Source organism: Quercus suber, unplaced genomic scaffold, assembly GCF_002906115.3.
Source record: "Quercus suber isolate HL8 unplaced genomic scaffold, Cork oak 2.0 scaffold_431, whole genome shotgun sequence".
NCBI classification, from domain to species: Eukaryota; Viridiplantae; Streptophyta; class Magnoliopsida; order Fagales; family Fagaceae; genus Quercus; species Quercus suber.
This window is the reverse complement of record NW_027069882.1, coordinates 34670-106758: the sequence shown is the minus strand read 5'-3', so window position 1 is coordinate 106758 and position 72089 is coordinate 34670. Positions and strand designations below refer to the sequence as shown.

Here is a 72089-nt window from a genome sequence, read left to right as displayed (position 1 = left end):
AGAATCCTTAGGTTTAGACTCTCCTAGATCAACCCTAATTTTCCTAGGAGGTGAAACTTCTACAGGTTTGACAACCTCACTCACAGGGGGTTTGACAGTTTCACTCATAACCTCACTCACAGAAGGTTCAAAAGAAGATGAAGGAAAAAAGTTCGTGGAATGTGGTGTAGACACAGAGATGCTTTCAACATAACCTAAACCAGATTTGTTAGAAGGATACTTTTGAACATTCAACATTTGATCAAGTTTAGAACTAGTAGATCTAGCAACAGATAAATCATGTTCCAAAGTTTTAACTTTATCAAGCAAGAGCATGTTCTCAAATTTCACATGGTTCAAAAGATCATTAGCATTAAATAATTTAACAAGCAAATTTTTCTTTTCAAGCTCAAGAGAATCAATTTTCTTCAGGCCAAGTTCAACATTCATAGCATCCTTTGCAGCAACTTTACAAAGTTTATTATAGGCCTCTTGAAGATCTGCATCCTCAGAGAGTTCCCTATCAGAAGGGTTCTCTTCAATACATATGCTTTCATTGACTACAACAGTAGCAGTGAAAGCAATGAAGTTTCCATCCTCGTCACATCCAGACACATCATCAGAAACCTCATTATCACTGAGGGTTACAGCCATAGCTTTACCCTTAGACCTCAAGAATGTAGGACATTCAAATTTAACATGACCATACCCTTGACAACCAAAACACTGAGCACCCAAAGAATTGTTTGAAGATTAACCAACTTTTTCTCTAGGTTTTTTAAAGTTATTAACCTTAGTGGGATCATTCTTCCTAAAGTTTCTAAGTTCAGCAGTGTTTGTACCTCTTGCCTTTCTGTTGTTATTCCTAAGAAAGTTTTTAAAGTTCTTGGCAAGGTATGCAATCTCTGTAGCAGAGAGCTCATCATCAAATCCACCAACATCAACAGATTTAAGAGCCATTGATTTGGATTTGTTTGCTTTGGGTAGGTCTGACTCATAGGATTGAAGAGATCCAACAAGCTCATCAACAGGGATGGAGTCCACATCCTTGCTCTCAGTAATGGCAGTCACTTTTGGTCTAAAGTCTTCAGTTAAAGATCTAAGAATCTTCCTAACAATTTTAGGTTGATCATAGATTTCACCCAAATTAAATGCAGAATTAACAATATCATTCAATTTAGCATAGAATTCATCAAAAGATTCATCATCAGACATTCTAATGCTTTCAAATCTAGAAGTTAATTGTTGCAATTTATTGATCTTAACTGCCTTTGTGCCTTCATGCACAGTCTGGAGGATTTTCCAAGCAGTATGAGCAACCTCAACATTTGAGATTCTCTTAAATTCCTCCATAGAAACAGCATTAAAGATGACATTTATAGTTTTGCTATTGAACCCAACTACTTCTTTTTGAGAAGTTTGCCACTCACTCACAGGAGTAGTGGGCTTCTCCCATCCGTACTCAACGGAATTCCAAACCCTCTCATCAATAGATTTCAGGAATGCTTTCATCCTTACTTTCCAATAAGCATAGTTATTCCCATCAAAGTGAGGAGGAACAACAAGAGAGTGTCCATGTTCTATGACAACCGGGGTCAAGGATCAGCTCATAGATCAAAAAATCTCAAACAAGAGAGCTACCTGCTCTGATACCACTTGAACAGTTTTAGACCCCCTTAAAACAACAATTGGATTAACCTAGTTTATTAGCCAAGTGATTAACTTAGTAAAATTATGCAATTCTAGGTTAAAACAATCAAACAACCATATCAATTATATAAAGCAGCGGAAAAATAAATAACACAATGATATGATCACCCAGGAAACCACACGGTAAAAACCTGGGGAGGATTTGACCTAGCTATCCTCAAGGTAAACCTAAATCCACTATGAAAGAATCGAAGTTCATACAAAAGGACTTACAAGCTCCCCACTTGACTTCCTAATGCTACCCACCAGTAGAACTTACTGACACGACCACGTGCAAGCTCTGAATCCATGGACTCCTTCTTTCTTGGATTCTCCAATCAGCTACAAGCACCCACGCTTGTTATTCTTTAAGCTCCAATGGCAGCAACCGAGTTGATCATCAAGATGTTGATATTATCTCTACCTTGAAAACCCTAAGTTTATGTGAAGGAAAGCTCCTCAATGATCTCACAAGAGATTCACACAAACCGCAATGTATGAGCAATAATACAACAAAGACAACTCTCAAAAAACGTGGTTAGGGTTTTGCCTTTTGATAGGCCACAATCTGAATGACCCCTAGTGATTAACCCTAATTAATTAATTTAGCCAAGTTATTAATTAATTAATTAATCATGCAATTGCGTGGAAGCACAAACAAATCACCAAAAACTAAATATGCAGCGAAAATTAAATAACACGGTGATTTGTTTACGAATGGGGAAAACCCTAACGGCAAAAACCCCACCGGGTGATTTTCAGGTCACCACTCCCGAAACTCCACTATTATCAAATCAAGCAGTTACAATTAAAGGAATCCCAAGTACCTTACCAACCTACAGTTGAACCCTTACCCCAATACCCAATTGGACTTGATCTGTAGTGACAGTTCTCACCTTTGATGCACGGCTCCCAAGTACGTGACTAACCAATGCGCGGATCCCAGTACGCGACTTCAGAACACCAACTAAGGAAGAAAGGTTGGCTGCAAAGTTCTTCAGTTCATCCTTTATGATGAATAGCAGGAAGATGCTCGGTTACAAAACTCTACGGTGCAAATACACAGCAACTTCTTGAAGGAAGATTAACTAGGTCAAGAACTTCGTCTTTTGATCACAATTTGCTTGAACAGATATTGCTCAATGATATTGCAACTTGTGTCACACTTGACGGCTCTTAAAACAATCCTTTTATATGTTTAGGGTTAGAAGAAAAGAAGGCCCAAAATCATATTCACGGATCCCAAGAAAATCAGATTGGAAATCTGAAATTTTAAATCTCGACAGATAACAGGTGTCAAGCTAGCTATCGAGAAGGTGTCGAGCTTTAAAAACTTTGCACTTCATCTTGCGTTTTCTTGGACAGACTTGATGACTTCAACACTTAACCTTGAAACATTGTTTCTTGAAGTATTAAAAACACCTAGAACTACCCAATTACAAGTAGAGTGCGTTTTGTCAAAGGATTGGTCAATTTACATAAATAAGTGACATATGTTCTTAACAAGTGAAAACATATATGTCCTAACAATCTCCCCCTTTGGCAATCCGTGACAAAACCACAACAAACAAATGAGCATATAAGAGAAGTCATAAATCACTCAACTCATATTCACTTATTGAATACAATAAAATCTATCCTAACACAAACTCTTGAAAAACTTTGCAAGAAGAGAGTTTATGGCAAGTAGACTTTGACAACCTGTATTTCTGAAACACTTTTAAACAAAACTCATCAAGGCATCTTGTGTGAAACAGAAATAATAGATTGCATACAAGTATAAAGAACATGTGTATAAAGATAGAAAAGAAACAACACATGAAGAGAGAGGTGAAAGAAACATACATCAGCGTATATGGAATATAAGTACAATGTATGTAAAATGGTCAAAGGACCTCATATACATGATCAATGTATCTAAAAGGTAAGAAAAGAAAAGATACATATAAAGCCTCACTACATCCCTCAGAAAAAAAATCAACACTCCCCCTATCAAAAATGTCCTATACTAACTCTCCCCCTAAGATGACTACTCTCATAACCCAAAACTACTCCCCCTTTTTGTCACGAGTGACAAAGGGTAGAGTGTCATGTAGACATCTCATCGGCAGAGCTAGCATCCCCATCATCATCATCATCATCATCCTCATCATCCTCAGAATCTGAAGCTGCTGGAGTAGGTGGTGAAGGAGTAGCCTCTGGAGCAAATCCACCCATGGTCGCCTGCCGTCGTGCAATACGACCAACACGAACATTCACCTAATACAACTCAGCAGAGAGTGTATCAAGGCGACTGTCCATGCGCTGCAGCTGCGCCATAATATCTCCTAGAGATACATCGCTCGAAGAGGAATAAGGAGCAGATGTAGATGGAGCTGATCTGGATGGAGCCGAACGGGAGGGAGGAGTGGCATCCAGCTGTCTCGACCTGAACTGCACCTCACTACGTTTTACGGTAGCGGCATCTATGGCAGATATGTGTGTGAAGTGGTCGGACACAAGAAAGGGAATGGAAAAATGGCGTAAGATCCTCGCAATAGCAGAAGGAAAGATAAGCTTATCACGGGACGCCGAATCAAGATAAACATCTATGATAGACAAGATGAAGTGAGAAGGAAAGTCTATGGTAAGATGCTCTAGAAGTGATAGCAAAAATCGAGCACGAGGCTCTGTGATAGAGTTATAGTGAGAAAGAGGATGGAGAACAAAAGTCATCACCATGTTGATAAATCTAGGACCTTTAGCAAAAGGCCTACATGATGTGAACTGATGCTCACCCCAATTAGCAGGGCGCTCACAAAAAGCGAAAATGAGCTCATCTTTGGACATAGTCCTCAGACGCTCACAAGAAGGGTAATCGGGAAACTCTATCCTAGGTACCCTAAGCACATCCGCGACTAACTGCGGAGTGACAGGAATGCGCGTACCTCGAACGCGAGTGAAGAAGAGAGGTACTAAACGATCAATCCCGTGCATGTTGGAGTAGAACTCCTGTATCAGCACGAGAGGGCAAGTGACCGGGATGTCACACAGTGACCCCCATCCCCTACTGTGAATGACAAAGGGAAGGTCAGTATCGGCGAAGTCCGCCAGAATGACTTGGCGTTCCGAATGAACACCTCGTCTAGAAAAGTTCTCCGAAAATGCCTTATGGGCATCTCCATCACGGAACCGAAGGTTAAGTGGAGCAAAATTAGAAGAAGTAGAAGCTCCAGAACGCAGAGGGTTCCGAGCAGGAGTGGATTTACGTTTGGGTGTCATAGACACTACTAACGTAAAAGAATGAGAAAGAGAGAAAGGAAAACACTCAGAAAAGTTCCAAAAATAGTTCAAATATGATAAATATATTGAACAACACGTACGTATGCATGGGAATGCATGATCATGTGACATGCAAAACAAAAATTGCATCATGGGCTTAGCCCAATCCAATCCTATCAGCACACAGCCTATAGCACACATCTAAATGCATGTAAATATCATTATAATGCACATGAAATGCAATGTAAGACATTTTAAAAAAATTTAAGTGAAAACCCAACCCAAAATTTCAAGAAAAACTCAACAATTTTGAAAAACCCCAAACTTTTTCAAAAATCCCAAAAACTAGGTTTTAAAACATGCAATGCATGAAAAAAGGAAGAGAAAAGTGATCTTACCAAGTGATAGAAGCAAGGAATGGTCAAGATCCAAGTGGGTTGGAAGATTTGAGTGAGAGGAGTGTGAAAAGGAGATGAAAAGCCACGGAACGATCGAGAGAGATTCAGTGAGAAATGACAGAAATCGGATCAGTCCAATATATAGGCACCTCAATAATTCTCGACAGCTAAGGTGTCGAGAGGTATCGAGGAAGCTGTCGAGAAAGGTATCGAGAAATATGCGTTCGACAGCTGAAGGTATCGAGAGGTATCGAGATGCAAGATGAATTTCAGATACGAGATGCTCGATCGATCGCAAAGGTGTCAAGGAGGTATCGAGGAGACAGAAGATTTCTCGATCGATCCACATGGTGTCGAGACAGGTGTCGAGAAAGAAGACATCAAACACAACAAGTGAATCTCGATCGATCCATCAGGTGTCGAGAATCTATCGAGGAGACAGAAGATTTCTCGATCGATCTATCAGGTGTCGAGATAGGTGTCGAGATTGCGATAAGAAAAGGCTTGAGAAGCTCGACAGATGATCAGGTATCGAGAAGGTGTCGAGGAGGTGTCGAGCCAGCAGTAAAAAGCAATTTTTCGAGAAGGGAAAAACACAGACATGAATGCAATCCAACACACATCTCAACCAAAGATCCACTCAACATATAAAGCTCTCAAAAACATCTCTCAAAAAAAATTTAAGCACATGGATCCTCCAAAACACACAAACACACTAAACAAGTCTAACCAATTTTATTTTTCAAAAACAAGTTATGACAGTTTAGTGAGCATACATTAGCACATGTAAAACCTTTGTGATGGCCAAATCACATTGTACCTGCACAAGTATCAAAAGTAGCAAAGAATATTGCGTGTTGTGTGTGAAAAACATCGCAAGATTGCATATGTGTATACATGTTATGACGATCTGAGATATGAGAAAATAACTTTTAACTCACACACAATCATAACTGTTTAATGGGGACTATCACCTTAGAGGTACATCCTATAACTCCCACATCTCCTAGAATACACGCTTGCAACCATATTTAAAGCATTTTTAATCTTTTTGCTTTTAATTTTCTTTGCATGTTTTCTTTTTATTTTTAGCATATCATACATGGGCATAAAAAGGAGAAAAGAAATACCCAAGATGTTAAGCATTTGACATCGCACTTTTGCTATGCCGAAGCATACGAATGTCTTTGACACTGCACTTTTGCTATGCCGAAATATACAGGTGCCTTTGACACTGCACTTTTGCTATGCCGAAGCATACAGGTGTCATATTATGATTGGTGGGCAACAGTGGTGAGATGGTTATTTATGCCTTTCTCTTAGGATTTCTAGTCCTATCCGTCAAAAAGAGTGATATGAGTGTTAAGTTTTAAGAGATAACCTAATCTTACTCATCACAAACAAGAGCCACAAAACTCACTTGCTTAGTTGTGCATAGAGATGCTCATCTAAGCTACAAAAGATACAAAGTTTAGAAACTTTGTTTCAATGGCCATCCAAGGTACACAAATACCAAAGTACACAAAACACACACTGTTTTTGTATTTTTCTGATTTTTCAATTTTTTTTATTTTTTTTTTATCAAAAACAAAATAAACAAAACTGAAAGTAAACACACAAAACATGTTAACAAAGCAAAGCAAAAACTAGACTGACTTAGCAGAAAAACAAAACACACAAGCAATGCAATAAACAGAAAAATAAGAAGGGAAAAGAAAGTGATGAAATCACTTAAAGTCCTTTTTCTTCCACACCTTGGAAGAGCATTTCCTTTGATTGAATCCTTGAACCGGCGGTGAGGGGGAAGAATTTAAACCGTTCAAGTTCGAAAGGAGCATGAGGGCTTTCAGAAGATCTCCAAGAGGAGCAAGAGAGGATTGAAGCTGATTTTGGCTTCCAGATGCTATCATGCCATTGCTCTGTTGAGTGGCTAACCACTTATAGCAATTTGGTCTAGTATGACCGGCAGCTCCACAATGATGACAGAGATGCTACTTCTTTTGTTTAGGCTTTTGAGAGTTAGCCTTCTTAGCCCTAGGGTTTTTAGCATCTTTCTTATCTTGCTTAGGGGGTGCTCCTAAGATAGATTTACCCTTGTCTAAGTTCTCACTAACTAATTCAGTTTTAACATCAATATTCTCAATTTCAGTATTATTAGCAGGAGGAACAAAAACAGTATTGCTAGTAGAAGCAGTATTAGAGAAAGAAATACCATACCCCAAACCAGTTCGATCCGAAGTAGATTTCTGATTGCTAAGTATCTCATCAAGCTTTGCACTTGAAGTCCTCTCCAGTTAAGCTCTGACTTGAAATAGCTCTGCTTCAAGCTTCTTGGTCTTCTTAGCCAAAAAGTTGTTTTTAAATCTCAGTGCTCCAATAGTTTGATTCGCCTCATCAAACTTTGTGGACAACTCTTCACGATCAAGTTCCACATCACTGAGTTTCTTGGTGTCCAGCCTGTATAATTTCTCATGCTTTTCAGAGAGCTTGTAAAGCTTCTCATAGGCTGAATGGATATCATCTTAATCATCCATCTTCTTAGATTTTGACTCCACCAGTTCTTCTTCTTCATCCACTTCTTCAACAATCCCTTCAGTAGGATTGACTGTGGCAGTAAAGGCATTTAAGATTCCGTCATCCTCATTGTCGGAATCATCTTCAGGCTCAGTGTCACTTAGAGTTGCAGCAAGTGCCTTGCTTTTCCCAATGCTCTTGAGATATGTAGGACACTCATGTTTCATGTGTCCAAACCCATGACATCCAAAGCACTTTGGTCCTGCAGGAACAGTGTACTGACCGCCATCCTTAGCATCCTTCTTCCCTTTGTCTTGGCTTTTAAATTGAGAAGAACTGAACTGCCTACAGTCCTTGTTGAAGCTCCTTCCATTGGCATTCTTCATAAACTTCTTGAACTGCCGGGTGATGTAGGACTTTATCTTGGAATCTTCATCATCGGAAGACTCATCTGTATCACTGCCCTTTGCCTTCAAGGCCATGCTTTTGCCTTTACTTGACTTGCCAATCCTAGATAATCCTATCTCATAGGTTTGCAAGTTTCCAACCAGCTCAGTTAAAGGAATCTTGTCAATGTCCTTTGATTCCTCTATCACCGTAATCTTGGCATGGAATCTCTCAGGTAGAGATCTGAGCACTTTCCTTACAATCTTGGGTTCAAGGATGGATTCCCCAAGATTGAAGGCTGAGTTCACTATGTCCTTGAGCTTGGCATAGAACTCATCAAACGACTCATCCTCCTCCATCTTAATTTCTTCAAAGCTTGTAGTGAGCCTCTGAAACTTTGAATCTTTGACAGCCTTTGTTCCTTCATAGGTTGTCTGGAGGATGGTCCAGGCCTCCTTAGCAGTTTCAGTTGAGGATATCTTTTTGAACTCCTCATTGGTGACTGCGCTAAATAGGGCATTTAACGCTCTGCTGTTGAAGTTAGCCGCCTTGATCTTAGCATCATCTCAATCGGCCGGTTCTTCTTTTGGTTTAGTCCAGCCAATCTCTACAGCTTGCCACACCTTTTCATCTAAAGACTGCAAGAAAGCTCTCATGCGTACTTTCCAGTATGCATAGTTAGTGCCATCAAATAAATGAGGTATAATTAAAGATTGTCCTTTATCCATGACAAGCAGGGGTCAATGGATCAACACAGCAAAGATTAAAACCTAATCAGAGTGTGCCTGCTCTGATACCACTTGATAGGCCATAATCTGAATGACCCCTAGTGATTAACCCTAATTAATTAATTTAGCCAAGTTATTAATTAATCAATTAATCATGCAATTGCATGGAAGCACAAACAAATCACCAAAAACTAAATATGCAACGGAAATTAAATAACACGGTGATTTGTTTACAAATGGGGAAAACCCTAACGACAAAAAGCCCACCGGGTGATTTTCAGGTCACCACTCCCGAAACTCCACTATTATCAAATCAAGCGGTTACAAGTAAAGGAATCTCAAGTACCTTTCCAACCTACAGTTGAACCCTTACCCCAATACCCAATTGGACTTGATCTGTAGTGACAGTTCCCACCTTTAATGCACGGCTCCCAAGTACGTGACTAACCAATGCGCGAATCCCAGTACGCGACTTCAGAACACCAACTAAGGAAGAAAGGTTGGCTGCAAAGTTCTTCAGTTCATCCTTTATGATGAATAGTAGAAAGATGCTCGGTTACAAAACTCTACGGTGCAAATACACAGCAACTTCTTGAAGGAAGATGAACTAGGTCAAGAACTTCGTCTTTTGATCACAATTTGCTTGAACAGATATTGCTCAATGATATTGCAACTTGTGTCACACTTGACGGCTCTTAAAACAATCCTTTTATATGTTTAGGGTTAGAAGAAAAGAAGGCCCAAAATCATATTCACGGATACCAAGAAAATCAAATTGGAAATCTGAAATTTTAAATCTCGACAGATAGCAGGTGTCGAGGTAGCTATCGAGAAGGTGTCGAGCTTTAAAAACTTTGCACTTCATCTTGCGTTTTCTTGGATAGACTTGATGACTTCAACACTTAACCTTGAAACATTGTTTCTTGAAGTATTAAAAACACCTAGAACTACCCAATTACAAGTAGAGTGCGTTTTGTCAAAGGATTAGCCAATTTACATAAATAAGTGACATATGTTCTTAACAAGTAAAAACATATATGTCCTAACACCTTTTATATCTAGGGTAAAAACAGAAAACCCAAAACGTTTAATGAGTTAGGGCTGAGTTGGAAAATTCTGCAGAAAAGCATTCTAGCCGACTTTCGATCGATTGAGTCTAACTTTCGATCGATCGAGCTAGGCCGAAATGCACCAATGCATCTGCAGCCTCTCGATTCCAACTTTACATAAAATATATAACTTTGAGCAAGCCTAAACAAGACTAAACATATTGTTTTAATCATGGTTTGCCAATATTACACATTAGAGTTCTAAATACACAAATTCCTAAATCTTTAGAACCTAACACATAATTTTGAAGCTTTTCATTTGGCTCCACACACATCAAAATATTTGATTATTTTGAATCAATACATCTCATTTTGAGATCAATGCGTAAAATTTTTGATATTTCAATTTGATGAACAAGCCTTTGGCTTTTTGGACATCATACATTTTCATATAAGTCGCTTTCCCTTTTTCCTAGTCGAATACTACTATGTGCGATGGCTTTTGCAGCTTATTATCTCTTTTCATTTTGAGATTTACATTGGCTGAGCTCTTTAAGCAAAAAATAAAAAATAAAAGAGTGGGAAGATATATAGGCACAAGCCTATGCAAGTCTCAAGATCAAAAAAACCATTGACTAATCATTCATGATGTAAGGTTGAATTTATTCAATCATGTGTTGGCTTTATTCCGTGCCATATTTGCTTGTAATTTAGCAATTAGATACCCTGTATTTAGGTGGAAATTATGTAAGGGTAGTGTGTGAGAGAGTGTGAAGAAAACAAAAGAAGTGTGCAATTCAAGGGAGTCTCGCGACTGAATCTCGTGACTGGCTCACGACTGGCAAGTCGCCAGAATGGCACATGTGAGAAGCATGCATGGGAGCTAAAGGATCACGCCAGTTGTAGCACTTCAGGACTAATCTTCATGTTTGGCCAGGCAGTTAGCTAGTGACTCAAACTCACGAATCATTCCAGTCGCGAGGTCGAGTCGCCAAAATGCCCTGTTAGGGTGAAACATGACTTTTTACATTCCTCATACACCCTACTATAAATACCCTTATACCCACAAAATGTTGAGAGCTTCCAGAGAAAATTTTGAGAGAGAAACCCTAGAGAAAAACAAGATTGACTCATCCACAATCTTCATCCTTTGATTCTCAAAATTCCTCTACTCTCACCCTCTCCATTGACATATCCTTGAGAGGTACATTTAGCCAAATCCTTATCTCACCATACCCATATCAGTGAGGAGGTATTTTGGTGCTTGGGAAGCAGTTCAGAAGGGACCAATTCATTTTGGTTGATGCAATGGGCTATTGCGGGATCCGATAAGCTAGAGAAAACAAGGTTTGGCGTAACCCTGTTGGAGCAAGAAGCTTGGAGGGCTTAGGTGCACTGGGTAGATTAGGCTTGGAGTGCCTTCTGCTATTCATGTATCCTAACTATATTCTCTAGTGGATTATTGACCGCTTAGAGAGCGGCGGAGAGGTTTTTCGTTGAGTACTTCGGTTTTCTCTTCAATAACACATCGCCGTGTTATCTTTGTATTTGCATCTTTCTTCCCTTTCTCTTTACCTGTTAATTACTGCTGTGTTGGTTATTAATTATGGTTTAGAGTGTGTTACCAATTTGGTTATAGCTTATATTTCATTTTCTGCACATATATTGTTTGATTATAAGCTTGTGTTGTTTTTTTTAATTGGGGTGTCTAAGTGTTCATAAGTGTTTTACACTCTATTTACACTTTCATTTGGTATTAGAGTGGGTGCACTTGCTGTGGTTTAATTACCTAAGTGCGATCCTTGACCCCTTAGCTATGGATGAAGTTATGGAAAAGGCTATGTTGAATTGGCATTTAAATGTTTGTGATAATGACTCTATGAGTATGTTTAAAGGTTGTCCTAATAATGAACTCCTAGAGTTATTAAAAAAAGAAAAGAAACATGCTAGAATGTTTGTTCACATGCTGAAATATTTTGAAAATGAGAATCACATCCTACACAATAGTCTATGTAAGTCTAATTGTTTGATTGAGAAGTATAAAAGAAAAAATAGAATATTGTGTGATAAGGTTGATAATCTGAAAAAGAAAATTCAATCTAACAAGAGCATGGAAAATGAAGATAAGTTTCTGTTTGAAGGTCAAGAGTGCTTGTCCCATGCTTGCTTATTTGTGCACACTTCTTTGAAGGTATTTAATTCATGTTTATGGTATCTTGATAGCGGTTTTTCTTGTCATATGACAGGAGATAAATCATTGTTTAAGTCACTCAAAGAGAAGGTCGGTGACTATGTGACATTTGGCGATGGAAGTCATGCTCAAGTTCTTGGCAAAGGGACTGTTGAGATACTGGGATTACCTCTATTGAAGGATGTCTTATACATCAAAGGGCTTAAGGTGAATCTTTTAAGCATCACTCAAATATGTGAAGATGACTTCCTTGTTCAATTCTCAAAGAATGGGTGTATAATCATTGATGAAGAAGGGATTCAAGTCTTGGAGGGAAATAGGACTACTGACAATTGCTATGGAGTAATTCCTACAAAAAGAATTTCCTGCAGAGGTGCTCGTGTTGACATGTTGGAACTTTGGCATCACAGGTTTGGGTATGCAAATTTCAAACAAGTGGATAAAGTATCTAAACTTGAAGTTGTTGAGGGACTTCCAAAATTTGGAAAGGTGGAGAAGACTTTTTGTGGTGCATGTCAAATGGGGAAGCAAACAAAGGCAAGTCATCACAAGGTGAATGTGATTGCTACTTCACGTTGTTTAGAGCTGCTTCATGTTAATCTTATGGGGCCCACAAGAACTGAAAGTCTAGGAGGAAAAAGGTACATTATGGTCATAGTTGATGATTTCTCAAGATACACTTGGATGGAATTTCTTAGAGAAAAATTAGAAGCATGTGAGAAAATGGAAATTCTATGCAAGATACTTCAAAACGAAAAGGGGGTTCCTATTGTCAAGATAAGGAGTGATCATGGCAAGGAGTTTGAGAATGCAAGATTCGAGTTTTTTGTGAGAAGAATGGGATCAAAAAGGAATTTTTAGCCCCCAAAACTCCTCAACAAAATGGGGTGGTTGAGAGGAAAATCGGGTGATTCAAGAAATGGCAAGAGTTATGCTACTCAATAAGCAAATTCTTCAAAAGTTTTGGGGAGAAGTCGTGAACACCTCATGTCACATTGGTAATAGAATATTCTTCTGAGCGAGAACAAAGAAGATCGCTTATGAAATTTGGAATGGAAAGAAGCCAAAAGTGAAATACTTACGAGTATTTGGAAGCAAGTTTTACATTCTAAATGATCGGGAGAACCTTGGAAAATTTGATGCAAAAAGTGATGAAGGCATCTTCCTTGGATATTCTACTACTAGTTGAGCATATAGAGTCTTCAACAAGAGAACAAAAACTATAATGGAGTCCATCAATGTGGAAATTGATGATGCTATAACAAAGGTAGAGATGGTTGATGATGGAGAAGGGCCAAGCTCCAAAGAACTCATAGTAGAGGTCGAAGCCCAAGATATTGATGTTGAAGGACCTACACTGGAAAAGGAATCAACTCTCGTGAACTCAAGAATGGAAACAAGATCAATGTCTAGAACATCATGTCCTCTCACTCCTCTGGAAGTTCATCCTCCTATCTCCCGGAATGATGAAGTGTCCACCTCAAAGAAGCTATCATCAAGAGTGATCAAAAACCATCCAGACAGTAACATCATTGGATCTTTAGATGAAGGCCTTTGCCATAGAAAAGGAAACATACTTTTGGCCAATCATGTAACATACCATTGCTACCTTGCCCAATTTGAGCCAAAAAAGGTAGAAGAAGCTCTTCAAGATGAAAATTGGGTTGAGTCAATGCATGAAGAGCTGAATCAATTTGTGAGAAATGATGTATGGGAACTTGTTCCTAGGCCTGTAAATGTTCATGTCATCGGCACAAAATGGATCTTCAAAAACAAGACCGACGAAGATGGAGAGATTATCCAAAACAAGTCTCAGCTGGTGGCTCAAGGATACACTCAAATGGAAGGAGTAGATTTTGATGAATCATTTGCTCCCGTAGCAAGACTTGAGTCTATCCACATTCTTATGTCAATTGCATGCACTATAAACTTCAAACTCTACCAAATGGATGTGAAATATGCATTTCTCAATGGTTACCTGAATGAAGAAGTGTTTGTTGAACAACCCAAAGGCTTCAAAGATCCTCACTTCCCGAATCATGTGCTGAGATTGAAGATAGCTCTTTATGGCTTGTAACAAGCTCCTAGAGCTTGGTATGATCGACTTACCCATTACCTCTTGGATAAAGGATTCAAAAAAGGATATGCCGACCGGACTTTATTTGTCAAGAATGATGAGGATTACCTTATCGTGGTTCGAGTATATGTGGATGACATAGTATTTGGAGTTACCATTGATGCTCGAGCTATAGAGTTCTCTGAGGAGATGAAGAAAGAATTTGAGATGAGTATGGTGGGGGAGCATACGTTTTTCTTGGGTCTTCAAGTCAAACAAAAGAAGGAAGGCATATTCATTTCACAAGAAAAATATGCTAGAAATATTGTCAAGAAGTTTGGATTAGATTCCAAAAAGCATGCCTTCACTCCCATGAGTTCATCTACAAAGCTTAATGTTGATTCTTCTCGGATAGAAGTCAATCCAACTTTGTATAGGAGCATCATTTGGAGTTTACTCTATCTTACAACTAGTAGACTGAATATTACTTTTAGCGTGGTGGTTTGTGCTTGATATCAAGCTGCTCCAAAGGAATCCCACCTGGCTACGGTGAAGCAAATCATAAGATATGTCAATGGCACTCCGGATTATGGCTTGTGGTACTCAAAGGACTCTAATGCTTGCCTTGCAGGTTATTCAGATGCAGATTGCGCTGGAAGTGTAAATGATTGAAAGAGTACTTCAGGTGGCTGTTTCTACCTTGGGAACAATCTTGTCTCTTGGATAAGCAAGAAACAAAACTCCGTGTCCCTCTCTACGATGGAAGTAGAGTACATAGCTACTGGAAGTTGCTGCACACAACTTCTTTTGATGAAGAAGCTACTTCATGACTACAGAATTTCTCAAGATACAATGTGTGTTTTCTCTGACAACACCAGTGCTATAAATCTCTCTAAGAATCCGGTTCAGCATTCAAAGTCAAATCACATAGAGATACGTTACCACTTTATCCGAGATTTGGCGGAAGATAAAGTTGTATGTCTTGAATTCATACATACGGACAAACAAAAGGTGGACATCTTCACCAAACCTCTCGATGGTCCATGGTTTGAATCACTCCGTAAAACCATCAGCGTTGGTACAATTCCTTGAATCTCATGTGTGATGTGTGCTTTACTTCTTTATCTTGATTTGATCTCACTAGTGTAGAGCACACACTACTCTATTGGCTACATGTATAGCATGTGTTGAAAACTTTTGTTTGTTTGCTGTTTTCTTTGAATGTTTTTACATTTTTTTTTTATCAATATTCACTTGCTTTTGTGTCAAAAATCCAAAAATACATAAAAAGTATAAAATCCAAAAAGTTTGATCAGCATTATTGTGTATTGTCACAAGCATGTTTGCCTTATACCTTTGTACTAATGGCTTTGTGCATTTATGAGCGTAGCTTGTTCTTTATGCACTCATATCATTGTGGGAAAAATCTTGACATCTATGTGACTGTTGTAAATAGATCTTCAAATTTGTCATGAATGATTAGTCAATGGTTTTGTTGATCTTGAGACTTGCGTAGACTTGTGCCTATATATCTTCCCACTCTTTTATTTATTTGTAAATAGATCTTCAAACTTGTCATGAATGATTAGTCAATGGTTTTGTTGATCTTGAGACTTGCGTAGACTTGTGCCTATATATCTTCCCACTCTTTTATTTATTTATTTTTTTGCTTAAAGAGCTCAACAAATGTAAATCTCAAAATGAAAAGAGATAATAAGCTGCAAAAGCCGTCGCACATACTAGTATTTGACTAGGAAAAAGGGAAAGCGACTTTTATGAAAATGTATGATGCCCCCAAAAGCCAAAGGCTTGTTCATCAAATTGAAATATAAAAAATTTTGGGCATAAATCTCAAAAATGAGATGTATTGATTCAAAAAGATCAAATGATACGATGTGTATGAAGCCAAATGAAAAGCTTCAAAATTATGTAATCAAGTTTTGTGGGAGGTCATATATGCATAATTCTATAATTGAGATAGGTCACTTTTCCTAGTGCTAATTGTGTATGTCTTGGTTGAATTGATCATTGAAGCTTCACATTAGACTAAGGACTATCTCATCTTTAGTACCTACACACATCACACATGTCTATGTTCAATGAATGCCTTATTCATTTGTGTGATTGTACTTGATTGAATATGTTGCACATGCTCAATTATATGTTGATCAAACACAAAAAGATTTTTGAGTGTTTTAATTGTTTTTGGAAAGTATTTTTGCTTTGAATAATTTCAAAATTTTCAAAAATTGTGTAACCCTATTTTGGCGACTCTGTCTCACGAGTCAAATAATTCGCGAGCCCCCATTTGCGAGCTTACTCAGAAGCTCCTGGTGACTCTCTGGCGGGTCAAGACCCCAGTCGCGAAAAAGACTTAGAAAAATTTCAAAAATTTGAGTTTTTGGGATTTTTGCGACTCATGTTGGCGACTAGTTCGCGAGTGGAAGCTTCATTCGCGAGGTTTACTCAGAATGTTTGGCGACTCCCATCGCGACTTACTCGCGAGTGGACCTTCCGTTGTGAAAAACACTTAAACAAATTTTTCAAATTTTGTCACACGGGTTTTTTGGCGACTTGTTCGCGACTCATTCAAGTCGTGAAAATCGCATGTTTTGCACAATGAGGGTTATTTTCAAGTCAGTTATAAAAACTTTTCATTTCTCCCTCACATCTCGTGACTATTCATCGTCTTGTTTGTCCCTCCCTCTTCCCAACTCACCATTTTCACACACAAAACCTTTAGTTTCATCATCATTTCTTAACCAATCTTCAAGAAAAGGTATGGGTTCTGCTTCTTTCTCAATGTATTTCATATTTCTTGCCTTAGATTTCTTTGATTGTGTATCTTTGTTGAGATTTGAAAAATATGATGTTTGAACCTGGTTTACTGATGAATTTGTTGAACTTATTGTATGGGTTTTGTTGATTATGTGGTGTTATACTGGGCCCTAGGTTGTACTTGGTGTCATTTGTTGCACACACACATTCTTCAACATGATTGAGATCTTAATGTCATGATTTTAGGGTTTCATTCAAAAATTCTTTTTGGGACTAACTAAGTGCTAATAAATTTGTTGCCCTGTGTGTTCTCCCTTGCTCTTTGATATTACATGATACAAATTGATATGTCTCTATTCAACAAATCAGCTGTGAAAGGAGGTAGTAGCAAAGGAAAAGAACCAGTGATTGATCTTGACAACTTCACATGTCGCTCATCGACAAGATTCTATGATGCTAGCAAGTTCAGATCCTATTCAGCATCACAAGCTTATGAAAACTACTTCATGGATGCTCCCATGTTAGTGGAAAGGGTGCTTGATCAAGGTTCTCTCCTGGATACGAAAATCCTGAAATGGTTTGCCACCAAGGATTGGAACTTCCTCCTCTCCCACTTAGAAGAACCATATGAAAATATGGTAAAGGAATTCTATGCAAACGCCATTTCAGAAGGGGATGAGCTGAAATGTTGGGTTAGAGGACAGCACTTCATAGTAACACCCTACTATCTTGCTAACATTCTACACATCAACCGGCCAATGTTTCCAAAGCCACTGGTGTATGATGACTTAAATCCAAATGAGGAATTACTTCAGGATACTCTAGGAGAAAACTTGGAATTCTCTCCCAATGGGAAATCAATTAGTGTTTCCTCACTTTCTCCGAAATTGAGGGTGCTTACAGCAATCATGTTTCACAATCTCTATCCTCTATCAAGCATCGGGTACATGAATCTCAGAAGAGATTTTTTCCTTCATGATCTGATTACTAATGAAGAGATTGATATTTGTGTTTATATCTTTCATCTCTTGCACAAAACTGCTGCGAGAACTATCTTAAGGAACTGTATTCCTTTTGGTTGTCTCATATCAAGGATATTGAAACTTAAAGGCATTCATCCATCGGAAGATGAGTCTCCCTACTTGAAGCCAAGTCCAATTAACATGTGTACGCTCAACGCTAGCATTGGTCATAGTCGGAAGGGAATCAAGACAGAGAGTCCAACTTCTCATGGTGGATCATGCTCTAGATCATACTCCTATGAAGAGAAGTTAGACAACATTATGGCATCCGTCCATGACTTAAGCACTAAGATGTTCGGACTTGCCTCTTTCCCGCACCATCACAACATCCGTTGTGATACGAAGTTCACTTCCCTCCAAACTCAATTGGACCAAATTCAAAGAAAGTTAGAAGAAAATGAGGACTAGCTATTCCATGACAAAAATGGGGAGATGATGATGATAGGGGGAGTATAATTATAGGGGGAGAAAGAGCTTGATCAAAGGGGGAGTATTGAAGTTGAAGAGCAATAGAAAGAAAAGGGCCTACGCTTAATATTTTGCTTCATATTATCTTATATCAGGATCTATGTTGTGTACTTAAACTATGCTTTATGTTTTGTACCTTTGCTTTGTAGCTCAGTACTTTTAGTTAATGTTATGTATTTTGTTTAGTACTTCACTCTTGTGCCCTTGTTGGATTTTATATCCTTGATGCAATTACCTTTTGTTTTTGTATAGGTTGAGTGTTGGACATGCAAATGATACTTTGCATTGAGTTTTTTAGCTTGCATGTCCGGATGTTCATTCCTTGTGTGAATGATCATTGTGATCACTATTTATAATGATTGTTCCTGTTTGGTCAAGTCATGCTTTAATGCTTTAATCTTAACTACTTGATCGCATTGTGCTTACTCCATATGCATTTCAAGATTTCTGCTTACAATGATCATCTTGTGTTGTTGTTTTTAGGAATACTTGTTCGTATGGTTCAAGAGCTTCACAGTTTCTAGAATTAGGATGTGAGTGAGTTTTGTCAACTGTTCCTAACTCACATGTTAAGTCTAGAGTCTGTTTTAGGGTTTTGTCATGGAATAACCAAAGGGGGAGATTGTAAGGTTGAATTTATTCAATCATGTGTTGGCTTTATTTCGTGCCAAATTTGCTTGTAATTTAGCAATTAGATACCCTATATTTAGGTGGGAATTATGTAAAGGTAGTGTGTGAGAGAGTGTGAAGAAAACTCAAGAAGTGTGCAATTCAAGGGAGTCTAGCGACTGGATCTCGCGACTGGCAAGTCGCTAGAATGGCACACGTGAGAAGCATGCAGGGGAGCTGAAAGGTCACGCCAGCTGTAGCACTACAGGACAAATCTTCCAGTCTGGCCAGGCAGTTAGCTCTCGACTCAAACTCGCTATTCGTTCCAGTCGCGAGGTCGAGTCACCAGAATGCCCTGTTTGGTTGAAATATGACTTTTCGAATTCCTCATACACCCTACTATAAATACCCTTATATCCACGAAATGTTGAGAGCTTCCATAGAGAATTTTAAGAGAGATACCCAAGAGAAAAACAAGATTGACTCATCCATAATCTTCATCCGTTGATTCTCCAAATTCCTCTACTCTTACCCTCTCCATTGACATATCCTTGAGAGGTACATTTAGCCAAATCCTTATCTCACCATACCCATATCAGTGAGGAGGTATTTTGGTGCTTGGGAAGCAGTTCAGAAGGGACTAATTCATTTTGGTTGATGCAATGGGCTATTGCGGGATCCGGTAAGCTAGAGAAGACAGGGTTCGGCGTAAGCCTATTGGAGCAAGAAACTTGGAGGGCTTAGGTGCACTGGGTAGATTAGGCTTGGAGGGTCTTCTGCTATTCATGTATCCCAACTATGTTTTCTAGTGGTTTATTGACCACTTGGAGGGCGGCGGAGAGGTTTTTCCCCGAGTAGTTCGGTTTCCTCTTTGATAACACATTGCCATGTAATCTTTGTATTTGCATCTTTCTTCCCTTTCTCTTTACTTGTTAATTACTGCTGTGTTGGTTATTAATTATGGTTTAGAGTGTGTTACCAATTTGGTTATAGCTTGTGTTTCATTTTTTGCACATATATTGTTTGATTATAAGCTTGTGTTGGTTTTTTTAATTTGGGGGTCTAAACGTTCATAAGTGTTTTACACACTATTTGAACTTTCACATGACAAGTTTGAAGATCTATTTAAGAGGTCAAGATTTTTCCGACAATGATATGAGTGCATAAAGAACAAGCTACGCTCGTAAATGCACAAAGCCATTTGTTCAAAGGTACAGGGCAAAACATGCGTGTGACAAAACACAATAATGCCGATCAAACTTTTTGGATTTTCTACTTTTTATGTGTTTTTGGATTTTTGACACAAAAGCAAGTACAGATTGATAAAAAAAAAATGTAAAAACATTTACAGCAAATAGCAAGCAAACAAAAGTTCTCAAAACATGCTTAAGTGATACCAATGCACACACAACCAAACAATGTCACAAAACATAGGAAGTATTTATGTATAGACATGTTGTAATGCTTATGCATGTGTACCCTTCTTCACCCACACGACACGTGCGTTTGGGGTGATATCCCTAGAGGATTGGGTACTATTGTTGTGACTTTCAAACCTTTTGGTGAAGCTTTTCAAACCTTTTAGTGAAGCTTGTCAAGCAGGTGGTGAATGCTTCAATCATTTTCATCACATCCCTCACTTCGGGATCACCTTCTTAACTTTTTGATTTCTCAGCAGTCCAATTCCCTTTGCCATGTCTTGGTCCTCTTGACCTTTGAGCACTTGCATTCTTTAATGCTTGAATCTTAAGGCAATTAGGTCTGGTGTGTCCTTGAATTCCACAATGATGGCAGAAATGTTGAGTTCTCGGATCTCTTTGTGATTTTGGAAGTGATTTCCCTTTAGTCTTAGGTTTGACCATTGATTGATTAGGAGGCTTTGTCAAAATCCTTTAGTCTGTCACATTCCTCTTCTTCTCTACCTTCACTTTCTTAACAATAGTAATTTCTAACATTAGTTCCTTAGCTTTCACAAACTTCATATCCTTGGACATATTGGCACTCGAACTGCTTTCTCCGATGTATCCCAATCCACTTTTATCGGAGAAAGGTTTTTTATGAGCAAGCACATCATCAAGCTTCTTGGAGGAAACCCGCTCTACTTTAGCATTAGCTTGAATCACCTCAAGCTCAAGGAATTTGATCTTCGAATAGGCTTCGGTTATCTCTCTATTCAACGTCTCAATTTCACACTTAGTCTCCTTGTACCGCACTAGAAGACTTCTATAATCTTGCTCTGCTCTCTTCATTTTCTTAATGGCTACTTTAGCCACTTTTGCATATTCACCGATCTTCTCAAGGAGGGAATTGTAGGTTTCTTGCAGTCCCACTGTTCTTTCATCTTCCTCATCATTGGATTCCTCTACTATCCCTATTGACTCCAATTCATTGTGCTCACCAATCTCCTCCACTAACACACTTAAATCATCCCAAGATTCCACGAAAGTAATGGTCATGAATGCTGAGTAGTTTCCCTCTCCATCACAGCTTTCTTTTGAGTCTGAATTAGAGGAGTCAGTGTCACTAAGAGTAGTGGCATACACTTTACCCTTCCCTCTCAAATAGTTGGGACACTTCTTCTTAAGATGTCCATGATCGTTGCATTCATAGCATGTGATTCCTTGAGAGGATTAAGAATCCTTCCCATCTTTCTTTTTAAATTCCTTTTTCTCCTTCCAAGAATTTGGGAATTTTCCCTTCTCAGCAAACTTTCCATTCTTTTTGAACTTCAAGAACTTTCGAAAGTTCTTCACAAGATACCCCACATCCTTTTTGACTTCATCCTCATCCGATGAGTCTTGAGCATCCACCCTCTCATTGATTGTCTTTAGAGAAAGAGATTTGCTCTTCCTTTGTGATGGTAGAGATAGCTCATAGGTTTGAAGTGAGCCAATAAATTCTTGAACATTGATCTCATCAAGGTCCTTGCTTTCTTCGATGGTAGTAACCTTTGCACGGACGCTCTCCAGCAATGATCGTAGGATCCTCCTCACAATCTTGGAGTCCTCCATCTTTTCACACAAGTTGAATTTCCCAATAACCACTTCATTTGGCTTCCCATAAAATGAGTCAAATGACTCGTCTTCACTCATCTTCAACTCCTCGAAGCGTGTGGTTAGCATTTGCAACTTGGTGTCCTTCACCTTTTTGGTGCCTTCATAGGTCGTTTCCAATATTTGCCATGCCTCCTTGGCAATTGTAACGTGAGAAATCCTGTGAAATTCATCTAGGGAAACACCACAGAAAATAGCATTTAGAGCTTTGCTATTAGCATTAGCTGCTGCAAGAGCTACCTTATCCCATGTGGATTTGGCAGCCTCCGGCCTAGTCCATCCAATATCTACAACATCCCAAAAACTCTCATCAATAGAACATAGGAATGCCCTCATACAGACTTTCCAAAATGTGTAGTTGCTTCCATCAAAATATGGGGGAGCATTGAGCGATTGAGATTAATCCATCTCAAAAGGGGTCTAGGATCGCACTTAGGTAATTAAACCACAGCAAGTGCACCTGCTCTGATACCAATTGAAAGTTTAAATAGTGTGTAAAACACCAATAAACGTTTAGAACCCCAAATTTAAAATTAGCAACACAAGCTTATAATCAAATAATATATGTGCGGAAAATGAAATATAAGCTTTAACCAAATTGGTAACAAACTCTAAACCATATTTAATCACAAACACAGCAATAATTAAAAGGTAAAGAGAAAGGGAAGAAAGATGCAAACACAAAGATAACACGGCGATGTGTTATTGAAGAGGAAACCGAAGTACTCAGTGTAAAACCTCTCTGCCACCGTCCAAGTGGTCAATAATCCACTAGAGAATGAAGTTGAGATAAATGAATAGCAGAAGACCCTCCAAGCCTAATCTACCCAGTGCACCTAAGCCCTCCAAGCTTCTTGCTCCAACAGGGTTACACCAAACCTTGTCTTCTCTAGCTTACCGGATCCCGCAATAAGCCCATTGCATCAACCAAAATGAATTGGTCCCTTCTGAACTACTTCTTAAGTACCAGAATACCTCCTCACTGATATGGGTATGGTGAGATAAGGATTTGGCTAAATGTACGTTTCAAGGATATGTCAATGGATAGGGTGCGAGTAGAGGAATTTAGAGAATCAAAGGATGAAGATTGTGGATGAGTTAATCTTGTTTTTCTTTAGGGTTTCTCTCTCAAAATTCTCTCTAGAAGCTCTCTACGTTTTGTGGGTATAAGGGTATTTATAGTAGGGTGTATGAGGAATGCGAAAAGTCAGTTTCAACCAAACAGGACATTCTGGCGACTCGACCTTGCGACTGGAACGAGTTGCGAGTTTGAGTCAGGAGCTAACTGTCTGGCTAGACTGGAAGTTTTGTCCTGTAGTGCTCCAGCTAGTGTGACCCTTTAGCTCCCCCTGCATGCTTCACACGTGTGCCATTCTGGCGACTTGCCAATTGTGAGATCTAGTCGCGAGACTCCCTTGAATTGCACACTTCTTGAGATTTCTTCACACTCTCTCACACACTACCCTTAAATAGTTCCCACCTAAATACAGGGTATCTAATTGCTAAATTACAAGCAAACTTGGTACGAAATAAAGTCAACACATGATTGAATAAATTCAACCTTACAAAGGGGGAGTTGTTTTGGGATAAGAGTAGTCATGTATTTAAGGGGAGAGTTAGCATAGGACATTTTTGAAAGCTCGGATTTGTGTGAAAACACAATAGCTTGTTTAGACCCCCAACTAAAAATTACGGCTAGGTTGCTTTTACTCTTAATTAAAGTGCGGAACAAGAGTAAATGTGCACAATGAACCAATACTACTCTAGTGCATAAACATGAACAACAAAAAATAAAAGTAGAGCACAAGAGTAAGGGAAGAGAGATGCAAATACAAGATAACACCAAGATGTGTTATTGAAGAGGAAACCGAAGAACTTGGCAAAAAACCTCTCCACGACCCTCCAAGTCGAAATCGATCCACTAGTGAACAAGTTGGAGTACACGAATAACAAAAGACCTTTCAAGCCTAGTCTACCCAATGTACTTGAGCCCTCCAAGCTCCTGCTACCAACGGAATTTTTTGGATTCTTGTCTTTACTAGCTTTCTGAATCCCACAATATGCCCAATTGCATCCACCAAGCCTCACCGGCTTCTTTTGGAAAATCCCCAAAACTTCCCAAGCTCCAAAACACTCTCTACACTCTGAAAAGGTGTGGATTGTGTTTGGGTACAAATATCCTCTTAAGGTATGACAATGGGAGAGGGAAAGAGAAGAGGTAACAATGATTTCTCACTAAGGATGAGTAGCTCTCTCTCTAAAAGATGGGTGTGTGTGTTGTAGAAAACCTATCTAGGGTTTTTCTCTCTGAATAGCCTCTTGAATAGCCTCCTATACTTTTGTGAGAAATGAGGGTATATAGAGTATGGGTGAAGGGTAAGAAAGTCACTCTTAAAATCCTCCAGGCAAAACATTTCGTGAGTACTTCGCAGGAAAGCCTTACCTTTGAGACATTTGTGAAATTGACAGCCTGGCATGACTCTTCAGCTTCTAGCATGTGCTTTTCACTTGCCCTTTTTGCGGGATTCCTTCTTGCGAGCTACTCGCGAGCCAATTACGAAACTGCACTGATTCTTCATTTCATGCTTGATTCTTCACTAACTTGATACTAAAACCAATACAATAAAGTCTCACAAAATACAAGGAACAAAATTAAAGCAAATACAACACATTTTGTCATAGAATAAAGCCAACATAAAACATAGTTGTAAATCACAACTTTATAATTTTTGATAGGGGGAGTGTCTTCTATTTTTGAGGGATGTAGTGAGGATTTATGTACTTTTCTTTTCTTTCCTTGTAGTTACATTATCCTTTTGTACACCGGTCTTGTGACCATTTATTGATAACATACATTGTACTTATATTTCTCATTTATATATATGATGATGTATGTTGTTATTCACCTATCTCTCCATGTGTTGTTTCTTTTCTCTATTTATACACATGTTTCTTTATTGTATGCAATCCTTTATTTCTATTTCACACTAAGATGCCTTGATGAGTTTTGTTTAAAGTGTTTTAGAAAGACAGGATGTCAAAATCTATCATGCCATGAACTCTCTTCTTGCAAAGTTTTTCAAAAGTTTGTGTTAGGATTAGATTTTATTGTATTCAACAAGTGATTATGAGTTTAGTGATTTATGGCTTCTCTCATATTTCATTTGTTTTTTATGGTTTTCTCACGGTTTGCCAAAGGAGGAGATTGTTAGGACATATGTGAAACTTATTAGAATATATGTTATGTAAAATTGGCTAATCCTTTGACAAAATGCACTTTACTTGTAATTGGGTAGATCAAGGATGGGTTTAGTACTTTAAGGAACAAGAGTTCAAGTCTAGTATTGAAGCCATACAAATCTGTCCAAGAAACAAGTGAAGAAGTGTTGTTCATTAAAGCTCGACAGATAATATCTATCGAGGTTTAATGCTTGTGTTCGACAGCTTCTCGACAGAAATAGTATCTATCGAGAATTACGAAATTCAGATTTCCAAATTTGTTTTCACGCATATCCAAGTGTATTTGTATAGGGTTTCTTTTCTCACAACCCTAGACATATATAAGAATTATTTTAAGGGTTGTCAAAGGTGATGCAACTTGATGCAAAGTCATTGTTCATGCATATTGTGACCAGAGACAATTTGCCCTAGTTCATCATATTCCTTGTAGAAGCTGCTGCGTCTTTGCGCCAAGGGTTTTGTAACCAAGGAGCTTCTTGATTTTCATCGTTTGGATGAACTGAAGAACTTTGCAGCCAACATCTTCCTCAAGTTGGTGTGTTAGTCGCATACTTGGATCCGTGCTTTGATTGGTTAGTCACATACTAGGAGCCGTGCATTGAAATGAGAGATTGTCACTACATTACAAGTCCAATTAGGTATTGGGGTAAGGGTTCAACTGTAGGTTGGTATTAGATACTGGGATTCTTTTACTTGTAACCACTTGCTTTGATAATAGTGGATTCTCAGGAGTGGTGACCTTAAATTCACCCGGTAGGGTTTTGCCTCGGTGGTTTTCCCCATTCATAAACAAATTACCCATGTCAAATTTATTTTCCGCTGCATTTAGTTTAATTGGTGATTTGTTTGTGTTACCACGCTTATTGCATGTAATTGATTCTGATTAATTTCACTTGGCTAAATTAATTGATTAAGTTACCAAAGGGGTTAATACATTCTTGGCCTATCAAGAAAATATTTTGAAATAATTTGCAAGATTTAAGATTTTCTTTCCGTTACATGGCACTTCATGGCTAGACTCCTAGCCCCTTGGGGGTAGCTGTATTTCTCTATCTTTGAATAACTCTCATATTCAATTAAAGCAACAATGCAAAAATACAATCTTAGTCTTTTTAAAATTACATAGCAAACACAAATTTTGCACAACATAGTATTAAAATTCAATCTTTAGATTCAAAATCCAACAGAAGAGACACATACATGTAATCATTAAAATGCAAGGCTATGCTAGTCTGAAATTAAACAACTTACAGTAATAAACCACAACAAAATAGTAGCAATACAAGGCTATGCAAGGCTAAAATTGAACAACTTATGGTAATGAACCACAAAAAAGCAGTAGCAAGTGTCAATGCACACTTCAATTAGGTTAAACCACACCCTACGCCAGTATGGATTTATGTAGAGAACTACAAGAATTCCCAACAGGATAGTTATGTAAGCCACCACAAAGCTTATGTAGAAGACACTCATGTCCATGAAACTACCACCTTCCCCCTCAATGTCCACTAATATTGTAGATGGTGGTCTTATTTTGGTGCAACTATTATGTAATGGAGGTCCACATAGGAGAGGGTTCCCCTCATAACTGCTTTCATCAAAAGTAATGAATTGATTTTTTCTGTCAGGTGTTGTTCCTGATAAGTTGTTGTGTGCCACAATGAAGACCGCTAGAGAGGTCATTTCGGTCAACTGAGGTGGAATTTCACCATTCAAATTATTGTAGGAAAGATCTAGACTTTCTATTTGATTTAGATTTGAGAATGTTACTGGGATTGGTCCAGATAGATTGTTGTGTGACAAGTTCAATGCACGAATGTTGCTGCTCGTCCTACCAAGTTCCAGTGGGATTTTACCTGCTAGGTTGTTGCACGAGAGGTCAATTCCAAACATGTATTCGAGGATGTCACCCTTGTAGGAGTAAGTTCTAGATTTTGTTGTGAACTCTACTTCTTCTTCAACATCCCCAAATATATCAAACGAAGATATATCATCAGGGAGATATTTGATAATATTTGACTTTGTGTTCAAATTTAATGACAAACTCCTTAATTGACCTTCCACCGATTGTACACCACTTAAAGAAGGATAATGGGCGGATGCATTAAAAGTAATGTTACTCAAGCAATGAGGAATTAGACCTGAAAATTTATTGTAGGAAAGATCCAAAATGTTTAAATTCTGCAAAAGGCATACTTGAATTGGAATTTGACCTCCTAAATGATTCGCTTTCAAGAGCAAAATTCTCAATGATGAGAGGCTACCAATCCAATTGGGAATGTTTCCAATTAGATGGTTATCTCGAAGATTCAGTGTAAGTAGATTGGAGTTGTTTTGGAAAGAACTTGGAATTGGACCGCTCAAGCAATTTTTATTTAATTGAAAAAATATGATACTTGAGGAATTGAAGCAAGATGGAACAGAGCCAAAAAGATTGTTGTCAGAAAGGTCAAGAAATCTAAGATCAATGAGTTTGCATAACTCAATTGGAATAGGACCTTCAAAATGATTTTTGGCCATAACAATATCATCTAAAGATGTCATGTTCCCTATCCATGTTGGAAGTGTGCCTGAAAAGTGATTGTTTTCCAACTGTAAATATCTCAGATTAGTCCAATTAGAATTGGTAGGAAATATTTGGCCACTAAAGCTATTGTTTGATAATTTGAGTAATATTAAATTGTAGCAACCCATTATGAAATGCATTGGTATGGTTCCTGAGAAATGATTCTCAGACAAGTCTAGACTCTGTAAGAAAACCAAATTCCCAAAAGAAGAAGGAATATTGCCTTCAAATTCATTTCTTGACATTTTTAAAGATTCTAAATTTGGAAAAATTAAACCGAGGTTTGTGGGAATTGGACCGTGTAAGTAATTATCTGAAATATCTATGCTCAACATGTTGGGATGAATATCATATGGCACCATAAAAGGCCCCATGAAAGAGTTATTATTTATGATAAAAATCTCCAATCTTGTATTGTTCTCTAACAACCAGTTAGGGAACTGCCCAACCAACTTGTTGTGAGAGAGAACAATATCTCGCAAATCATATTGGTAATGAAGAATTCTGGGAAGTGTCCTATTGTGAATGTTAGATGAACAATTTGACAAACTGAAAACCTTTAATTGGAAGGTTGGAATCCAAGTAAGGCAGTCAGGTTCCAAAGCTAATATAATGTTATCACTTAATAGGATCTTAAGATTTGAGAGGTTGAAAAGGAAGGAAAATGTGGATGGGATCGAGAAGTTGTTATCAGAGAAAGAAAGGTACTCAAGTGATGTCAAACTTGATAGTGGAGTCTGGGCAATGTTCCCATTGAAGTGATTGTTCGAGAGATCCAACACCCGGAGTGATGTCAAGTTTGCCATACATGAAGGTAGTCTCCCTTCAAAATTATTGCTGCTGAGGTATATCTCTTGGAGCTTTTTAAGTTCACACCAGCCTGTATAATGTGATAAATATTTATTAGGTTCTACTATTGTAATTATTTGAAGCAATATCATTGTGATAAATATTTATTAGGTGCCATTCAGTCCACAATTTCCCACTGTCAATACGTTAAGAGAAGTCATGACTCCAATTTTATGAAGAAGACTTTTATCAATCGATGAACAATCCAACTTCAACTGCTCAAGATTGTTTAGTTTGCTCAACTCTAAAACAAAAGTAGAAAGCTTAAATTAGTACTAATTAATATGGTAGAGCATAAATTAGTACTAATTGCTCAAAATTATTAAGATACCACACAGAAGTGTTAAAGTTGCCAAGACCACTTCCATAACTAAGATTCTTTGAAAGAAAGTAATTTTATTTTATCTAATAATAGTGTATAGACTATCATGTAATGTAATGTGGCAGTCCATATACTTTCATACTTTAGAATTTAATTCAAATTATGAAATTAATTTATTTCAACTAGAGATGATGCTTTGCCTTGAAGATCTCAGTCTTATTTTAAGAGTGTGTTGTTAAACCTTTTTTTTCCCCGTTTTTCTACGACATCTAAATCGTTTTTTTTTTTTTTTTTCCTACAGTTACTTCCAATTTAGGTAAATTCCTGTTTACACAAATCATATCAAAACCATTTTTTTATTTATTTGAACTCTTCAATTTGTAAAATCTAGCTGGTGTCCCATTTGATGTGCTTGTATGCTATAAGTTTATTTTGAAATATTTGATAAGAAATTATTTATTTGATCAATTTATAATACTAAATAAGTATTATAATATTTGACAAATGAACTTCAATTATTTACAAGTCATTAGAAAAATAGATAATGTATTTTTTTTTAGATTAATATAATTTAGAATATGAATCTATTGTAATATTGTTGTGAGGCTCTTAGGGCGTGGATTTTGTTTGAATTATTCTAGTCGTGTGCAACACTATTGGAGAAACATTTTATTTGTGGGTTACTAAAGTAGGAATATGGTACGAGTTTGAATTGCTCGCTCTAGGCAATGTAGAACGACATTGAAACTCCTGTGTGATTGTTGATTTAGGCCAAGAAAGGTATGCTAAAAAAAAACCGATATTAAAATCTCCGTTGTGTAGTCTGTGTTTTTACCATTTTGAATACAAAATTTTAACAAGACGAAAATAGATTATGATTCTTATGAAAGACAATAAGTTTTGTCTCATTGAATTTCAAGAAATTTGGTTATCGATATTTAGAATAGGGTTTTTATAGAGATTTTCTACTATTATGCCAGTGATTAAAAGTAAAATGCAAAATAACGCCACCTTGATGTCAATGGTATAACTTACCTTTAGTAGTAAACGATCCCTCCAAATTGTTATTTGAGAGATCTAATGTCTTCAACGATGGGAAGGCAGTTAATGACTCAAGAACTTGTGCATTGAAATCATTCCCACTCAAGTCTAGGAATTGCAGCTTAGTTAAGATGTTTGAATCTATAGGGCAAAATGAAATATCTCAAAAACATCGACATGATAATTTCATTTGGCATACCATACAAAAGAAGTATTTGATTTGAATCAATGAACATATATTTTTACAGCCTATATACCTTTTGTTGTCACGAAGTCATGGATATTATTCTGACTTAGGTAAAGCTCCTCCAAGTTGCTAAATGCTTTAAATTCTACAATAAAAAATTACATAAAAAAATCAGGAGAAAAAAAGGAACTTCAGTTGCATAAATACTTTTCATTTAAAATAGCTAAGGAAAAAAAGGGTGAAATTTAGGTGCATAAATATCATTGATTGATAGTAGGGAAATAAGAAATGTTACATGCTCAATAAGCGTGCATGAAACACTCTTCCAATAATATTCATTTGCAAATTAATGAGAGTTTTACCTTTGATATGGATTGATCCATTCAAATTGTTATTACTCAAATCTAGTTCCTTGAGTGATGCAATACCACTTAAGGATTGCAAAATGCTGTGATTGAAATTATTATAATCCAAGTGAAGCACCTCCAGCTTGCTCAACAAAGAGAATCTTTCAAAACCTGCAATTTAGATTATTCAATTTGCATATCTGTGACTTTATATTCCCATAAAACAGTACAAAATGAATCTTAACATGCAACTAATATGTGGTCTACATTTATTTTTAAAGAAAAGGTAAAAAAGAAAAAAATAATTTCAAACAATTTACTTTGATCAAACAAATTAGTTGGAGGATTTTACCTGAAAGACTTACCTTGGATGCGGATTGATCCATTCAAATTGTTGAACCCCAAATATAGTTCCTTGAGGGAAGCAATTCCACTCAAGGATGAAAGAATGCTGTCATTGAAACCAATATACTCCAAGTGAAGTACCTCGAACTTGCTCAACGCAGAGAATCTTTCAAAACCTGTTATTTAGATGCTTCAATTTTCACATCTGCAACTATATATTTCCAGAAAACAGTATAAAATGATTCCTAATATACAACTATTTTTTTCTCGACTATTTAAAAAAAAAAAGGATGCAAAGGTAAAATTAGAATATCAACAAATTAAATACTTCCTACTTTTCTTAGGATATAAACTAGGTACCTTCATTTGGGACCCATCCAGGAATAATATTATCACTCAAATCGAGGTACTGGAGCTCTTCAAAGGGAAGAAATAGAGAGGCATTAAAGTACCAACCCCCCCCACTTTCTTCACTCCAATGGGACATTGTAGACATTGTACCATTAAGAGCAAGTTGGATTACATGGCCAGTAGTGATGTTGCACTTGACACTTTCCCACTCACAGCAATCACTCTCTTTGTCAATTGAGTCCCAATGTGTAAAATAATATTCATCAGTGTAGTTGACAGTGGAAGCTTTGTATTGCAAGAGAGCAATTCTCTCTTGCTCCCAGCAACCAAAGCATTCATTCATACCTAATTGAACCAAAACTAAGACCACCGGCCACCACCAATAATGTCCCAACTTCATCATTTTTTTTTTTCCTTCTCTGAATTATGATTCCAATTGATCTTGAGTTGAAATAGGTCACCAGCATCCTAATTATATACTAATATTAAACAATTCACATCAGCATCAAAAAGGGACCCGGCCCCACCTAACCTTATTGAAAAAAAAAAAAGTAGTTAGTATATTTTCAGTCCAAAAAAATATATTTATATTAGGTTCCTCTTCCAAGTAGCTTGGCCTCCTCCCATTCAAAATTATCAATCCAAACACATGTAAGTCATTAGCTCAGAATATAACAAGTCTATATATATTTAAACGCTGAAGCATAGCATTTACTGTTGCTACGCTCTTGTTGAGCCACATGTCAGCATCCAATTCATTATTATTTGTTCGTTAATAAATTAAATTATTTTATGTCTGTTATTTTTCTATTAGTCTTTTAATGATTCCACAATTTTCACTTCAGCGTCCATAACATCCCTGACTTTTTCCCTCTCCGTTGTTTTCAACTTCCATAATTTTGAGTGGGGAGATCAATCGCTATGTTCCTTAAAACCATATGGTATATTAAGCGTGTTTTATATATTAAAGTATTATGTGTTTTTATTTTTTATTTTTATGTCTCTTTTACGATGAATTGTTGCCAAGAAAAATGGTTTCCTTTCTGTTTCTATGCTAAATGTAATCTTTTTTTGAGAGAGTTTCAAATTATGGTGTCCGCTTCTGATGATAACTCTTTATCATCAGACCAAGACACCAATCAGTTTTTGGTGTAGGCGGGGATTGAACCCCAGATCTCTTATACAACCATCAGAGACTTTACCAGTTGAGCTAACTGGAACCCACTATACTAAATGTAATCTTAATATTTGCAATTCTATGCTAAATAGACCACCACCATCCTACTAATTATATACTGTTATAAAGAGGTCCACATTTGATCTAATAATGCAAAGCGCGTTCCTTAATGCAACGCCTTTTCATTTCAAATTATTTTTTCCGATCTAATTTATTCACGTTTTCCTCTTCACCTTCCACTTTTTTAACAAGCAAAAAAGTTACATTACATCGATCCACTAGTATCTACTGTTTTTTTTTTTTCACCCCAAAGTTTGCATTATTTGAGGAGACCTGGACTAGGACTTCGCATCAATGGTGTCTTTCCACCCACTATCATGGTATCTTCTTTTTATTTTGCTAATATAAAATAAAAAAGTGGAAGAAGTTGATCCATTTTCTCTTGGTCAATAAATAGTTTAATTGACTTAACCCTATTATATGTATTCTTTCGCCTTTAGCATCAATGGTGTTTTCCCAATTTTGTATCTAGTACTTTCTTGGAAAATATTTAGTGATGACTAACCCATACCACTGGTTTATGAGCTTTGCATTGTTTAAGAAAAACCTGAACCGAAGAAGGGCCCAAAGACTTTGGAGTCAATGTTTTTTGTTCTTTTGATAGTTAAGGGTATGAGAGATTTTAATCTTGGATGTCTATATTGAAAATACTAAAAAGGTAGCAACTAGTTGAATTACAAGGCTCTTAGCATGTCAATTGTGCTCTCTTATTTCATATCTAAGACGCTATTTGAAAACGTTTTATATAGGTACTAAAAACACCACTATAGGCCCATTTTGGCTATAGTGGCGTTTTACAAAAATGCCACTATAGAGACCAATTTTTTTTTTTTTTTTTTTTTGAAGGCAATAGCGCGTTTGTCAAAACACCACTATAGGTCTATAGTGACGGTACAATAGTGGCGTTTGGAAAACACCACTATAGCCAAAAAAACCACCCAAAAAAATTTGATTACCAAAAATTAATTTTTGGTAATCAAAAGAATTTTTTTTTTGACGTGAAAAAGTTTTTTTTTTAATTGAATTAAGATTGTAATTAAATTAATATTACAATTTTAATTAAATTAAAAGATACAAAACAAAACAAAATACATAAATAAAACAAAATACAAACACTATAGCTATCCCAGTAAATTCAAAATGAAACACAAACCCACCTAAAAAAATTCAAAATCAAACACAACATGCTCACATCCAAAAATTTTAAATATATATATATATATCAACTCCAAATACAAACACTATATCTATCCCAGCAAATTCAGCTTTGCATTGTTTAAGAAAAACCTGAACCGAAGAAGGGCCCAAAGACTTTGGAGTCAATGTTTTTTGTTCTTTTGATAGTTAAGGGTATGAGAGATTTTAATCTTGGATGTCTATATTGAAAATACTAAAAAGGTAGCAACTAGTTGAATTACAAGGCTCTTAGCATGTCAATTGTGCTCTCTTATTTCATATCTAAGACGCTATTTGAAAACGTTTTATATAGGTACTAAAAACACCACTATAGGCCCATTTTGGCTATAGTGGCGTTTTACAAAAATGCCACTATAGAGACCAATTTTTTTTTTTTTTTTTTTTTGAAGGCAATAGCGCGTTTGTCAAAACACCACTATAGGTCTATAGTGACGGTACAATAGTGGCGTTTGGAAAACACCACTATAGCCAAAAAAACCACCCAAAAAAATTTGATTACCAAAAATTAATTTTTGGTAATCAAAAGAATTTTTTTTTTGACGTGAAAAAGTTTTTTTTTTAATTGAATTAAGATTGTAATTAAATTAATATTACAATTTTAATTAAATTAAAAGATACAAAACAAAACAAAATACATAAATAAAACAAAATACAAACACTATAGCTATCCCAGTAAATTCAAAATGAAACACAAACCCACCTAAAAAAATTCAAAATCAAACACAACATGCTCACATCCAAAAATTTTAAATATATATATATATATCAACTCCAAATACAAACACTATATCTATCCCAGCAAATTCAAAATGAAAACACAAACCCACCTAAAAAATTTCAAAATCAAACACAAAATGCTCACATCCAAAAATTAAAAAAATTAAAAATTAAAAATAACAACTCCACCCCAACACATTCAACCGCCACAAACCAACCTGCAAAAAGAAATCATCAAGTTGATAAGAAATCATCAAATTGATAGAAAACAAGGAATAGACCAAAACTATTATCAAAAAATAAATAGACCAAAACAATCATAAATTTTTTTTTAAAAAAAAATGCTTACCTACAACCATACAACCAATGGCTTCAAACACCATCTACAAATTTGAACAAAATCAATAAGCTGCAACACCATCTGCAAATCCAAAACCCACAAACATTAACACCACCACAAATAAAACAAAAGAAATAAAATCAAAATGGAGAAGAAGAGAAAAGTATCAATTCAGGGGTGAAGTGAAAGAATAGTGAAAGAAAAAGAAAAGAAGAAAGATGGAGGAGTGGAGACAAGGGAGAAAAAGAAGGGAAAAAAAGAAAAAGAAAGAAAGAAAGGAAGTCTAAAACTTGGCGTGGAGAGATAAGGGAGAAAAAGAAAGAAAGGAAAAAACAAAACAAAAAAACAAAAAAGAAATTAAGGAAGTTTGAGGCTTGGCGTGGAGATAAGGGAGATATGGGAGAGTGGGGGTAGGTGGGGGTTTTAATGTTTTTTTAAATTTTATATATATATATATATATAAAGAGAAATGATAAGTATGTATGTGTGTATATATATATATATATATAATGATATATCCACAATATTTTTACAACATTTTTACAACAAATTTTTAGTGACAAGTTGTTATTGATTGTTATTGTTAGGACAAAATAGTAATCTTAGCGTTAAGTTCAAATTTGAACCAATAACAACTAACCACCTATGATTTGTTATGAAAATATTATGGACGTGGCATCTCTTATACATATATATATATATATATATATATATATAAAGAGAAATGATATGTCAACAATATTTTTACAACAAATTTTAAGTGGCAAGTTACTACTGGTTGTTATTGTTAAGGGAAAAAAGTAATCTTAGTGTTAGGTTCAAATTTGAACCAATAACAACTAACCACCTATGATTTGTTGTAAAAATATTATGAAAATATTGTGGATATAACATCTCTCATTTAAATATAAATATATAATAATATATACGTTTAAGTAAATAAATAAATTTATTTATATCATATTCAAATATTTTGGAATATGCCATAGAATATTCTAGGCATATTCCATAATTTTCTTTGAAACTTATTCAAAAAAATTTTTTTTTTGGGCTGTGGTGGCGTTTTGCAAACACCACCATAGGTCATGCTCTTACAAATGCCTATAGTGGCGTTTGGCAAACGCCACTATAGGCCCTACCCAACCGGGAAAAAATAAAATAAAAATAAATGCCTATAGTTGCGTTTGTCAAACACCACTATAGGGCCTTGTAAGACTAGCCACTATAGGCCGTTGGAAACGTTGCTATAGACCCATTTTTTAAAACGCCACTATAGGATACTCCAAACGCAACTATAAATATGCCTATAGCAGCGTTTATAGAAAACGCCACTATAGGTCCAGTTTTTTTTGTAGTGATAGTTATGATTAGCCTATACCATTGATTCTACAAGCTTTACATTATTTGATGGGTAAAAGTCATTAGATGGGTATATTTTGAAGTTGCAAAGAGATCAAGAAAAAGCCAATGAGCTCAAGCTCAAATGGCACCTATACATGATGATATTAAAGAACCATTAGAATAGAAAAAATCAAATAATGTAAGGTTGAATTTATTCCATGCCAATTTGCTTGTAATTCAGCATTTAGAAACCCTGTATTTAGGTGGGAATCATGTAAGGGTAGTGTGTGAGAATGTGTGAAGAAAAACTCAAAAGTGTGCACTCAAGCAGGGCCTTGCAACTGGATCTCGTGACTGGTTCGCGGCTTGCAAGTCGCCAAAGAAGGCACACGTGTAAAGCATGCAGAGGAGCTGAAGAGTCATGCCAGCTGGAGCACTACATGACAAAACTTCCAGTCTGGCCAGGCAGTTAGCTCGTGACTCAGACTTGCAACTCAGTCAAGTTGCAAGGCCAAGTAGCCAAACAGCTTTGTTTGTAACAAACCTGTCCTTTCGTATTCTAAACACACACCAGTATAAATACCCCTTACCATGTATTGTAGAAAGCTTCAAGAGAGAAGTTTGAGAGAAAAACCCTAGAGAAAAACAAGATTGACTCATCCACAATCTTCATCCTTGATTCTCCAAATTCATCTACTCTCACCCTCTCTATTGTTACATCCTTGAGAGGTACATTAGCCAAATTCTTATCTCACCATACCCATATCTGTGAGAAGGTTATTTGGTGCTTGGGAAGCAGTTAGGAAGGGACCAATTAATATTGGTTGATGCTATGGGCTATAGTAGAATTCGGTAAGCTAGAAAAGAAAAATGTTCGGCGTAACCTCGTTGGAGTAAGAAACTTGAAGGGCTTAGGTACACTAGGTAGATTAGGCTTGGAGGGTCTTCTGCTGTTCATGTATCCCAACTTCATTCCCTAGTGGATTATTGACCATTTGGAGGGTGGCGGAGAGGTTTTACGCTGAGGACTTTGGTTTCCTCTTCGATAACACATCACTGTGTTGCCTTTGTGTTTGCATCTCTCTTCCCTTAATCTTTGCCATTTAATTTCTGCTGTTATTGTGGTTTTATTTGGTTTAGATTGTTTTATCAATTCTGTTTTAGCTTACTTTCATATTCTGCACATACATTGTTTGATAATAAGCTTGAATTGGTAATTTGTAATTTGGGGGTCTAAACGTTCAAGGTGTTTTACACACTAAATTGAACATTCAATTGGTATCAGAGCGGGAACACTTGTTTTGGTTTAAATACCTATGTGTGATCCTTGACCCCTTGTGTTATTTGTCATGGATAGTGCTTTGTATGCTTCTATGCATGTTTTGGATGTTGAAGAATGTAACATGACACGTGTTTGTGAAAATGCCTCTATGAGTGATAATCCTCATGATTGTGATACTATGTTCCATGAATTTTTGGATGTTGTTGATATTCCTAACATCAAACTCTTTTAAGAAAAATGCTAAAAATTTCAAAAGAATTTGAGCAAGTTATTTTGTAAAAATGGTGATTTGATTGCTAAGCTCAATGAATCCAACAAATTGGTTGAGAAATATAAGAAACTTGCTGAAAATTCTCTTGAAAAGCTGAAAGATTTTGAATGTTTGAATATGGACTTGGATGTTAAACTTGTTTTGTCTAACAAGCTTGTTGATAAGCTAAAATGTGAGAATGAATCTATGAAAATGCATGCCAAGTGTTTGATTGCTGAACCTATTGCTAAAAAGGATAATAATATTTGTTGCAATCATGTTGCGGTACCCGATTTTGTGCCTATTGTTCTATCTCAAAGGACAAATCGGTGTACGTTCCTCCACACAAAAGAAATCAAAAGGTGGAGAGAAAGGCTCTTAAGTCAAAGCCTCCGTTTAGGTCTCAACCTAAGGTTTTGAATGGATCTAAGTTTGTTCCAAATTGTCACCATTGTGGTGTGATTGGTCATATAAGACCTCAATGTTTTAAGTTGAAGAGAGAACAAAACCATGTTACTAGATCCCTTCCCAAAAAGCCTAATGGACCTAAACACATTGTTTGTCACTATTGTGGTGCTTTTGGTCATCTAAGATCTCATTGCTCTAAGTTTCATGCTCTTAAAAGAATCAAAAGAAAAGAGAAACTTGAGCTTCTTGGAAGGTATGCTAAAAAAGGTAAATCAGTTTTGAGTGAAGATAGCATGTTGTTAAAGAAAATGTTTAATGCTCTTAACTCCTTAACTATGTGCATCTCTGGTTCTCATTCTTCCAACCGTCGTCTCACTTCTCATGAGACACTCATTCCAAACAATCGTTCCATTTGGATGAGGAAGGGTTCCTATAGTTGAGTTTTTGCTCTTTTGGTCCTTGATCTAATTATTTCGATCTTTGTAGGACCCTTCTTGCATTAAATGTCATATCTTCATGCATTTTGTGCATCTTGCATTTTTTTATGCATTGTTTTGTTTTGATCTTACTTTTATATTTTAGTTTTGTGTGAGTAAAAAATCCAAAACCACATAAAAAGTGAAAAATACAAAAAATTTGATCGTATATGTTTGAGCACATTTCACATGTGAGTTTGGCATAGTGCCTTCATACTAATGACGTAGTGCATTTACGAGCTTAGCTTGTTATGCATGCACATCTATTTTTATGAGAAAAAATCTTGAAATCTATGTGTGATTATTGTAAATCTATCTTCAAACTTGTCATGAATGATTGGTCAATAGTCTTGATGGTTTTGATACTTGCATAGACTTGTGCCTATATATCTTCCCACACTTTTTTTTTTCTTCTTAAAGAGCTCAACAAATGTAAATCTCAAAATGAAAAGAGATAATGAGTTACAAAAACTGTCGCACATATTAGTATTTAACTAGGAAAAAGAAAAAGCGACTTGTATTGAAATTGTATGATGCCCAAAAGCCAAAGGCTTGTTCATCAAATTGAAATATCAAAAATTTCAAACATCGATCTCAAAATGAAATGTATTGATTCAAAATGATCAAATGTTATGAACTGTAAAGAAGCCAAATGAAAAGTGTAAGATTGAATTTTATCAACCATCTTGTTGGTTTTATTCCGTGCCAATTTGCTTGTATTTCAGCACTTAGAAATCCTGTATTTAGGTGGGATTCATGTAGGGTAGTGAGTGAGAGAGTGTGAAGAAATGCTCAAGATTGTGCAAGGATGCAGGGCTTCGCGGCTAGGACTCGCGGGTGACTCGCGACTGGCAAGCCGCCAAATGCAGCACACGAGTGAAGCGTGTGAGAAGATGAACAGTCGTGCCAGCTGGAGCACTACAGGATAAAAAGTTCAGCCTGGCTGTTTTGTTATCTCGCGGCTTGAGCTCGCGACTCAGCCAAGTCGCGAGGCCAAGTCGCCAACTAGCTCTGTTTTGAAAAACCTGACTCTTCGCATTCCTATCTCACCCTAGTATAAATACCCCTTATACCCACGAAATGTAGAGAGCTTCCAGAGAGAATTTTGAGAGAGAAACCCTAGAGAAAAACAAGATTGATTCATCCACAATCTTCACTTAGAGACTCTTCAAATTCCTCTACTCTCACCCTCTCCATTGATACATCCTTGAGAGGTTCTTAACCAAATTCTTTTCTCACCATACCCACGTCAGTGAGAAGGTCTTTTGGTGCTAAGGGAAGCAGTTTGGAAGGGACCAATGGTTATTAATTAATGATATGGTTTATAGCGGAATTTACAAGCTAGAAAAGACAAAGGTTCGGCATAACCTCGTTGGAGCAAGAAGCTTGGAGGGCTTAGGTACCTGGGTAGATTAGTTTTGGGGGGTCTATTACTGTTCATGTATCCCAACTTCATTTTCTAGTGGATTATTGACCGCTTGGAGGGCGGCGGTGAGGTTTTACGCCGAGGGCTTCGATTTCCTCTTTGATAACACATCATTGTGTTGTCCTTGTGTTTGCATCTCTCTTCCCTTAATCTTTACCATTTAATTTCTGTTGTGGATGTGATTTTAATTGGTTTAGATTGTTTATCAATTCTGATATAAGCTTGTTATCATTTTCCGCACATACATTGTTTGATATAAAGCTTGAATTGGTATTTTGTTGTTTGGGGGTCTAAACGTTCATAGTGTTTTCAACGCTATTTGAAATTTCAAAAAGCTTCAAAGATATGTAATCATTTTCTTGTGGGAGCTCATATATGTTCATTTCTATAATTGAGATAGACCACTTGACTTAGTACTAGTTGTGTATGACTTGATTAAATTGATCATTAAAACTTCACTCTAAACTAAAGACTATTCCACATTTGATACACACACACAACACACATGCCTAATGTTCAATGAATGTCTTATTCATTTGGTCGATTGTACTTGCTTAAATGTGATGTGTGTGTGCTCAACTATATATGGATCAATCCAAAAAGATTTTTGATCATTTTATATGTATTTGGAAGTGATTTTTATCACTCTTTGTGTTCATGTTTAGTGCTTACTTTGTTTTTCTTTGTTTAAACATGTTCTGTATTGAAAAACAGGTGTCAAAGTTTTTCACGACTCACTTGCGAGTCACGAAAATTTTCGCGACTCAGCTCGTGACTCACCAATCGCGAAATGCCCAGAAATAGCTTTTTAAAAGGCTTTTCGTGGGAAACCTATTTTAAACCTCTCACATCCTCTCTTAAACCCCTCTTTCAATATTTTTACATCAAAACCCAACCAATTTGAATGGTTTTTCATTCCATTAACATTTTTAAGGTAATTTTAAACTCTTTTCATTATTTGGATCCTTAGATTATGTTTTGGAAAGTTTTGTGCTCTTGGTTGGGATTTTCATCATAGAGGTTGGGGAAACTTAATTTTTTGTCAAACTTTTGTATGGGATTGGTTTCTTTTGATGATTTGCTTTGGATGTTGGCCCCTTGTGGCAAAAAGAACATGTATTAAGGGTGGATTTCATGATGTTCATGCATTGTTTCACATTGTTGTTCATAGTGTGCATGCTATGTGTTTGATAAAATGCCTCTTAGGCATTTTCTCACTTGTTTGGACTCCGATGAGTACCAAACTTTGAGGTTTCTCATGTTTCCTCATTAGGAACATGTTTGAATCATTGCTTGTGTATTTAACACACCTTACCCCACATGTGTATTTTCCATGGTTTGGTCATGCATTGCACATAGTCACCTCTTACACACACCTTTGCTACCCTTGTCATGCATTGGTCTATACCTTGTTTCTTCATCCTGGCATGTCATGTTTATCTTATGCTTTGTAGCGTTTTGTTTTGTCTTGTGTTTGAGCTTCATTTCTCATTCATCTTGCACCCCTCATGCATCATTCTCCTTGTTCATACTTTCATCTCTTGCCTCATTTCTCCTTGACCCTTTGTCTATTCGTGTCAAAAAGGGGGAAAGTATATGACTATATGACTCTTGTGCACATTCTTAGGGGAGGAAATTCTATTTCTCGTGCACATTTGTAGGGGGGAGATATTCCATAGGGGAGATGCATATACCAAGGGGGAGAAGACATTGAGTTAATAAGAAAACTTTGTTTTGTTTGTTTTTGTTTATGACTGTTTTGGTGTTTGATCAAGTTTTTTATATACTTCACATCATGGTTACTTGATCGCAATTTACTTGTTACATTATACTTGTCCTTTTATTACTTGCTTTACCTTGAGGGTTTAATGTATTTTGTGCAAGTGTTTCAGGTTACAGGTATATATGTTCCAAGTGCATCACAAGAAGAGAAGTGTATATCCTTGAAAGGGGACGTGTTTATCTTTGTACCATTACTTTGTAGCTTAGTACTTGTTGTTAAATATTATGCATTTTCTTTAAGTACATCACTTTTGTGCCCTTATTGGATTTTATATCCTTAATACAATTACCTTGTGTTGTTGTATTGGTTGAGTGTTGGACATGCAAATGATACTTTGCATTGAGCTTATTAGCTTGCATGTCCGGATGTTTATTCCATATGTGAATGTTCATTGTGGTCACTATTTATAGTGATTGTTTTTAGTCAAGCCATGCTTTATTACTTTAATCTATATTGCTTGATCGCATTGTGCTTGCTCCATATGCATTACAAGTTTTCTACATACAATGATCATATTATGTTGTTGTTTTTCAGGAGATATGTTCTTATGGTTCAAGAGCTATACAGATTCTAGAGTTGGGAATAGTTTTGTTCAACTGTTCCCAACTCACATGTTAAATCTAGAGTTAGTTTTAGAGTTTTGTTACAGAATAACCAAAGGGGGAGATTGTAAAGTTGAATTTAATCAACCATTTTGTTGGCTTTATTCCGTGCCAATTTTCTTGTAATTCAGCATTTAGAAACCCTATATTTAGGTGGGAATCATGTAAGGGTAGTGTGCGAGAGAGTGTGAAGAAAAAATCAAAAGTGTGCACTCAAGCAGGGCCTCGTGAATGGATCTCGCGACTGGTTCGCAGCTTGCAAGTCGTCAAAGGAGGCACACGTGTGAAGCATGCAGAGGAACTGAAGAGTCACGCTAGCTGGAGCACTATAGGACAAAACTTCCAGTCTGGCCAGGCAGTTAGCTCGCGACTCAAACTCGCGACTCAGTCAAGTCGCAAGGCCAAGTCACCAGATAGCTCTGTTTGTAACAAACCTGACCTTTCGCATTATAAACACACACCAGTATAGATACCCCTTATACCCACGTATTGTAGAGAGCTTCCAAAGAGAATTTTGAGAGAGAAACCCTAGAGAAAAACAAGATTGACTCATCCACAATCTTCATCCTTGATTCTCCAAATTCCTCTACTCTCACCCTCTCCATTGTTACATCATCGTTGAGAGGTACATTAGCCAAATCATTATCTCACCATACCCATATTTGTGAGAAGGTTATTTGGTGCTTAGGAAGTAGTTAGGAAGGGACCAATTGATATTGGTTGATGCTACGGGCTATAACGGAATCTAGTAAGCTAAAGAAGACAAAGGTTTGGCGTAACCTTGTTGGAGCACTTAGAGGGCTTAGGTACACTGAGTAGATTAGGGTTGGAGGGTCTTCTGCTATTCATGTATTACAACTTCATTCTCTAGTGGCTTATTGACCGCTTGGAGGGCAGCGGAGAGGTTTTACGACGAGGACTTCGGTTTCCTCTTCGATAACACATCACTGTGTTGTCTTTGTGTTTGCATCTCTCTTCCCCTAATCTTTGCCATTTAATTTCTGCTATGGTTGTGGTTTTATTTGGTTTAGAATGTTTTATCAATTCTGTTTTAGCTTACTTTCATATTCCGCACATACATTGTTTGATAATAAGCTTGAATTGGTAATTTGTAATTTGGAAGTCTAAACGTTCAAGGTGTTTTACACACTAAATTGAACATTCAAATAACAAAATAACATTAAATTTTGTTAAGATCAATGTGTTAGTGTTGGCAAATTCCATGACTTTGTAACTGGCAAATTGAGTATGTAATGAGTCTATGAAGTTCAGATCAAGTTCAAGATAACTAGTGCAAGAAACAGCTCAAATTGGCCATATGGATAAATATATAGTGAAGCTTTTACAAAGGTAAATCTTATTCAATTGGTTTCTGCGGGGCTTACCAGTGTCTAACAAAAGAAGTGCTTGTTTCTACAATCTCCTAAAACGGATAGGATTGGATGTGCCTATCTTCTGGTTTTGAACATATTGTGAATTCTTGAACATGTCACATGTTGACATGTGTTTATGTGTTTACTGAACATAGCATCTTTTTTTTTCTTTTCTTTTCTTTTTCTTTTTTTTTTTTAAAAAAAGAAAAATTAGAAACATTAAAGCCTTCAAGAAAAAAAAAAAACAAAAAACAAAAAACTAGTAACATTTTTTTTTAATCAAACTTTAAATCTCTTATTCGACGATAAGAAAGTTTATCAATTGAGCTAACTGGAACTCATAAAAAGTCGGTAACATAAAAAGTGTCAATCTCATAAATGTCAACAAAAAAGAAAGGAAAAATTCATTAAAATAGATTTCTAAAAATAACGTAAGAGGAAAAAAAAGCTATTGACTTGAACAAAAGTATGGTATTTGATCTTAACTAATTATGTGACACTTGGACAAACAATAATATCATAATTTTGGATCATTTATTGCAATTGAGAATTTTTAAAAATAAAATAGTAAGCAATTATAGACAACTTATGATATAAAGATCGAAATCTTATGTATGGAAAATAACAATTAAATCCTTAGATAAAGTAAAGCTAAAAACACAACAAATGAGCAAGAGATTGAATAGTTTGGGCATGTCATTCAATTTGTTCATCGCCAGGGGATTGTACATTTGAGGGAGTATATATGCGTCATAATAGAGGTACAATATAGAGGTACACACTTGAACATAATTGTTTGAGCTTTACTTGGGGAAGGTGAATTCTCTCTCTATCTTTGCACGAATCACATATCAAATTACCAACAGCAATTAAACTAAAAATGTGAAACACAATCTTCGTCCACTAGAATTACACGAAGAAAAATTCGAAATTTTCAGACATAAAGATCAATTAAAAAAATTCAACTTCGGAATAAAAATCCAAGAAGAAGAAACACGTGAATATGCAATCATCAAAATGCTAGGCTATGTCAGTATTTCAACGACTCTAATCATTCTCCTTTTCCTTGCTATATCTTAATTAATTACCCTCTTGTTTGTTTTTTTGGTAAGATAGTCTTCCTTCAACACTAGTAATATACGACTTTTGCGTTATTTCGGAAGACCTAAACAGCTGAACTTAAGAAAGACGCCAAGGACTTGGGGTCAATGGTGCTTTCCCTGCACCTTATATTGTGCTTTCTTGGATAATCCTTGCATTATTGTAGAAGACCTAGCTAGACTAACAATGGTCGAAGACTTCATATCTTTCCATTTTCTACCAACCACGATGACTTTTGTCAACTTTTTTTTTTGACTAAAAATTATCTTAGATTGTCAGTATTTCAAGGACTAGTCTAATCATTCTGCCTTTTCCTCTCCATCTCTTACTTGATTACCCTATTGTTTGTTGTTTTGTAAGATAGTCTTCATTCAACAGGAAAAGAAGTTGCATCCATCACTAGTAATATACGAATTTTGCATTATTTAGGAAGACCTAAACAGCTAAACTTAACTAGGACGCCAAGGACTTGAGGTCAATGGTGCTTTCCCTGCACCTTATATTGTGCTTTCTTGGATAATACTTGCATTATTAAAGGCCTAGCTAGACTACAATAGTCGAAGACTTCGTGTCGTTCCAGTTTCTACCAACCACGATGACTTTTGTCAACTTTGTGTTTTGACAAATTAACCTATATGCCGAAATGTGCTTCAAGCTAAAAATTTCCTTCAATTGTTGACAGCTATGAGTTGCCTCTTCGCTTAGCTAAGCTTTTGTTTACTCCTATTTTTTGGGAATGTAGAATCATGTTTACGTTTGGATTGTTTTTTCTAAGGTTCTGTGTTCATGAATTTGTTAAGAAAGAAAACAATTTTCTGGAGCTCAACTTGATTACAAAACAAGTGTCAAAAGAATGAACAAGCTTGACTTGTTTACGAAAAAAAAAAAAAAAAAAAATAGTTTAATACCAAGTTTTACAACCCTACAAAAGACTGACAAAGTTTTTATCCAACTCTCATTTATGCTTCCAATTAAGCAAAATAGGTTTTCTATTGAAATACACCACCAACATCTAGTGGCAGAGCCAGAAATCTATCTTTGAGGGGGCCATATATAATTTTTTTTTGGGCATGAAATTTAAAATAGTAATATACAATACTTCATAACTCAATTTTTTCCCTTTTATTTATTGAGATAATTGTTAAAATACCTATGTGTTAATTTTAAAGATAATGAATGTTTAATTATTGTAATTTGTTGATATATATATATATATATATATATATAGATTGTATTTTATTTAAATGAAAATTATGTTTATTTTTAGACTTTCTTAAATATGTATGTATATTATCATGTATGGGCGGACAAAACGAAGATTATTTAAAAATTATCAAATTATTTAAGATATTTTAAGAAAAAATCTTTTTTTTTTTTTTTTAAAGTTTGGGGGCCTAGGCCCCCTTGGTCATCAAGTGGCTCCGCCACTGCCAGCATCGATCCTACTTATATATACTGTTATAAAACTGGTCCACATCTAACATCACAGTAAAACAATTGCTTGTTTTCTTCTTCTTCTTCTTCTTTTTTGGTTGTGCGTGTGTTTGTGGAAGAATTGCTCTAATAATGCATAGTGTGTTGGTTAAAGCTTCACATTTTCCTTTTACTATTTTACACAATATTCCTAATTGCTGCAAAAATGTCTATATCTTAAAAAATGTTCACATTCAACATATGAAAATATACGTAAAAATTATATATATAAAAAAAAAAATAGCTATAAACTTTCATGTGCTTTCTTCTAAAATCCTTGAGAAGTGACTTTTCCACCAACTACCATGAGAATATATTTCTATTTTATTAATATAAACTAAAAAATTAATTTTTTTTAATTAAAAATTTTTTTTTTTTTTGGTGGGGAAAGGCTTAGAAATTTAAGGAAGCATGTTTAGGGGCCGGTTAGGGCAAAGTTTTGTATATTTTTAACCCATAAATATTTCCTCCAAATCTAGTTGGAATTCCAACTCATTTTGTGACCCTTCATAAGACCGTATATAAAAATTTTATTAAAAATATAATTCATAAAATTATTTAAATAAATCACTTAATTATATAATAAATCATTTAACTAAAAAGTATATATACATGAAGACAAAACAAAAGACTTTGGCTATACACAGTATTTTGTCTTCGCACTGTGGCCTCTTGCTAGCGCATTTGCCACCTGATAAGCGGTCCAGCTTCACTTTCATTAAATGCATAGAGTACACTATAGTGTAGGCTTCGCTTCCATTAAATGCACAACAATTTCATCATTCATTTTTCTCAAAAAAAAAAAAAAAAATTCATCATCCACTTTATCATAATTTTTGCCAAGCCTAGTGTAAACATTATCTACATTTGGAGCTTTTCTTTTGTTGCTAATGTTCACAGTATGGAGCCAGTACTTGAAGTTAGAAAGAGCAATTTAGAACTATATAAGTAATTATGGCGGTCGTCTAGAGACCCAAGTATATAAAAGGCCCCAAATTTTAACTAATATGATTATTTTTATTATTGTAATAGTATTAATTAAAACCAAATATTAGCCAATAAATAAAATAATATTTTTATCAAACGAAAAACAAGAACAAAAAAGTGAGAAAGAAATATAATATCCATAATATTTTTAATAACATTTTTACAACGAAACTTAAGTAGCATGTTGTTACAAGCTGTTATTGATCATAGTAAAAAAATAATTTTAGTGGTTGGTTGAAATCTGAATTTAGAACTAGTAACAACTTAATACCTAAGATTTAATGTAGCACTTCTCAACCAAAAAAAAAAAAAAAAATTTCTCAACATTTTTCATAACAGTTTAGTTGGCAAAGTTTTACTTGTTCTCATCTAGGTCGACCACTAACATTACTCTTTTACTTACCACTATTTTCATGTAATTAAAATTTCAATTGCTTTAGGATTTGTATTTTGTGGGTTATTTGTAAGTGAAAAAAAAAAGATACAGCCTGATAACTTACTACAGGCCCGAACTCCAATTTGGACTAGAATTTACTGAAATAGACTAGAATGGCCGTAGTTTTATTCATTGGAGAAACCCAATTGGCTACGTGAATTGAAATCCCGGTTCTATCAGGTGGCAAATGCATTAGCAAGAGGCCACGAAGCAAAGACAGGATACTGTGTCCTATTATGTGACCCCTGCCTTTTTTTCCGTAGCAGTAGGTGTGGAGTTGGTGGGAGTTTGCTTCCCTAGCATTTGTGGTGTGAACAATTTTTGAATTCTATAAATGTTGTTTAGCACCAAAACAAGCAAATTGACACAGCAACAAAGTGGCTAAGAACAGGGAAACCTACGATGCTAACATTGAAGTGCACATATTGATCACCAAAAAGTACGAGTTACACGTCTTGATCCCTGCACAAAAACCACAAAATTTAGAGGGAAATTTAGAGAAAAAACCAAATTGACACAGCAACAAAGTGGCTAAAATGTAAACAGATCAATTAACGTGCTAGGCAAAGGAAAAGTAATATTAGATATATCTCACACCAAACGTGGCCGTTTTGGTCTCATAATCAAATTCCTCTCTTATCAAGTTTTGTGCGAACCTCTTCTTATATCATCCAAGTTACAAGTGTTGATTGAGGTTCACCACGTCCTACTAAACATTCTTATATCATCCAAGTTACCGGCTCTTTTTTTCTTTTTTCTTTTTTTTTTTTTTTTGAACCAAGAAACACGAAGAATAATAAACGATAAACCCAAATGAGAAATTTCTTTTTTTTTTTTTTTGAGAATGAAAAAATGGGGTCTTTGTGGTCATATTACACCCCCAGATAGGAAACCAGGTCAAATGATAAATTCTTGTACATCATTTCTAAAATAAAAAAGATGTGATACTATAAAATGATAGACTGACTTTACAATTAACATGCATACATCAATTCTAGTAGTAAAGAATAATAAAAAATATTTACAATAACAACTTGGATATTCTGGATGCATGCAAGATTTTAAATGTTCTCTGACTCAAATGATGCTCTCATCATATTCCGCTTGCTCTTCTTGGTATGCTCATTCAATTCACGTAGCCCGTTGGGTTTCCCCCTGGAATAAAATTACGGGCCAGTAAGTTATCAGGCTGTCTTAATTTTTTTTTTTTCACCCACATATAAATAACCCAAAAAATACAAATTCCAAAGCAATTGAAATTTTAATTAAAAGAAATTTTGGCACTAAATATGGATCGATAGTGGTAAGTAAAGGAGTAATGTCAATGGCAGACCTAGATGAAAACTAGTAAAACTTAGCCAATTGAATTGTTATGAAAATTTTGTGAAATTTTTAGTGTATTGCGCTTTTTTTTTTTTTTTTTAAGAAGTGCTACATCAAATTCTAGGTATTAAGTTATTACTAGTTCTAAATTTTAATTTTAATCCATCACTGAACTTTTTTTTTTTTTTTGCTATCAAAAAGCTTGTTACAATATGCTACTCAAGATTTGTTATAAAAATATTGTGAAAAATATTTTAGACGTAGTATTTCTTTCTCTCCTTTTTTTTTCTTGTTTTTCGTTTGATATAAAATTATTATGTTATTTATTTGCTAATATTTGGGTTTAAGTAATACTATTACAATAAAAAAAGTAATCCTATTGGTTGAAATTTGAGGGCCTTTTATTTACTTGGACCCTAGGCGACCACTTCATTTGCTTATAGTATAGAGCCGGGATTGCTAAAGTTGCTCCCCCAATTAAAGTCAGTCCATCATTTTATAGTATCACATGTTTTTTATTTTAGAAATGATGAACAAGAAATTTATAAATTTGTTTTATTGTTTATTATTCTTTGTATTTTCTAGGTCCAAAAAAAAAAAAAAAAGAGGCTGGTAACTTGGATGATATAAGAATGTTTAAAAACCTATCCAAATTGTAGTTTTTTGTACACATGTATCGGCTAACACTACCATTGAATAGGTTCGCACATTGATGAGGGAGGAATTTAATTATGAGACAAAAACGACCACGTTTGGTGTGAGATCTAATATTACTTTGCCTTTGTCTAGCACGTTAATTGATCTGTTTACATTTTAGCCACGTTTGGTTTTTTCTCAAAATTTTCCCTCTAATTGATCAAGACGTGTAACTCGCACTCATTTGGTTTTTTCTCACTTCAATGTTAGCATCGATCGTAGGTTTCCTTGTTCTTAGTCATTGTTGTTGCAGCCTCCTTGTGTTTGAAATTCTTATTCTTAAGAGCATTCTTCCCTTTTCTATAACCATGCCGTTTTGTTATCTTTTCGGTATAAACCCCTGAATGTCGTTTGCAAGCTTTATTTTATAATTACAGGCCAGTTTGTATCAGGTAGTAAAAGTAATTTATCAATTTGTTTTATTGTTTATTATTCTTCGTTTTTTCTTGGTTCAAAAAGGAAAAAAAAAAAAGCTAGTAACTTGGATGATATAAGAATGTTTAAAAACCCGTCCAAATTGTAGTTTTTTGTACACATGTATCGGCTAACACTACCATTGAATAGGTTCATACATAACTTGATGAGGGAGGAATTTAATTATGAGACAAAAATGACCACGTTTGTCGTGAGATATAACATTACTTTGCCTTCGTCTAGCATCATAGGTTTCCTTGTTCTTAGTCATTGTTGTTGCAGCCTCCTTGTGTTTGAAATTCCTAACACTGTTCTTAAGAGCATTCTTCCCTTTTCTATAACCATGCCGTTTTGTTATCTTTTCGTAGTATAAACCCCTGAATGTCGTTTGCAGGCTTTATTTTATAATTACGGGTCTGTTTGTATCAGGTAGCAAAAGTCAGATTTCGTTTCTTTAGCTTTAAGAAGAAAAGAAAAATAAATGGTTTTACTCATATCCAATACCTTCTTGGAAAGTGTTTCACAGTAAATACTAATCTATATCACTAATATTATAAACATTTCAATATTTGAGAGATAGCCTAGACCATGGTAGTTGAAGACTTCGCGCCATCATATCTTTCCACTCACCACCATGAGAAGTATTATTTTTTATTTTTTATTTTTTAATTTTTCAAAATGTTATTAAATAATTATAATAAATTTCATTGAAAGAGTAAAATATGAAGAAATTATCTTGTAAGACAGTTTCAAGAGGCGCCCCTCTCATATTTGATAATCCCACCAATAAGACCCACATTCTGTAAGAGGAACACACCATAACACATTCTCAATTTCTCATTACATAATTTTTTTCATGCATGGGTCAATCACATTGTGCATCTCCCTCAAAAGTAAAGGTAACCTGGATTTTCAACATTTAAAATGGCTAGCAAATTTGGCTTTAGTTTCCTCCCAAAAGGCATCTCTCTAGGATCTCATGATTTATGCTGAAAGGGAATATACTTAATTTCTTACTGTTGCTATGAATGTGATCACTTTTGCTAATAATATGAATGGATACTACGTCAGAGAGGAGTTGAAAAAAGTCGCTTGTTGAACTTACACTACAAAACGCGGGGGCTTTGGGTCGCGTTTTCTTGGGCCGCGTTTTAAAAAACGCAGCCATAGATGTGCTACAGCCCTGTTTTTTAAAACGGGGCTTAAAGACTGGACCTGAAGCCCCGTTTTAGAAACGAGGCCATACACTGATTCTGCAGCCTCAGTTTCTTGGGCTTGGGCTGCATTTTAAACGCGACCAGCTATGGCCCCGTTTTAAAACCGCGGCCCAAACTGTGGTGTAAAGCCACGTGTTTAAACCGCGGCTTCAGGTAAGGATCAGGCCGCATTTTCTAAACGGGGCTTCAGGCCCAACCCTATAGCCGCATTTTAAAACCGCGGCTCTAGGATTTGTATAAATACCAAAAACAAAAATCACTTAGCCCTCATCCTTCGAAATCACTCAGCCCTATTTCGAAATCACTCCGACTCAAAAACCCTATTTCGAAATCACTCACCTCTCTGCTCTCATCCTTCACCGATTCCGTTCATCCTCAACCTCACTCGCCATCGCCGACCCACTAAATCTCACTCCCGCCACTACATCTCACGCACCATCGCCGACCCACGCACCATCGCCGTCCCACTTTCTGAGATCGATCTTCAAAAAACTCCGGCGACTTGTCAAGCACCCAGTCGACTCAGGCAAGTTTCCCCTCTTTTTCTCTCTTTCCTTCAAATTTCTATTGTATGCAATTTTCAATTTCACGATCTGGGTCTTAGGGTTGCAACTTTTAACTTCTCTTCTTTATGCTTCGATTTCTAGGGTTTTGAATCTCACCCCTACTTCGGTAATCCGAGGTATTTTTGAGCTGAATAGGAGGACTACATACAAGGTCTGCAAGTATTTCCTTCTTAAATGCTTAATTATAATTTTAAATTACAATGTTTTACTAACTATGGTTCGTGTAGATTGTAACTAGTATGTCTTTGTATTTTTACACTGGTATTCTGGTATTTTGGTTCAGTTGTGTGGATTTAAACCTGTTCATTGTATTGGACATTTTCTGTCTTTGCTTCATTTTATTTGCATTGCATTATAGGAAGCATGTAGTATTTAGTGTTTGGCTGGTCTTATGTGTTTGTTGTGATAAACTAATTGATAAATGAGATTGAGAGGTTTCTTAAAGCCACAAGATAGAACTCTGAAATACACTATAAAAAAGAGAAAAACCTCTTTAAAAATATTATTGATATTCTGAACTCTAAATTTTTGTTTTGCATATTGCATGCCTAAACTAATTTCTTAAGTAAAAATATTCCTAAACATATTATAATTAATACAATACCATAATAGGACTCTATTTTGACTAACAACCCCTTAAAAACACCTAAAATCAAGAATATATAATCCTATCTTCTAAAACTATGAAAATTACATATAAAAAAAAAACGTTAACAAAAGATAAAAATTACCCTCGTATTTTGTCACATCATTCAATGCCCTCTCAACCCTCTAGTGCTCTTGCCCCCACCTGTCCTACCCTCACCGTCACTGCATCAAATTTTCCTAACCCTTTTGCTACCAATATTGTCCATCCTATGCAAACCCACTCCCAGAGCCGTATATTTTCAAACCTAAACAATGTTTTAAAGTTTCAATACACTATAATGTTATACAACTCCCATATTTGGGTGATTCCAGCAAGTACCTAAATGGCTATGAAGAATTTAGTGCGTTGTAACATCAACAGACCTGAACTTCAGATCCAACTCCAGTTGGTAAAAATGTTGTGGACTAGAAGTGGGTCTACAAATTGAAACGTCATAGTGATGGCTCTATTGCTTCTTGTAATTAAGACCAGATTAGTGTCTAAAGGTTTCTTTTAACAACAGGGTTTGGTTTATGAAGAGACATTTCAGTCCTGTTAGTACTGACGTGGAAAATAAGATTGTAAGCCTTATCATACCTTATTTCTTTCGTATTTTGGGTATGAATTGTTTGTAGCGAGTAATATGTTATTTTGGTTCTTGTATGAAAACAGGCGAAAATGAAGGAAATTTTAAACAATGGGGGCTCACTACAAGGAGAGCATCACCAAGGAATTTTATGGTCAAAAACTGATGCGTTTGCATAAGTGATGGGGAAAGAACGTTGTGGACGTGTACGAGGGGTCGGTTTTGGACCAACCCCATCAGGAAGAAGTGGGTCCAACCTGCCATGTTATACATCGACTCCACCATCGTCCAGTGAAACGGCCCAGCGGATGACTGACTTGGAAAATTCGTTGAGGGACCAACTTGCCCAGGCAGAGCAGAGGCATCAGGAGCAAATAGCCGACATGCATGCAAAGCATAAGGAGGAAATCGCCGAATTACATGAACGGCATAAGGAGGAAGTCACTGAAGCAATAGTTGCCGCTCAGAGAAACATCTTAGCCCAATTGCAGCCATTTCTAAGTACTCTTTCAGTATCTCAGGTACTTTCAATGTTGTAATTGATTTATTGAAAATTGCGTGTTAATTGCTCCTCATTATTATGTACTGCTAATACGACGTGTTTAATATATTTATGGTAGCGATCCGTCACAATGTCTTCGTTAGATGACTCTTCCACATATGTATTGACAGGTATGTCTATGAGGAAATGTTTTGCCTCCCTATGTACCAACTAATTAAATGTGACAAAATCAATTCCCATGAGCTTATAGTGTATTTGTTGGTACCCAATTGCTAAACTGGCTCTACAAAGCTCACTTACTCAATTCTCAAATTTTATATGATGTTAACATTGCTGAGGTAGTTTTATGGCAATCATGTTAACTAAACCCATTTCATCTCTCTATGTAGAAACATCCTCAGTAAAACAAAGATTTATATGTAAATATAATATATATGGAGAAGATATATTAAAGGAGAAAACTTGAGGTAAACGATCCTGAGGTGTGGGTTTGGTCTTATTTCAATGGAAATGTTATAGATAAGCCAGGTATGATCTTATTTCATGAGCTATATATTTTGATGGTTTTTGATAAAAAAATTGTATCTTTGATGGGTTTTTTTTTTTTTTTTTGTGGGTTATGTCCTCTGCTCAGTTATATACATAATTATTATAGATAAATCAGAAAATTTACTGATTTTGATACAAAGTGTGGTGGATGATCATGGCGGTTGCTGAGAATGCTAGTCAAAATTTTGAGAATACTACTATTGTGGATACTTTGGTGCTGGTGGGGTTGGATATGCTAACAATGTTGTACTGATTAATTTTGGCAATGACAACGGACTCATGAGTAGAAGGGTATGTATTTTTGTTTTTTTTGTCCTTTTAGAGGCTGTGTGGATGCTTAGAAAATGGATTTTAAGTAGTGATAATAACGTTTTGACTATTGTTGTACCAAAAGTATGTGTCTTTTATTTTCATACGTTTTGGTTTCTGAAATGTGGAAAAAATTATTTGGTAGTGGAATTTTGAGTGTGTTGTGCTGTGTTAGTGTAACACATAGAGCTGTAAGAAATTTAATATTTTTTTCTTGTAGACATTTTCTTAGGAACCAAGTAGGATACACGTTTTTGTTTGCAGTGTGTTACGTAGGATAGAAGTTTGCTCGCTTTCTTGGTTGCGGCCAGGTAGTAAGTGTTTCATTTTGATCAAATGTATCATTTTTTGATTATATAATGATGGATTATGGTTATGATTGTCTTCTATCTTGGTTGGCCAAGGGTGGTTGTTGAGGCTGTCAGTTACTGTGCTAGGATACTACCTAGTAAGATTTTTGCCTTCGAAAACAGCAATTTCACAAGTCAACCCAACATTTTTTGCCACGGGTGAGAAACTGACCATTTCTAGTTTTAGAAACTGACCATTGCTAGTTCTAATTATATATTTCTTTTCTATTTTGTGGCTTCCTGGTGTTATTATGCATGTTAGTCTGAGGATGAACGGGAGATGGGCTCAAGAACTATTTATTGTACAAATATTGACAAAAAGGTAGTTTTGGAAATATCTATTGTAATTATGATGTAATTAAGGGGCCATTATGCACCTGTTTCTTATTTATTTCTTTGTTTCACTCACTTTCTTCTTGAACATTATTTCCTTGCATAGGTTCAACGCCGAGGCTCCCAGGAGACTATCATCATTCAACTCGTATTGCTTTTGTTGAGTTCACAGTGGTAATTGCCAAGGGTGAGATGCTACTGTGGATGCTACTTGTTTTACATTTTTGCAGTGCCTCACATGTAGACAAGGCACCCTAGAAGCATCCGAGATAGCTATAGGAAGTTAGAAACAGTCAATGAGATTGATAGTCAATGTTGTTGTTGTTGATGATGTTAGTCAATGTTGTTGTTGTTGTATTGAACTTGATGATGATGATAGTCAATGTTGTTGTTGTATTGAACTTGAACTTGATGATGATGATAGTCAATGTTGTTGTTGTATTGAACTTGAACTTGAACTTGAACTTGATGATGATAGCTATTTTGTTGTTGTTGTATTGAACTTCATGCCTATGAGATTGATAATTCCAATTGTGACAGGTTTGAGAAAATTTTTGAATTGTGTGTGTGACAGGTTTTTTTGGTAGCGTTTGACAAACTTATAGTTGCGTTTTTGTATTTGCATGCGTCAACTGGCCTAGAAAAAATGAAAAAAATATATATATATCCTATAGCCTCGTTTAAAAACGCGGCTATAGAATTTTACTGGCTATTTCGGGCTGGGCCTTAGGCCGCGGTCTGAACGCGGCCTAAGGGGAGGACTTGTGGCCGCACCTAAGAGTTATACTTAGGCCGCGTTTAAAGCGCGGCCGTATGGCTTACCCTACAGCCGCATTTTAAGCGCGGCCTAAGAGTTATCCTTAGGCCGCGTTTAAAACGCGGCCGTAGGGCTAGTACTTAAGCCGCGTTTAAAACGCGGCCGTATGGCTTGCCCTACAGCCACGCTTTAAGCGCGGCCTAAGAGTTATCCTTAGGCCGCGTTTAAAACGCGGCCATAGGGCTAGTGCTTAAGCCGCGTTTTAAGCGCGGCCATAGCACCTATACTTAGGCCGCGGTCAAAAAACGCGGCCATAGAGCCTCTGAGGGCTATAGTCACGCGTTTTAGGCTGCTTTCAAAAACGCGGCCTAAAGAAACGCGGCTATAGGACAAATGGGGCTATGGCCGCATTTTTAAGACCTCTAGCCGCGTTTTTAAACCGCGGCCATAGGCCAATTATTTTGTAGTGTTATATTTTTTTATAATGAAATACCGCTAATAGAAAATTCCATCCCATTCTTACTGACACTAGGCTTCCTTTTCTTCACAATTTTCTACTTTTCCATGCTTAAATTTCAATGCAACTTATGATATCCAGTAATATACAATCCCATTGAAGTTATGATATCCAGTAATATACAACCTTGAAGACGCAATTTATTGCCTAGTTAGCACTAGGATGAGGGAATGAAAATTCATGCAGCCTAAGCCAAAAACCATTGGATAGGTATTCTTTAGATGGAAGAGAGTACAGTGTTCACCTTTAGTGAAAATTTTGCTGATTTGACAGTAATTCTAACTTGTGCTGCTTCTGTTGTGTTTGATTGGGAGAAAGAAGAAGGAAGAGAGGATTGATTAATATCCAAGAGTAAAAGTTAACATGAAGCTGTATACTTGCCATTCTCTCACCATAATGACAAGTGCCAACTTAATATGAACTTGCATTCAATTAAAGTATTCCCTACCAAATGCAAATAGCTTTGGTCTAAATCGCATGGATGATGGATGGATTATCCTCAAATGTGAATGAAAAATATTCTTAAATAGACCGAATGGAACAAAGTAGACCTAAAGGATCAAAGGGACCAAATTGGACCGAGTATATTGAAATGGACCAAATGGTCAGAAGTGGACGGAATGGACTGTAGTGGACTGGAAGGACCGAGTTAGACAGACGTGGACTGTATAGACCCAAATGGACCGAAAGGACTGAATTGGACAGAAGTGGAATAAATGGACCAAAATGGACGGAAATGTTGATTTTATTGATTTGGAGTACGACGTCAATTGTAGTTCGTGATTAGCTAAAAATTCCCATAGAATGGAGGATTTTCTTTATCCAAACCATGATTTCTAAATTTATACAAAACAAAGAATTAGAAAGTGTGATATTCTCAATTTTTTTACAAAAGAAAAGGAAATATGCTCACCTCATTTTACATATTAAACATTGAAATTCTTTCATATGATAACCCGAAATTGTCTGAAAAAAAGGAAGCTAGGAAAACCAGAAGATGCACACATGCAGTTTAGAGATTGCATAAGCAAGCACTTTTTAGAAGACTATTTTCCCCTACAATCCGTCCAACTTCGGACCTATGCAGGAGACTGTTTCTCTTCCTCTGATTCTAATTTTCCTCGTTTTCCATAGTTTGGTGTGCTTTGTTTTTGCTTTGATTCAATTAGATTCTGAAAATCTTGAGCATAAAACTTATTTTATGTGTTTTGCGTTCTACATTGATAGGCATGTTTTCCCTCTGACCTTGTTGTTTTTGAGCTGGGATCAAGACGGAGAACTCTTTCTCATTTGGTGATCAATATGTGCACTTCAATGTCAGCATTCCAGCGTAGGTTTCCTTGTTCTTGATCAAAATCAATTGAATTGCACTTTAAAAAAAAAGATCATCAATTTAATTGGTTCTCCCTTTTCTGTGGATGTTTCATAATGTCTCTTTGGAAAATACTGAAGAAATATATGTCTTGTGCAAACAACTATTGAAGCAAGGATCCAATTGTAAACAACAGTAACAGAGAAACTGAGAAGAAGAAAAGGATGGGGATGAAGAAGAAGAGTGAGAGAGAGAGCAAAGATTGTAAAACTGAGTAATTCTTGCTTAATTAATTTCAGTGGTATACAAACGTACTTATAGTACAAAACCCAAGCTTAACTATATAACAACCAATCCACATTATACGGATCTAATCCGTGATTCAAGGAGCTAAGCTCAACAAATTTTCGCGCCAAGTCTAACAGTTTCTGAGTTTACAGAGAACGGCACCGTTTTAATACTCAATTTCTAACACATATGACATAAGCAATACGGTGCGTTCTGATAAATGCATTCTAGTGAGAACCGGTGCGTTTTGTTTCTTAATTCAAATTCTAACGGTAACTCCCATATTCTATCTTCAACCACAGGCGCTGCAATCCCTAAAACCAGACTCTTCGTGCTTTTCTTTTTTAGCCTTCTCATGCTGGATGACTGGACGTACTAATTGCAGTTATAAGTTTTGGGTTCTAGGGAAATTCAGGGATAGTTTTTACTTTTTTTATGTGGGGCTCATCTGCAGGTGAAGTTGATGCCAGTTTGAAACTTTTTGCAGTTTAATCCGTGTACTATACATGAATCTCAGTGACTTTATTAGGCTTTGATATTAAGTGGTTTCTTCACTTCCATTTGTGTTGATTATGTATGATGGTTGGTGCAAAGTTTACTATATTATATATTTATATCCTTACTCTTTTTTTTTTCTTTTTTTTTTACTGATTTGTTATATTAGAGATAAATAGTTCATGGTTTTTCTAAGTCTCTAATACCAGTTAATTTTTTTTTCCCGCAGCCTAAGTATATCTGCAACTCATGCAAAGGAAGGCGTGTTGTATTAGGAACGAAGCCAGTCAAGCTTAATATCGTGCCAGGTATTTATTTTTTCATTTTCGGATTTTTTTTTAATTATTTTTGTTTTTTGTTTCGTTTTGTTTTTTTGTTTTTTTGTTTTTTGTTTTGGCTCTGGTGGTTGCAATGCTAAAATTTCCTGCTGTTGTCAAGCTATTCTTATCCTAGCTTGGTGTAGAATAAATTCCTCTGCTACTTTTTTTTTTTTTTTTTGATAAACAACATGTAACTAGATTTCATTTAAAGAAAAAGCGTTCAAACAGATTACGTCACGTTGAAGTTGATCAGCTATTATGGGTGGAGTATCCTCTACCCAAATATTACACTGGTTCAACAGTTTAGCATTCCTAGCCATGATATGAGCAGTAGCATTCCCACTCCTGCAAATGTGTGTTACCTCCACGTCGTAAAGCATTTCAGCCCCTCTTTTATCCCTTCAATTACTTTCTGGATGGAATTCTGTAGCAAACTTTGATCACCAAGGGCCTTCACCACCAGCTCCGAATCACATTCCATGATGATCTCTTTCAGCCCCAAGTCCCAAGCAAGTAGCATTCCCTCCTCCATAGCTTTAGCTTCAGCTTCCAATGCACCCAAAGGCAGCTCAAGTTTCTTACTCATGGCTCCCATCAGTTGACCCCTCTCATTCCTAATAACCACCCAATCCCACAACACCCCAAGTCTTCAAAAATAGCTCCATCCGTGTTAACTTTAAACCATCCCCGATTGGGAGGGGTCCAAGGAGGTTTTGCAGGGATGGAAGGTCTTTCATGGATCTGCTTAACCTCCTGAACTTCCTTCCAATATGCAGCTACCTCCCTCACAATCACATCGTGTCTCTTACTTTGTTCACCATGACATACCTTGTTCCTATTGTTCCACAGGCTCCAAGCTGTCACTACAAACAGCTCCCAATTGATACTTGGATGTTTGTCATTGATTGCCCAACCTATATCGATAAAGTCCCTTGGAGGGTCCTGAAACTAAGGCAGCTTAAGCTTTGTATTGCTCCATACTTCTTCAGCTAATTTGCAACTCCACAAGGCATGACCCGAGGATTCACTTTGTTCACATATCTCACATCTATCATCTCTCCCAGTTCCCTTTTCTTTCAACTTGAGCTTTGTGGGAAGGATGTTTTTACAAGCCCTCCAAAAAAAATGTTTTATTTTATTTAGGCAGTTCAGATGCCAAGTAAGCTTCCACATTGCCTTCATATCTGTGTTGTTTGAGCTACTCCCCCCATCAGACCTGCATTTTCCTTCTTTCAACCATTTTTGAGCTACCTTATATGCACTTTTAACGTTGAATTTTCCATTCGGAGTCCATGCCCATATTATGGAGTCTTCTGGCAACCGGAAGTTGATTGGGATGCTCAAGACTGCCTCTGCCTCATGGGGAAGAAACATGGATCTCACCTTTACCACATCCCAGCACCTTCTCTCTGCATCCAGGAGGTTTGAGACCCTTTCCTCATCCTGTTGGTCAGCGTGTGGGCTGATTGCTTTGAAGGATTCCAGCTTTGGTATCCACCTATCCTTCCAAATGCGAACACTTGCTCCATTTCCAATGCACCATCTAGAGCCCTTGTCTATGACCGGCTTTGCTGCCACTATGCTTCTCCATGCATAGGAGGGTCTTCGCCCCAATTGAGCCTCTTCGAAGGAACTATCCATGAAGTATTTCGCCTTAAATACTCTGTGTACCAAGGAGTGTGGGTTTCGCTTAATTCTCCACCCTTGTTTAGCAAGAAGTGCTAGGTTGAACGCTTTAAGATCCCTAAATCCCATCCCACCATCTGATTTGAGAGTGCACATTTTCTCCCAAGAGACCCAAGCCATCTTCCTCTCCCTATCCTTTTGCCCCCACCAGAATCTACTCATCATAGAATTCAGTTCCATACACAAAGAATCCAGAATTTTGAAACAACTCATCGTATAAGTAGGCGTAGCTTGAGCTACTGCCTTGATGAGTATTTCTTTGCCCGCATGAGAGAGGAGTCTACCCTTCCATTCCAATATTTTCCTTCCTACTTGGTCTTTGATGCGGTTAAAAGCCTTTCTTTTGTTCTTCCCCACAAGTGGAGGCAAACCTAGGTACTTTTCATGGTGCTGAACAATTTGTGCTCCAAACTTCTCCTTAATTTGCTCCTGGACCACCCTGTTGGTATTCTTGCTAAAGAAAAGGGAAGTTTTCTCTTTATTGAGCTTTTTCCCAAAGTCTCTTTCACAGTCTTCTAGGACCTTCATGACCCTATCACATTCTTCAACAATGGCCCTATAGAACACAATATTTGTCATCGGCAAACAGTAAATGTGATATCCTCGGTGCCCCCCCTACTAACCGCAACCCCTTTTATGTGACCCACTCTTTCTTCCCTCTTCAACATGGCAGACAATTCTTCAGCACACAACAAGAACAGGTACGGAGATATTGGGTCCCCTTGGCGAAAGCCCCTTATTGGAATAATCTTCCCCTTTGGCTCTCCATTTATTAATACAGAGTAAGACATTGTGGTCACACACATCATAATGAGCGAGATCCACTTCTCATGGAACCCCATTTTCCTCATCATAGCCTCTAGATACACCCATTCCACTCTATCGTAGGCCTTGCTCATGTCAAGCTTTATAGCTATTAAAGCTTCCTTTCCCTTTTGGGTCGGAACTCTGTAATTTTCTAAGGGGACTTCACTTTTGGGATAAGGCATATATAAGTGTCATTTATTCCATAAGGCATAATTCTAGAATTTAAAGCATTCAGAACACAGTTTATTACTTCCGAACCTACAATATCCCAATAGTTTTTAAAGAAAATAGGGGACATATCATCTGGGCCGGGGGATTTAGTGGGATGCATTTGCTTAAGTGCACTCCAAACTTCCTCTGCCCTGAAGTCAACAATTAGCTTTCATGTCTGTGGACACCCGGTTAGATATTGCATTTAGGCTATCTTCAAAACTGGTTGGCTAGTCTGACCTGTAAATTGAGGTAAAGTAGTCCATGATAATCCCTTCAACTCCCTCCTTATCTTCGTTCCCTACACCATTCAAGTCCTGCAATCCCACAATACTATTTTTCCTCCTCCTTTAGTTAGCCGTAGCATGGAAAAAACGAGTGTTTCGATCACCCCATTTTATCCATAGTGCCCTAGATCTTTAATTCCACATGATTTCCTCCCTAATCAGGCTTTCATTAATCTCCTTCTTAACCCTTTGAATCTCTTCTGCTTCCCCATTTAGGCAGTTCTGAGCTTCTAAATGTTAGAGTTTTTCTTTTTTTTGTCTCAATACTTGATGCACGTTCCCAAACACTTTCCAGTTCCACTTCTGAAGTTCGTTTTGGCAGCTCTTAATTCTATCAGTGACCTTATACTCAGGATCAACCCGCAATGGTTCCCATGCCGACTCCACAATCTCTCTACAACCTTCCTCCCTAATCCACATCTCTTCAAAAAAGAAACGCTTCTTTGCTGGTTTCTGGGGCTGTCTTCGTTTAATGGACAACGCTAAGAGGAAGTGATCCGAGATGGACAATGACACATGCTGCACTTTTGCCTGAGGGAAGATTCTCCTCCACGCCTCATTTGCCACCATTCTGTCGAGTCTAATCTTAGTACGTTGGTCTCCATAGCGCCCATTATACCAAGTATAGTGTTGTCCAAAATATCCCAAATCATGAAGCTCACATCTGCTCAAACATTCCCTAAAATCCTCCATTTGTTTTACATCGCTGTCCAAACCACCAATTTTCTCACCTTGGTGTAGAATTTCATTAAAATCTCCGAACACTACCCAAGGCATTGTGCATTGCTCTTTCAGAACTTCCAACAACTGCCAAGAGATAAACCTTTTTCCGGCATCAGGTTGCCCGTAGAAACCAGCAGCACGCCATTGTGTTGATACCGATTCCCCATTCACAACTACATCAATGTGCGAATTGGAGCAACTTTTGAAACAAATTTCTGTACCTTCCTTCCACATCAGTGCTAAACCTCCGCTTCTCCCATCGTTGGATGACAAGTCAACTCTAGAAGTCAACGGTCAATTGTGTCAAAGTCAACAGATGACGTCAACAGGCAGACTGTGAGATGACGTCAGTGGATGACAAGGCGCTGACGTCAGTTAGGGTTTCCTCCGTGGATGTAGGTTGTTAGGCTAAACCACATAAAAAAAATTACTAGCATATTCAACATGGTGTATCAATGCTAATATTTAACATGGTATCAAAGCCACCTTCTTGTGGCCATGGTTTTCTGTCCTTACGGTATATTTAAGAGCAATCTTTGTCTTCCTTGGTGTTTTTTCGTTGTGTTCATCTTCTTTGGCTTCCTACTACTGCCATCAAAACTCTCCGGTATAGTCATGCCACTGTTAGAAGTCGCATCAACACTGCAAGACCATTGCCTTCCTCAAACTACTGTCACAGAGCCAAACTTCATTAATTCAAGGGATCTTCTCAACCTTATCAAATCTCAAGATTTCACCAAGCTTCCATCTTGAGTTTGAGAGGGGGTGTTAGAGATATATTAGCCCATTAGCATAGGCCCAAACCTAATTCTACTTTGTGTGCAAGCCAAGTCTCCTACTTGTACTAGAAGTCTATTAGTCTAGGATTTAGTCTACTATATATACACATGTTATAATTCATTGTAACACAAGATTTGTACTACACTATAATATATTATTGATGTAGCCCTTTAGGGTTTCTTTCGTGGATGTAAGCCTTTAGGCTAAACCACGTAACCCTCGTGTGTTATTGTGTTCTATACTTTATGCTTTCACTTCTGCACCCATATTAGCATATTAAACATGGTGTATTAATGCTAATATTTAACAAAAATAAAGATAAACTTGTGGAGACCAACCAACATTCTGAACATAAATTAAGCTAATAAAATGGATGGATATCATGTATAGGTTATCAACCTATTTGAAGTACCAAAAATTACCTTTGTGGAGGATAGGGCCAAAGCACCTGATGTTGCATGTTCTGAGAATACATTTTTTTATAACATTGGCTTCTATCACATCACCTGAATAAGGGATTCAAAGACAGGGCCACATGCATCAGTTTGAGCAAATAACATTCTAAGCTAGCTTTATGGAATTAGAATGCAGCAAGTTGTGAAGGTCCATATGATTTACACAAAGGTGTAAAAGTAGCATAGGCATTTACATAATCAACCTGGTTAGGATGAAGGCCAAACTGTAGGTCATAAAAAAGTGAGCATATTATAACAAACCCCAATTATCCTTTAATTCACATTGACATAAAAATTTAACTTAATTAGAAGCATTTTGTTGAAGCAACTATTAGATCAATCCTACAAAAGAACTATTTTTAAGGGTCATACTAAGATGGCAAATGAAAGAGCAAAACAGCAATGAAGTTAGTCACCAAGATAATTAGCCCCGCACCCATTATGACCATACATCCACCAATTTTTCTGTGTTCTCATGTGAAATTGATCACATGAGATTTGGTTGGTTAAAACAATCATTTAAATCAATTGTAGGCACATAACAATTTATTAGATTTGAATACATATCCACTAATAGTCTACAACACCCTAGATATGAGTTGCCACCACAAAAGAGTACCAAAATGAAAATAGAATTGGTTGATCAGGTACAACATATATTGATCTACATATATCATTTGCACATGCATGACAATAGTAAGTGTACATTACATAAAAGGTTCAATGCAATCAATTTGATTGTTACCTGACTTAAGGCATGCTTCATGGCCAAAATGGCACCTCTTCCATCAGTATGTGATTGAGTAATGTGATATGCATCACCTAAACTACATTAATTATAATCTTCAGAAACCAATAATCCACAAAAGCATTATAATGAGAGATTTAATAGTTATTATGTCCATGATAAACAACCTGACATCCCATAGCCATGAATCTTTGCATAGATTTTTGCACCTTGTTTTTTTGCATGCTCAAGTTCCTTCATAAAGAAAAACAAAAAATTCCAATTAAAATGAAAAACAGTGAAAAGCACTCAATAAGGATAGAAAGAAAGGGGAAAAAAATCTAAATGTTCAAAAAATAGATGTTTCAACTCACTTCAGCAGAATGCAAGCATATCAAAACAAAACAAAGCATAAATTTGAAAAACAGGGATGCTATGAGAATATGCTTACAAATAAAAGTCCATCATCAGTTCATTCTTTAATTAGAGAAGTAGATAGACTTAAACAAATAAAAGTTCATCATCAAATAATGAAAAATCTATCCAAAACTCAATCCAATCAAATCAGGATTATAGAGAGATGCAGCAAGTACAACACGGACCTCATACGTGCAACAATGAAAACAATAGAGTTAGTTCGTGTGATATGCAGCTAGCTTTGTCCTTCAACAGTTCTTTTGCAGTTGTCATAAATGTGTTCAAAGCAAGATTTTTATGTCTTTGTACAAACACATGGGTTTGTATAAACAAAATTTCATACACCCTCAACCATAATCAGGGGATACACCGCTTCCCATTGCTAACAAAAAATTTCTCACACTCGTTCGAATACATTGCTTCCCATAGATTTTCCTTTAAACCGTAAGTAAAATTTACTTGGTACACATTCACCAAGATATCAAAATCATATAAAACAAACCCAACAACTAAAATCAATGTTTCTATGTTATTACACAAGTGCATAACCAATGTGGTAAACAATGAAAGAGTCATACCCAATGCTTAAGATGCTTATACTCTTCTTCTAGAAGTTCCATCTCCTCATCTCCATTGTTAGCTTTCGCTTCAATTAACAACTCAGTTGCTACAGCCTACATCAACCAACAGTATTCAAGTTGGACAAAAATCCTTGACACATAAAAACCACGAATACAGATTCATGACAAAACCAATAACTCAATTTACAATCTGTTAAAGATATAAACCTCCCAAGAGATATCTTTAACACAAGCAAATCCAATTCTGCACTGCCAAACACAACTCTTTGATATAGAATACCAATCGATTTTCTGCGTGTTTTTCATGGATGTAATTTTGTAGTTAGGTTTTCTAAACTTGCATGTAGGGTTTAATTTTTTTTAGTCGGGTTCTCAAAACTTGCGTGTAGGGGTTTAGTTAAAAAATTAAAATGATGTGTAAAATTATGAGAGCAACAAAGCTTGTGTGTCAATACATCATGAAGTCAATAGAAAGTCATATACCCAATATACTTTAAATCATATAGCAAGTGGTGGATTCCATCTACTCATACCCGACACTGGTAATAAATTAGTTTTGCAATCTAACTGTGATAGCCACCACTACAGTAGAATGTTATAAGTTATAGGGAAACAGGGACCTTTTTTTTCCAGTAATAATATCTCTCTATCCCCCCACCCCCCCCCCACAATGGACTCCCGATTCAGCAACATCCACTTCCAGAACCTCACCCAGCTTGGATCCAATTGCCCGACCTATTTCCTTCGTCCTACACTTTAAGGGAAGATTGAATATTTGGATCCAGAAAGGAGCCCATTTAATCTCTATTTGGATCCGACCTATTTCCACTTCTACTGATCTACTTCTACTTCTACTTCTACTCCTATCTACTAACTATATAAAATGAGTTAATGGCTCCCGCTACAGTACTTTATGGGTTATTCAACTTTTTTTTCTTTAACAAGCCAAAAATTTGAGTTGAGGTGAGAAAGGAAAATTTTAATATGAGAAATGATATATTCACAATATTTTTATAATAAATCTTAAATGACAAATTATTACTGGTTGTTATTGTTGGAGCAAAAAAGTAATCTTAGTATTATGCTCAAATTTGAACAAATAACAATTAACCACCTACGATTTTTTTTTTTTTTTTTTTGAGAATCAACCACCTACAATTTATTGTGAAAATGTTGTAAAAATATTATGCTCACAATATTTTACAATAAATTTTAAGTAGCAAGTTATTATTAACTATTATTGGCGAAGAAAAAAATATTTTAGTGGTGGGTTTAAATTAGAACCATTAATAACGTATCGCTAAAGATTTATTGTAAAAATATTATAGACTTAATACTTAATATTTAATACGGTTACCTAAAAGCCTTAAAATAAGGAGAATTAATTGGTGAGCTCTCTTCTTCTTCTTCTTCTTCTATTTCTTTTTTCTTTTTCTTTTTTTTCCTTAAATATGGCTAGTTTGGTTTGAGCTTGTTTTGTGTTTTTGTTTTATTTATTTATTTTATATGTTTATTGTAGGGTAAAGGGCCGATAAATGAATATTGGGCCGTGGGTCGCATCCGAGGACATTAAGTTATTTGAGGATAGGTAGATAGTAATGGGAGCATGCAAGTTAGTAGCCCATCGAAGAAGTCTGGCCATAAGTGGTTAGGAGTGTAGTCTAAGGAGAAACACCTCCTTGGCTAAATAGAGTAGAGGTCAAAGGTCCTACCTTTTGTTAAGAATAAGGCATAAGACAATCATACTGGTAAGGATAAGCATCAGAAGGGGATAAGACAAAAGAAAGTTGAGAAATATCTAAGAAGAAAGCTGCTACTACCGCATTGAATGCTTTGCAGCTAACACTCTATCCGCATTAATGTGGAGGTAATACCTGAACAGTGATATATTTAGCCTTACAGCTACCCACAAAGACTTCAAGTAAGTGTTGATGTGACAAAAATTAAAGCCAGCAATCTGATCTACACGTGGAGAGCTGAGATGAATAGGAGAAGGGGAATATAAAGAAAAAAAAACCCCATTGCAAGGGGGATGCGCCCCGGGGGGGGGGGGGAATCTAAAGAAAAATCACTGTACACTCAAAAACTGGAAATGTGTTTAAGTCTAAGAAAAATATATGAGAACTACCATCCTTGGACGTTGCCGAGGAGGATTTTCTTTGCACAAAATTGTTTATTCAAGATTTCTTGCACCATTTAGCCTACTGTGATTATTATACAACTCATTGAAATTCAGTTTCTAGCCTACTCTTTACAAATTCATTATTTTGGGTTTTTTGAGCCTTAGTCCTTTTCATTCTTGGGCTTTGAGTTCAAACTGAGTCCTTACATTTACTTTGTACTTTTGCAATGTAAGCTTACAGTGTAGAATGTAAACACACAACAAGTGACAAATATTAGACATATTTGCAAAAAAATGGTAAATATTGTACAAATTTTGCAAATTTGTACAACATTTGCCAATTTTTGTATGACTATAATATAAATTTATATTGTAAGTACAATGTAAACATAGAGATATTGTGAAAACATTGTGACATGTGTCAATTCCTTTTGGGTCAAACAAAAATAATATAAAATAATAAAATATTAGATTGAGATCTAGCACAAGTACAAGAAAGGTATTATATTGTGAAAATGTTGTGACATTTTGTTATTATCATAATATTTTCACAATTATTAAGTTGTAAGTTCCTTATAGGTCAAAATAAGATAATAAAATATTAGATTGAGATCCACCATAGTTAAAAAAAAGTAGAAGTATTGTGAAAATATTGTGATATTCTGTTGTGTCCTGGATTATTATTATTATTATTATTTTTAGTCAAATTTGGAAAGCCAAAATTCACTTTTTGAAGCACAATTTTCTTCGGTTGATTTGAATTTTTTTTACACACTGTTTAAAATTAAAAGTCAAAAAAGATAAAGAAAAAGAAAAAAAAGAAAAAGAAGAAGAAGAAGACAGTTTTACACCAAAGTAAAAAAATAAAATTGGGCCCTAAATTTTAAAACCAAGTAAATACCCCTAATTGTTACTCTCTTAGTTGAACTATGTTGAAATTTTACAATTCTTAAAATGTTCTATTATAAAATGTAGGGGTGTCAATTCGGGTTAGCGTGTCGGGTTCGTGTCGTGTCGAGGTAGGGGTATTCGACTAAATGGCTCAACCCTAACCCGACCCATTTAATAATCGTGTCATGATCCTTCAACCCTAACCCGACCTGCTAATAAGCGGGTTGACCTGACCCAACCCATTTGACACGCTTAATAAACGAGTCGTGTTGGGTTGACACGAATGTAACACAACCCATTTCAACCTGCATAATATTAAATATAACATTTATTTAGAAATAATTATTTTTACATCTCAAAAAGTAGTGCATACACTTCAAGTCTTTAACCCACATTCAAAATAATATAATTCAACAAAAATATAACATTCATCTAGAAATAAGTTCTTTACACTCCAAAAGAAGTGCATACACTTCAACCCAAATTCAAAATAACAAAGTTTCACAAAATAAAATAACATAGTTCAACAAAAATATAATATTCTTGGAAGTCGCCAAATGCTAAGTATCAATATTGAAAGAATTTGAGCAAACAGTAGATTAATCCTAATTATGACCACGATTATCATCCATAGATTCTTTGTTGATGTCCAAATTTATAACATCTTCCACAAGCTCATCCAATTTCATTTGTGTAAGTTCTATGCCACCAAAAAAAAAAAAAGTATTAGTAGTTCTAAGGTCTGTAAAGTTTCAATTTCCAATTATATTCCTTGTAAATTTTTGTAATTACTCACTTTTCTTTTTAAATTTAAAATATATGTTGGATATAAAAGGTATTTGACAAATCTAAAATAAAATAAATATTTATTTGTTATATGAGTTAAACAAGTTGTGTTAAGTGGGTCATTTCGGGTTGACACAAATAAATTGGCGTGTCAAACGTGTCTATTGCGGGTTACGCGGGTGGACCCATTTATGACCTGTTTCTTATCGTGTCGCTTTCGAGTCGACCCATTTATGACCCAAACCCATTAAGGCCCAACCCTAACCCGAAAAAACCCGTGTCGGGTTCGTGTCGTGTTCGCGGGTTGGGTCGAACATTGACACCCTATTAAAATGTCTAAAATATTCTTACTAAATTTTAATATTCCAAAAAAAATTTCTTTGTATTTTGAGTTTTATGTGGTAGTCATACTTGGAAAGTTGGAATGGTAATATATGGTGTTCTATTTATTACCTAAAGAATATTGATTTTCCTAGGTTTAAATATTCTAGACTTAATTTTGTGTAATGGAAACTTCAATGACACGTGCCTTTTGTTATCCACTTTTTTTTTTTCCACTTCTTACTTAAAAGGGTGTTCATTAAAAACTAAGTAAACTAAATATCATGGGTAGACTCATAAAATGTAAGATAGTGAAAAAGGAAGTATGAATAACAAAATATTTATTGTGGATAATTGCAAGTATTCGATGAAGACCTTCAATTGTAATATATGACATCATTTATTGAAAAAAAAAAATTATATTGTGACAATATCTTAGTAAAACTCAATTGGTTATTATTTGAAGAAGCTGATATTCATTATCACTCTTAGAAGTTTTTAGTGAATAGATATTATCTTTAGCAAATAAGTTCTAAGAAACTATCATGGCAAATAAATACTCATATATTAAAATAGTTACTCTAAGCTTAAATACATATATAGTTTCATTCTTTTCAAATATAAATTCTATTTTAATTTTCTCACTCAAAGGAATAACACGTACAAGGCCCGTGCCATCCAAACTAGTACCATATAAAACGAGAAAGATACAAAATCAGCACACCATGATTGACTGCTTTATTGGTAAACTTTATTAGTGCTCAAGACTTTTGGGAGGCAACCATTATTAATTCTACCTTTAATAAGTTACGTAACATGTCGGCAGAAGTTTCAAACACATTCTTGAATCTTGCCATCTTATTTTATTAGTTTTTTAATAAAATTTTGGCAAAAACATCATTTTAGTTTTTATATTTTGGTGTCACAATTATTTGGTCCAAATATTTTGAGAGTGGTTAATTTAGTCTACTATTTTCAAGTCACAATCAATTTAGTCTATACGGTTAAATGACTAACAAAATCTGTTGAAGTGGCAGATGAAATACACATATGTCATAAATTAAATTAAAATATAAATAATCCTTTAATGCCAGCACGTCCGCATCAACTTCCATGTGACTCTCACATGACTCACTTATCATCAACACTTTCACTCACAGTTAAACTTGAATTCAAAATACCCAAATTAGAATTCCAAATCTGTAACCCAAGATGAACATGAACTCCTTATTCTTCAGAGTCAAAATCTTTTCCGAAATTTAGTTTGGGTTTTTTTTTGAAGTGTCTGTGATTACTCCTGGCCCCTTTGGTTTCACAGAGGACACATATTGCCGACCGACCTCATTTATGTCATCCCATGTCTTGTTTAGTTAGATTGTCGAAGTTGCTTGCCTGTGTTAAACTCTGACCATGTTAGCAAAATTGTCAAGTTGCTTAAGTCGAGATATTTTTATACGACGGTGCTATGATTTTTGTTGCTTAGATGTACAAGATTTTTTCATATGACGGTGCAAAGAAGCCTCTTTCGTTGTTCGAAGGGGCAGGTGCGTTGGAAGAACCATTTGTTATTAAACTTTGCCTTGGCCCCTTATTTTGTGAAGTGGGGAAACAAGATAGGGAAGCCATAATCGAAAGTGGTTTAAGCTAAGTGGTTTAAGCTTAAGTGGAAAATAGATGTTTTTATTGGTCTTTTTGTTCCGTATGTGCAAAGGGAATATACATGTCAACAAAGTATTTGGTCATGGTAATCAATTAACTTTAGTGAGAAGGAGTTCACGTTCATCGTGGGTTATGGATTTGGAATTTTAATTTAGGTATTTTGAATTTAATTGTGTTTGACATTGAGTGAGAGTGTAGATGATAAGTGAGTCATGTCATAGAAGTTGATATGGATGTGCTGACATGGAAGACTATTTATATTTTAATTTAATTTATGCCACGCGTGCATTCCGTTTGCTACCTTAACACATTTTTTTAGTTATCTAATGGTAGGGACTAATTGACTGTGACCTGAAAATAGCAGGGGCCAAATTGACCACTCTCAAAATGTAGGGACTAAAATGGTGTTTTCGCCTAAAATATTTGTAGTATTTTCAATATTTTTCTTGTATTTATATCTATACGAGAAATGTTATGTCTACAATATTTTTACAATAAATACGAAATGTAAGGTTGTTACTAGACATTATTGATGAGCAAAAATGTAATTTTAATGCTGTATTCAAATTAGAACGAGTAATAATTTGTCACTTAAGATTTATTATGAAATTGTCAT

The 72089-nt window shown here is 36.0% G+C and overlaps 1 protein-coding gene and 1 long non-coding RNA gene across 4 annotated transcripts; both read right to left on the bottom strand.

Annotated features, from left to right (window-relative positions):
* Window positions 1–26547: 26547 nt before the first annotated feature.
* Window positions 26548–31849, bottom strand: LOC111989606 (cuscuta receptor 1). Its single transcript, XM_065761846.1, has 6 exons — window positions 31440–31849; window positions 31100–31255; window positions 30750–30905; window positions 30458–30532; window positions 30195–30341; window positions 26548–28868 (listed from the first exon to the last, which is right to left on the bottom strand). Exons 1-6 carry the CDS (start codon window positions 31831–31833, stop codon window positions 26710–26712), a joined length of 3087 nt encoding a protein of 1028 aa, XP_065617918.1. The 5' UTR covers window positions 31834–31849; the 3' UTR covers window positions 26548–26709.
* A 16932-nt stretch (window positions 31850–48781) lies between these two features.
* On the bottom strand, window positions 48782–65789 carry LOC111989614 (uncharacterized). Of its 3 annotated transcripts, none has more exons than XR_010624343.1 (5): window positions 65692–65789; window positions 64885–64951; window positions 64715–64796; window positions 63937–64020; window positions 48782–49014 (listed from the first exon to the last, which is right to left on the bottom strand). It is a non-coding gene; the product is annotated as an uncharacterized LOC111989614 (long non-coding RNA). The 3 variants fall into 3 exon arrangements; XR_010624342.1 differs by lacking the exon at window positions 48782–49014 and adding an exon at window positions 50338–50708; XR_010624344.1 differs by lacking the exon at window positions 48782–49014 and adding an exon at window positions 57524–57976.
* Window positions 65790–72089: the final 6300 nt, after the last annotated feature.

Bases quoted from the DNA above. Each gene is read 5' to 3' on its own strand.
- LOC111989606 (XM_065761846.1), bottom strand. From the start codon at position 31,833: ATGATGAAGTTGGGACATTATTGGTGGTGGCCGGTGGTCTTAGTTTTG. The intron at 30,906-31,099 runs GTAAGTCTTTCA...TCTAAATTGCAG, and splicing joins TGGATCAATCCGCATCCAAG to GTTTTGAAAGATTCTCTTTG. The intron at 28,869-30,194 runs GTAAGTTATACC...CACATTATACAG, and splicing joins GGGATCGTTTACTACTAAAG to GCTGGTGTGAACTTAAAAAG.